Raw genomic sequence first — 71,162 nt, forward strand, 5'->3', positions numbered from 1 at the left:
GTAATTACTCAGCATGATCGGAAGCGACAATTATTTCTCAGTGTCGGGTCTTATTTGTTTCCTTGCTAAGTGTTCTAACCTTTTTAGATTGACATAATGCATGTGCAATAAAAGATTATTTGATTTTAAGGCTTGTTGCACATCATTGCCTGAGTTGGACTTTTTGCACTTTCTAGTGGTTTTATGATAAGGATCAACTCGAGTCTCCTCTGATTCACCAGATGCCGTTGCAGCTAAGGTGAGAACCGGCAGGTTTCTCTTGCTGGGCTGGATGAGAGGTAGCGGTGGTGTGCCTTGAACAGACGCAGTTAGACATCAAACATTTTAACACAGAAGGGCTGGAAACCAAAGATGCCAGTTGTGGTTTTTTAGACCCCACGTTCTCAGTTTCAGGCTTGAGAACCATCCTAATAAACGTTATTGTACCCTCAAAAATGAGTACGAAGTACATACTGTGCCTTGTAAAAGTGTTTATACCCCTTAACAACCGCAACCTGCAAGGTATTTGGTGATAGACCAACACAAAGCAGTGCAAAACAGTGAAGTGAAAGAAAAATGATAAAAGGTTGAGAACATTTTTTGCGCTTAAAATATTTGAAAAATGCGGCCGGGATGTGTTCCTCCTCGGATTCGACACGTTTCAGAAAAATTGTTTAGCTCCGGTCGTGGCTGCAGACCTTTTGTCTCTACCGACCGTGCAAGTTCAGACTGACAATTTCTGCCCTGGTTTATTTGCAGAATAGTCAGATGGGACGCAGCAGCATTCTGAACTGGGTTAGACTTTGAGTCATTTTAACTTTGAAACTCCCAGTGTTCAGCAACGTCTGGATGTGCTGTCGGTCCAACCCTTGAATCACATACAGTAGTTTATCTGCCTAAATTAGCCAAAATATTTATTTTATTTTATTTTTTTTATTTGAATAAGTTTTTCCACTTGCTTGCTGTGTCCATCACACTACTTTTGCACTTCTTAAGAATTTCTTTCGGCCACACACCCGTTCTTTATAAATGTTATGTTGTGCGCAAGTTGTCCCACCTGAGGTGTGGATCTCTGCTGTTCCTCCAGAGAAACCTCGGCTGTCTGGACTGCTTCTGTGACTGATGCTCTCCGCTCGCAGCCTCTCAGTATAAGTGGACACCCAGCTTTGGAAAGTACAATTCTCTCTCCAAAGCTTGAAATTTTGTTTTATACCCCCAACCAGGCTTGGGGTTTTGTTTTGGGGTATCACAGTAAAGGGGGGTGAATAAAAATACATGCCACACACACATTTTTAACAAGCACTATTCACCATTTTCTACAGCTGCAACTAATGATTATTGTAGTCATTGATCAATCTATTGATTATTCTGACAATTAATCAGATGAATTGGCACATTCTGCAGATTTTTCATTTAAGCCTTTTTTAATACAATATTAGAAATGCATTAAAAGATACAAATAATTAAATTCCTTTCTTTTTTTAAAAAAAAAAAAGAAAACTTTTTATTGCACATATTGCACTAAAACTTTCCTTTAGTGAACACTTGATCATCTTCATCATGTGGTAACTCGGTTCTTTCTGCTCAACTTGTCAATACAGTGCAGGGCTAATCTGTTGGTTTTTGTTTGTTGTATTGCATTAACTGATTAATAGACTGAAAAAGCAAAAGGTGCTTAGCAGGATATTTTTCTTTGCAGAAATTGAACCAGCTGAAGCTGACGTTTCTTGGTAGCACATATTTACAGACAAAGGTTTTTTTCTTTTCATCTTAAATTCAAAATGTGTATACTTTGCAGAGATTTGGCTTCGATTACTGCTCTGAATGTGTTGCTATTTCAGCCAATGGTCTGTTTTGACTTTGTATTCTCCAGTGAACAATCAGTTCTGAAATGATATGACAGTTATTTCAATAATGGACTGATCTCTACCATGTCTTGTATTATTATGGGCTCCTGTTGGTCTGTCAGATAAAGTTCATCAGGTTCGTCTTCGCCGTGTAGAAAAACAGGAAGCTGAAGGGCTGTGAATATTTGCAAACTTCACACTCTTCTCTGATATTTCTTTGACAGCCCTCAGAGTTGCAGCTGTTTGATCGGTCTCCTGCGCTGGCTGCTACTCTGTCACGGATTTGTCTGCTGCACACCCACAGGCCACTTAGAGCCCGTTGCCCTTTGACCTTCAGAAGGGGTTAACTATGAGAATGAGAGGGTCACCGAGAAGTGAAGGGTTAATTGTTGTCCTTTTTCACGAGTAATCGCCAACATCACCCTTGCTTATTGCCTCCTCCCCGCTACGAGTCTGTCAGCCAACACACACACACACACACACACACACACACACATTGGACAGCTCTGGCAGATTCGCCATCTTCTGTAGAGTCCCGCATCCCTGCCTCCAGGCGAACAGTCCCCCCTTTTTGTAGACAGATAGATGTTCTTCTTGTTTCCTGCCGCATGTTCAGCATACCACAGAGAGCTGGAAGGTCAGGCCTTGCCCTAGCCTCTCCCCTCATTACTTGATTTGGACCGTACCCCCCCGTCACCCTCTTCTTCCGCCCCCCTGGGTTCACCCAAACACACAACCAAACCGCCGTCTCAGAAATGCAGTCCCAATGTGACCGAGTGCCGCCAAGGACACTAAGAAATGAACAGAGTGATCCGTAAAAAAAAAAGGAATAAAAATCAAAGTAATTCACTTTATTGGAGAGCTGAAGTTTATCATCCCGTTTCCCCCCGTTGGTTTGAAGGACAGTGTGGGGTTGTTTGCGCGTCTCCGAGGAGAGTGATGCATGCGTTCATGTGACTGGGTGTGATTAGAGGACGGGATGGAGCGCGGCAGGTTAAGAGGTGGGGATGGAGAGGCAGGGGAAAGCCAGGTTGGGACAGGAGGGTAATTGGCTGAGATGACAAATGAGAGTCCTTGACCTTTTGTTACCCCGAGCGATCGCTGATAGCTTGAGAGCACATCCCTGAGCCCCTCCCCCACCCATAAAGATCTTTAACTAGAGGGATGGAGGTAAAAAAAAAAAAAAAAAACAAGGAGGGGAGTCGATGGCTTGTTCTTGGGCGTGGTGGTCTGTGTGGGTGTGTGAGGGTCTCAGCTGTCTCAGGATCCATTAGTCACTAATAGGGCTGTCACTCTGGGCTTTTAGCTCTTCTTGTTAGCACGGCAGACACCCAGCAAGCCCTCACAGATGTTTCCATTAGCATTGTTCTCTCTAACCAGGCTGTTCCAAACAACCACGGGTCCCGCTTGCGAGGTGAGAGTCCTGCCTCAAACACACACAACACCCACCAGGGGAAAAAAAAAAACTGCCAAAAAGCAGCTTTCCTTTGGCACCGATTGGCAGCTGAATGTGGGCTTCATGGTCTATTGTAAAATACAGTTGTAGCATAAATTCCCCAAGCGTCCCTGTTTTGACCTTCGGTGTAAATGTGCTGCAAAGTGACAGGTGTGTCTGTTAATTAAAGCTCAGAGGTAATAACAGGGAGGCAGGCAGAAGTGGCCTTTGAAAAGAACTGAGGCCCGAAGGGTAGAGGATAACCGGACCGGGTTTACAGGAAGACTGAAGACCTTTGTTTAGTTTTTTTAAACAGACAAAAAGTATATTTGGTAAAGAAAAAATGTTGCTGAAATCCAGTTTTGAAAAAAAAGCAAAAGAAGACAGAAGCATGTTTCTGTAAAAATGTTTTGTTAAAATTTCTAGTTAAAGAAAGATTCAGAAAAAAATAAAATAAGCTAAACGCATTGTAAAACTATTGGCAATGCACAATAGTTATTGACCACCACAAAGTATCATGGGTTTTATTGGGAATTTATATGACAGACTTAAAAAAAAACAACAAAAGAAAACAAACTGTGGCATGCATTTGTATCCACCCACAATGAATCTGATTTTAATCAAATATTTGAACTAAATCTTTATATAATCTCATGGAGGTTTCTTCAATTCACCTAAAGATGGAAAGAACCTTTATATAAGAAGTGTTAATGAGAGGGTGTTAACCACTTTGTTTGTCACAAGTCGTTCAAAGGGAGCGTTGGGGAAACTAATGCCACACTTCGCCCCTGACACCAGTTCTCTCATAAAACACAGCGGTGGCAGCATCATGCTTTGGGAATGCTCCACTTCAGTGTTGAGAGAAAGATGGATGTCACAACGTCACAATTATGCTCTGCTCTCACATGCAATTTCAATCAAACCCACTGACATTTGTGGTTGCAGCCTGACACAGTGTGAAAAGGTTTATTAATTTCAATCAGACAATAAAAACTAAATACAAAAACAAGCCAAGTAGTCATACCAATTTTACAAACAGTTCAAAAAGGAGCCAGTAGTAGATAAAACATTTCACATGCAATCATTTAAGTCTCTCCACACCCTTAAAGTATTCCCACATTTAAAAACTCAAACCTCATGTTCTCATTGCTGAACGTACAATTATTCACACATTAACATCCATGGCAGCTTTGCCCTTTGAGGCACCCATCCTACTTACAACTGTCACGATGTAGTAATTAATAAAGAGTCGGAAAAAAAAATAAAACAAACTTACCACAAAAAAAGCTTGGAGAACAGAAACAGGAATCAGAAACGAACAAAAAGCCACCAGGGTAAACCAGGGAAGAAAGAGGATTTAAGGAGAGGAACCAACGAGGATGGAGAGCAGCAGAAGTGTTTAAATGCTGTCAGGGTGAATGTTGGAGCAATAGACCTGGGCTGATTGGCTAACAGGTTGCAGGTGTGAGGAGAGAAAGAAAATGGCACAGGGGGAGAGAGAGAGAGAGAGAGAGAGAGAGAGAGAGAGAGAGAGAGAGTACACAACCAGGGAACGAGGAGAATGAACCTAACTAACAAATAAGTAGACAAAAACAAACTAGAATGACTAAGAAAGGACTGAAACAGAAACAAAGCTGATCTAATCAAAGTATTGAGACTAAGGAACACAGAGTATAATGAGACTAGAATCAACTAATCAAAACCCCAACGACAACATGTTTTCCAATCGGTTCAGTATTTTAAACTGGTTTATATTTTGTACTTCCGGTTCATCATTTAATCCCCTCCATAGATCCGACCCACACACTGGTTGTTCTGATGCTTTGCTGTTGTTTTATGTCTTTTTCCTCTTAAACTATAACCCCTCTTTCTGTCACGAAACATTTTTTTTTTTGAACATTGAGCGTAAGATGACGGCTTCTTGCTTTGGACATTTGATTAAAAATAAATAAATAAATAAAGGGTTTGCATGCTCCCGATACTTCCTGATTTCTTTTGTGTCACGTGCAGCGGCTGGACATATAAATGGACTTTATGTGTATGTTTATTACCAAAATGTTAAGGAAAATGCAGTTGGAAAAAAAAAGATAAAAAAGCCGGGGGGGTCAACAAGGAAGAGACTTTGATGGAGAAAAACGGAGCAGCGGGAAATTAGGCACCAGAGAGCGAGCAGCTGTGAGGAGGTGCAGGTTCCCCTTGTTAAACTCACCACCATATGGATGGCATCTGAGCCGGTTCTGGGGGTGATTTTTATAACTGCTTTCACAGTTTTACAAGCCTCCCAACGATCCAATGAGAAATAACCTTTCCTACCTGCCAACGCACGGCCGTGGAGCTCACGAGGAGGAATAAATGCAAACACTGTCCTGCGCCGCGTTTCACATCTGACTAAACGCTTGGACGATCTCCGGGGGGGGGGACGCAGATGTTCACCTGTCCTCGCCCGTTCTGCTGCTTTTCTTTGTCCACCGCGCCATCCATCATCCGGTCCTTCAGGGGTCTTGAGGACGATTAAGGGCTCACGGAGAAATAAATCCATTTAAAGTAAAAACAAACTGTGCTGATTTCAGTTGTCTTTTTTTTTTCCTAACCTGACGGATGTGCTGCAGTAGCTGAAGGTAAAATAAATACATTCAGCTGAAAACTGAAAAAAGTGCTTCAGTCTGCCCAGAGTGGGCCAATCATGTGCATCCCATTACTTGGCAATTACAATCAGACTTAAGTGTTCAACGACAGATTATGCAACATTGAGCGACAATAATTGCTGTATTTTCAAGATATGCGACAGAATTTTCAGCGCTTAATGATTGTTGAGCATATTTTGCTTTCACGTCAAATCGTTAAAGGAATAAAAGTCACTTCTCAGCGAAGCCCTTCTATGGGAACCCGCCCGCACTCAGACTCACACACACACACACATATTGTACATTAAATCTGCCAAGAAGCTCATTGCCGCTCATGCTTCTCCCATTGAGTTCACTGAGTTTCGCCGCCGTGTCATCCGAGTTGTCGAGGCTCTCAAGCAAATTGCATTTCTCAGGCTTTTCTCTCAGCGTTTGAACTGGAAATCTGAAGGGGATCGGGTTTCCACTTGTGGGGCCGGGGCAGGGGGATTGGAGAGAATGTTCTCTCTTCTCGTCCCACGTGAGACAGTTGGTCCACGCTCTGCTGTCTGTCAGTGCTCAGCAAGTGTCAAAAGTCTGACTCGTCCGACAAGTCGACTAAAGTTTTCTCAAAACATTTCAGCAAATTGGACCACGGCGCTGTCCAACTGTGTGCGTGCGCGGGGGTGTGTGTGTGTGGAGTGGGTTTGTGTGTTAGGTTTGTGCACAGCCTCTGAGACCTTCTGTTGATTCCCTCCATGCATTTCTTTAAACACTCTTCTCTTTAATCAGTCTATCGATCAATCAAGTTTATTTGGGTAGCACATTTCAGCAACTAGGCAGTTCAAAGTGCTTTACCTCAAAACGCAAAAACAAAACAAAAAAAATCATGAAAACGTCATACAGTCACCAATTGACAAACCAGTATCAAACATGGCCTCCAACAAGCTTCAGAATAAACCCCCATATACAAGCCATGCAAGATGTGTACTTACTTCTCTGGTTGGAATTGCACGCACTTATTGTAACTTAGTGCAATAGAGTTTTTAAAAACATATTTCTTTCTTTCGCTCTCAGCTGTTTTGGAGGAAAAAAAACTAATAAAATGGTACGGAACATAGCACGGAAGAAACTATCCAACCTCTTTGCATCAGTTGTGAAAACAGACGCTTGAGCCAAAACGTTTGGTCTATTGTGCTCCAATCTGAGAGCATCTGTGACTTTTAATGAGGCGGATCTCTGCGGACCAGCCACAGGAGGACATGTGGACACCAGAACTGTCTAAGCAGAAGACTTGCGGGCTTTACCTGCACATCTGCTTCATGTGCCCACATGTGAAACAAAGTAATAACAAGATCAGGAACTTCAGAAAGATGAAAACAGATGCTAGTGGATCACGAGTGCCCAAAACTATTAGTATCGCCTCTTTTTTCCAACTTGTTGTACTGAAAGTACCTGATGGACAAAAGCAGCAGTTTTTGCAAATATTGTTGTGGCTCAGAGCTTCCTAGGTATTCAAGGCTGAGTAAAATAAACTAGAAAATGCTGATACATGTTTACATTTGCTGTACGGCTCTTGAGCTGCAGCACCTTTTGAAGTGCAGTGAGTGAGACAGAGTGGTTCAACACAGTGAGTGCACAGAGGTGGGAAAGTGACAATATGGAGGGAGCACATGTGAAAACCCCATGCTAGGAGGATGACATTTAAACAGTGTTCACCGTTGATCAAAAATACAGGCTGATCCAAAATGTGCAGATTTCACCTGATTTATGAAGAGCAAAGCGGAAAACTATTAGGGAGTTTTCTCCTGTCTTCAATACAGTGGAGAAGCCTCGGAACATTATACAATAAAAGCAAGAGGAACACAAAACAGAATATTAACTGGGCCAATCTGATGCATGAGCATGCTTTGATCAAAACCACTGGTCTCACACTGCGGCCATCGAGTCCTGAAACTCTTAGATGGGTCTCTTGTCCTGCACACTTGGACTAAATGGCTACTTTACCTCCTTACCATATAGCCAGGCTCTACAGAGCTCTGCTAATGAGCTAATATTGGAGCCAGGTGTGCTGAAACAGAGAGGCATCTAAACGTTGCAGACCACTGGCCCTCGAGGACCACCGGTCTAAACCAACCCACAGTAACCCGGGCTGTTAGTTTAGGGTCGTCTCCTGTTGGAAGCAAAGAGACCAGAGTACGAATGGGAACCACATTTTGAAAACCGTATCACTAGACTTCCACTTTACTGCAATTCACCCGTTTTTTCCCCCTTTTTATATCATAAAATCCTAAATGAATGCGTCTTGGCTTCTCTTTGCAGAACTGCGTTTAGTTTTGTGCTTCATCTCGGTAAGTAATGTGACCTGTTCAGTACTTTCTCCTGAAACTGTAACTCACTTTGCATCCTAGCACACTCTCTAAATTGTTGTTCCCCTTGTGCACTAATAAATTTCCTGTTTCGCAGAGGGACGGCCAAGAACGCATAAAGCCCCCGATCAATAATCGGGGCGCATTCCTGCACCTGACGCCTTCTGATACCTTCCGACCTTGCCTGTCGAGTGGGATCTTACAGCTTTACTGAGCCGACCAAAAGTTGTGTCTTCGAGTTCAAAGCGAGAGACGTCCGCTGACGCGCGTCGGTCTATGAGGTGGCTGAGAAGAGCGATCGTTTTTATCTCTGTGTCAGGTAACCACAACAGTGGGGGGTTGTGTGAGTGTTTACATCATGGTAACAGAGCCAGGGCTCACCGCGCCGCCTCCCTCCTCCTTCATCGTGACGTTGTTTTTTGTGTACCGTCGCCAGCAAACTGTTCCACGTCTCCTCCGCCAGCTTCCCCTCTCCTCCCGTCACGTGAGGCTTGACCTTCAGATGCTGATTACAGGCCCACTTTGAGTGTTTTTCTTTTCTTTTTTTCCTTTTCGTCTGTGGCAACAGAAAAAAAAAAAATTAGGAGGTTGATACGAGGAAGGAAAAGGAAACCATGAGAACAGCTGGAGTAGAAGAGAGCTTTCGAAATGTTTTTTTTTTTCTAAACAGAGAGCCAGTGAGTTGGGAAGGAAAAGGGAGAGGGGGGGAGAGGAGCTGGGAAGAAGGGTGGAACGCACAGAAATCTGAACCGCTGCCAAACTATTGTAAGAGTAGCTGCTCTGCCTGCAGCTGCCTTGGAGATCTTTCTGAAAAAACTCGTTTCCCCTGCACATCTGTCCTCATCCCTCTTCTTTGTCTTCTCTGATGAGGATCTGATCTCCAAAACAGACAGGCCTTGTTTGAGCCGAGGGGAAATCTCGCCACACACTAACAACATGAAGGCGCACTGAGTGATGTGTGTTTAGGGGCAATTTGAAAGGATTTTATTTATTTATTTTTTTTTTATTCTGCTGAAAGAAGCAAAATGGATTCACCTCCCAACCTGATGCTCATGGGGAGAGATGGATTAGAAAGGAGGGCACTTTAAATGGAAAATGGCGGCGTGCCAAGTGGGAAAGTGGCCTTTCAAGCTCTCCGCTTGTTTTATACAGACTCTCCTCCATTTGCCGGTGTGGTTTCAGGTGAGCTTTAGTGCAGAAGTATTCACGCTTTTTTGCATCACCAATACAAACTTCAAAGATTTTGCATAATAAGAAGAGTTGATCTGATAGTAGCTCAGACAGGAGGTGGAAGAAATCAAACTTTTTACGGATTATCCGTCAGACGTTACGCTGTCACGACACAGAGACAGTTTTACACATGCATGTACGTAAAACACACATTCTTCATAAATGTTACATAAAGCTTTAAGGGCGTAGCAGAGAGATTCATGCTAAATCTGGAGGAGTTGTAGAGATCCAGAGCTCAAGTGGGGGAATCTGCCAACAGCAACTTATAACTTATGTGTCCCATGTTTTGGGCTTTTCTTGTAGAATGATAAAGGAAATAAATTATTGAAAGGACTCCAAGAGAGAATCCTGTTTACAGTTTGCAAGTTGAACATTTGTCAATTTATACACGCAGGATCCATTTGATTTTCAAGCCAAAACCGCGCACCACTTTGCGCCGATCTGTTACATGAACTACAATTTCATACGCTGAAGTTTGTGGTTTTCGACGTGAAACGAAAAAGTGAAAAAAGTTCAAGGGGCGTGAGCAGCTGTACCTGCCAAAGCGCTTTCCGCTTACAATAAGCTGTAAAAAGCTTTGTGTCGAGGTGCGTGTGAGGGAGTGACTTCCTGTCAGAGTCGTAAAAACGGGGATAACACACTCGTAGGTACGCCTGTCACACATCTCCTTACAAATGGGCTACGTGTGTGTGTGTGCGTGTGTGTGCCCTCATAAGTCAAACTCCAGTCGTCCCTTTTTGCATTCAAAGCATCACACTGTTTGCTCTTATCTGTGCATCTGGGCAGAAGGAGGAAGGGCGAGCAGCTGACAGGTTGTAATTAAGCTCTCTGTTCCCTCACTGCTCCTCGGCTGCAAATAACATTTGTCTTTAAGTGCTGACTAAGGAGACAGACTGTGTGTTTTTAAATTTTGCCTGACATAATTAAAGAAAAGAAAGGAAAGCACAAACGACCTCTCAGCTCATGTCCCGGCGTCTCCACACATGTAAGTCCCGTATGGTCTTCTCTCTTAGAGTGGACAGATGTCTCTGAGAGCCTGCGCACGTCCCTACTGTCCAGACCTGCTGCTGCTGCTGGCAACCTGCATCCGAGTTCATTTTATTGCAAGTATTTTACTAGGAATGAGTTTAGTAAATAGGCAACAAATGTACAGCGCCTTGCTGAAGTATTACCATTTATGTTTTATCACAACACTTAGATATAAGATATTTCATTGAGATTTTATGAGACATGCCATCATAAATTCATGGGTAATTGTGAAGTAGAAGGAAAATGTTGCAACTTTGTTTTATTTTTATTTGCAGCTTTGCACAAAGCATGTCGGTGAAGCAGAAAGCCTGCGGAAGAAGATGTCCTAGTCAGATAAGGTTAAGATTAAACTTTATTCCCGACATGGAAATTTTACGTCTGAACCCTGAACGTGCCATCGCACAGTTAAATGTGGTGGTGGCAGCATCAGGCTGATGGGATGATTTTCTTCAGCAGGAACGAGAAGTGGGTAGACTACCCAAAACTTGTACCCATGTATTAGCAGCACTGCTTAAACATAGTTTTTACTCAAGTAAAAGTTAAAAAAAAAATAGAATTTGGTAGTAAGGTAACGTAAGTACCAAAAATCAGTCATTTAATATTTCAAATGTCCATCATCACACAGACCAACATATACAGTTATGTGAAGATTTTGGTATTTTAAAGACCAAAATGAAATATTTGAAATGTAACTCATATGATGAATAATAGAAATATAGAAAGTTTTCCAAATCAGTTTCTTTCAATACAAAACTTATGAAACTGTAAAAGGTCTGAGTCTAGTGATATATTTTATTTTATTTATTTTTTGTTAAAACAAGCTTCTTCTTGATTTAGTGAAGTAACTGAGTGGGTTGGGCATTCAGAAATTTTGCAGAAGTAAGAGTAGTGACACTTCATAATAAAATTACTCACGTATAGTAAAAAGTACAACTAATTTTGGTTGCTGAAGTAAATCTGAGTAAATTTATCCAGTTAATATCCAGCTCTGTCAGCGACTTATAATATGACAAAATATGAAAAGTTATACATTTGTTTTTAGCTTTTATGAAAACGCACAAGAAAAAACATGGCTTCTGATTGGCTACTAAGACAGGAAACAGTATGGACCCCGCCAAAATAAAACACCAGATTAAATGATTCTGTTCTAGCTACAAATATAAATAAAGTCAGACACTAAGAACACAAAGTGGATAAAAAGTGATCTTTAAATTAAAAAAAGTGTATAAAAGATTAATTACATTTAATGCGGTACTTGTGATTTTTACTGCCAAGCGTAAGCCTTTTACAGAGTGTGGCATTGCTGCTACTGAACTCTGCTCACTGCAGTACAGTGTCAGTATTGTTCCTAAAGAGTTCCCTGCAGAGCAGTAACCAGAGTAGATGCACTAAAAACAAAGACCTTTATTTAGAGAAGGCTTGTTAAAATCCTGGAGCATTGTTTGCCCGGTGTAACCTCTTAAGTGGCATCTAGCAGAGGTTGTGATATTGCGCTGAGTTGAGATGAGAAAAATAGTCAAAATTCCCCTCCATCATCTGTAGCCCTTTGTGGCTGATTGTCTGTGTCCTGACATGAGAAAGGCCGGCTGGGCGCAGGCCAGCTGGAGTCGCCCTCAGCTCCTCTGAGAGCCAGAGTTACAAAGGCTCACTGTGTCGGAGTGGCACACTGAAACTGCACCCTGGCAGCAGCTCCAGGCAGCACTTTAGCAGTGATTTTTTTATTTTATTCTTTTTCCATCCACTGTCTTTAAACCCGATCCAGTCATTCTGCTTTTTATTTTCCTGCTTTTGTTTCTGTTTGTGTTTATGATGTCCATGTTTCTTTCTCCATTCTTTCCCTCTTTCTTTCTATTTTTCTTTCTTTCTTTCTTTCTTTCTTTGCCCGCTCCTCATCTCTGGCACATTATTAAGCAGACTGTCTATTTCACAACAGCTCGCCCTTTCACACAATGTCCTGTCGGCAACATGTTTTTCCATATAAACAAGATTTTCCGGCTCTGTTTACACATGTGCTTGCAGTGAAAAGCCCTGACAACAGGGTTACGTTGTCTTCATGTGAGACCAGGATTAGGTGCACTCAGGTGGAAGCAAGGCACTAATCCGCTGTAAGAAGCCTAACATCGTGGATCCAGATGACAACTGAGAAAACGGCAAGAGTTAGGCGGTGGGGAAGTCCCTTCCTAACCCCATCCATCCTGTCATCTTGCCATTACATCAAGCTGGTTTTAAATCTCTTCTAAAACTGGTGTTACTGAGCCACCTAACGCTGTTTCGGTTTGACTCTCGTCTGTCCGAGTTATCAAAGTAGGAAGGAAAATCTCACCTCTTTTGCTAAGAAAACAAGTCTGACCTCAGCAGGTTATCTGTGACATTTAACCGGATTTGTAAGATTTCTGATCTTTCAAGTAATCCCTGCATGCAGGCTATGGAAATATGTCGGGCTGAACTTTTGAGTTAAGCGTTCCGTTTCCTCTGGTGACAACAGTGCCAGTGTTTTTGCACACAAAAAATGTGTGATTTTCAAAAACCTGCAGGGTCTTGCAAAAGTATCGGAACTCAGTAAACATTGACACGTTGCTTCACGTTACAAACACAAATTTCAATGTATTTTATTGAAATGGCATAATAATGAAGTGGGAGGTTTAAAAAAAATCTGGAAAGCGTTTGTATTCATTTCCCCTGAGTCATTAAAAAAAAACACCTTTGACTTCAATTACAGCCACAAGTCTTCTGTGGATTTGCACGTCTCAGAACTAAAATAGATATCGAGTCTTATTGGCAAAAATAGCTCAGGGTCAGTCAAACTGTATTTGGCAGAAACGATCTGATTCCCACATGGAACAGATTGCCACAGATTTATAGAGTTATTACACAGTAATGACACTAAGTCTGATATATCATCATGTTTATAGTGTTGTACACAATTTCTACAAGAAGCGCTACTCCAATATACCAATTACAAAGACCTGATAATAAAATTACTTGCCATGCTATGCATGTGTTCTGTCTGCACGGATGAAGAGGTAATCAGCTCTGGATGCTGAATGCTTGAAGCTGCTTGAGCTGATTGATTACTTTTCATCTAAATTTTATGAATCCTATGGGGCTCGCGTAAAGAATTGAACTTTAAATCCGTCGTGGAGAGCTGATTAAGTATAGAAAAATCGGGATGGAGTTGAACACTTTGAATTTTACAGCCTTAAGCCCAAAACACATACACTGTCCACAAGTTTGGTGGCTTAATACTTCGACACAAAGATATGACAGGATAGACAATGAGCTTCATTTCTTCACATTTGGACCTTTCTTGATTTCTGCGGTAAACCAACATGCATGGAAAGTCACAATAGCAAAGTGACAGCAGCGTAAGAGCTCAGTTTTGTTAAAACGAAATTTGGTGTTCAGCTGCGATGGATTGTGGTCCCCACCCTTTGGAGATCGGGAAAGGCCAGATTCTGGGCACTGACCCTACAAAGGTTTAAGCGAGGCTAGAGGACATAAGCGGTCGCTCTGTGCAGCTTGATGTTTGGTGTGTGCCTGTTAAGCGACTGAGTTGACCCCAGAATCGTGGCCGCTGGGTCAGTCAGAGGTGTGAAGCCACTGACCCAACGTCTAACCTGGTGTTTCGGGTCTTTCTCTTCCCAGCAGTCAAATCCAAACACACACAAAAAAAGGAATCAAAGTCACACAGAGTGTTCCCTCTCTGCCATTTCCATCCTCTAAGATCCTCAAGCCTACCTGTGTAAATAAACGCTCCAGTCACCTTTCCTCCTCAACGTCTACTATTTAAGATAAACACAAGGAGGTTGGGGTTGGGGGTGGGTTAATGAGGCCAAGTTTAGGGAAGAGGAGGAGCGAGGAGGGAGTGATGGGGAGCTGGAAAGTGGGGTGGAAGGTAGGGGAGACCCCGGGGAGCTCATTATACTCGGTCGGAGAAGACGTTAACTTACTAGCACAGATTCAGGCCCACACCTCCGAATGTTTTTAACGCACACACAGAGACTTGTTACTCTCCGGGTGTAGCGTACGCTGTTGTAAAAGCTTTTAAAGCGTGCTTATTGAAAGTGGTAGCCAAGACATCCAACTGGTTTCTGGAGGGTTGAAGCGCCATGAACTAAAATTTCACGTAAAACCACAAAAAAAAAAAAAGAAAAAAAGGTGACATTTGTTAAAGAACTGTTCCACAAAAGATTGAAGTCAGTAGATTTTCCAGCATTGGGGGTACATTTATATTTTTTACCTTTTCTTTTAATAAAGAAACAATCGTTTTCAATATAGGCACATGTATTTTATTATTGGCCCGTAAAATATATTTCTTGTTTTTTTTCCTTCCCTAGCCTTTGTCAGTGTTATTCTGGCTCTGTTTATTTACAAGTCCTTGTTTTATGATCATCGCTTTAATTGATAGTTAACTATGGCTCTGCTCCCCCGCTGTTAGATGAACATAAACAAGCACTAAAGCAAAACATATGTGACTCCCTCCACCCCATGTGTACGTGGACGCAACCCGGGGGTGTGAGAGCCAGGAAAGCCAGACTGGTTTCATTATACTCCAAACTAGCTCATTATGGTTTGGGAAAAATCATCCAAACCCCGAGCTGTTTCCATGGCAATGCCATCGCAGCTCTTCCTCTCCTCTTTTCTCCTTCCTACAGCTTCGGCGCTCGTTTTAGTTTTTTATATTTTTTTGTTTGTCTCATCCTCCTCTTCTCGCCTAACAATCTGAGTAAACACTACACACACACACACACACACACACACCCGCATGCACAGGAAAATGGCACTCTCTTCTCCCAGAGATAAAGTTTCACAGCTACCCTCCCTCTGCCCTTTTACTCTGGCTGCCTCCTACTTAAAGACAAATAAACCAGTGGAAAAGAAAACAGCAGGTTTTTTTTTTTGTCTCTGTCCTTTTCCTTGCTGCTTTACTTGTGTCCATTTTTCTTGTTTCTAGAGAGTTTATGCTCCCATGCTTCCACTTGCTGTTTTTTTGTTGGTTTTTTTTGCAGACCAGGATTGTGTGTGACAAAGCAGGAAAGTGTCACAATGAAACTTTACTCTTTTCATCCTAAGTTACATTGTGAAATTACCTTTTTTTTTTCTTGACTTAAATCAAAAACAGAACTGTTTTTTATTTTACTTGTTAACAACAACAACAAAAATTATTCCATTTCAATTTATTTGGGTAGTTCATCCATGAGTGCCTGGTGGTTGACCTTGGTGTCTGGGGATCAGGGAAGTTCTGTCCGATGAAGACCCCTCTAAATGGTCGTCCAGGGTGAAAGATCAAAGGTGGTGGCATGTAAACTCAAGGGCAGGTAAGGTGGGAGGCGTGGCGTTTCTCTCTCCCTCATAAAGTGGCCTTTAGGATGTGGGATGTCCTGGACACAGTGAGCGTCCTCTGTAGGGGTGTTAAACTCAGGTTCAAAGCGAAAGTGAAAATTTCTGCTCCAACGCATCAAAAGGAATCAGTGGAGGTAGTTCAGACATCTGATCATATGGATATATGAAAAATGTGATCTGGATATATGAAAGAAAGTGACTTGAGTCCCGTTCTTACAACTGGCAATACATTTGTTCATCTGAGCCCAAAAACAAGTTGAAAACTACAGTACATGCCTTCCTTTTAGTAAAGCAAAAGCGCAAAATTATTTTAAACGTTTGGATCTACGATGAAGAACTTTCTACTATCAAAGATTAAATCAATAAACCAGGCTGCTTTTTAAATTTTATTTTCTTGAGTGCTTTTGTCTCTACAATTTTGGCCCACGTGACAAAAAAGTTTGGACACCCCTGATCTAAACTAATCGTGCTCCCATGTTTGAGAACACAATGAAGTAGATCAGAGCTGTGCGGTTTCTTCTCATTATTGTACGTTGTTTCATGTTTTCTCTTGGTGACCTTCGCTCCAACCCCGCGCGCACACAGGGACTCGCACTTTATCATGTGAGCAACCATTTGCGTTGTCACCTTGATGAAGCTCTTGGCGCCTCTCTGGGGGCCGTTTTAAAGCCCAGACATCCTTAGCCATTACTCAGGTGAAACACCACCGGCTGGTGATCAATGTGTCTCTAATAGCGAGCACGAGAAGGAGCAAAAAGCTAGAGAAAGGCAATGAAATTGATAGAGAGAGATAAAGAGAAGCACCGAGAGTGACTGCACTTTTTACCATCTCGTTTATCACCCTGTTCTTTGGGAGCACTAACCCGCTGCTCTAATAGCCTGTCTGGAGAGAGTATTTACAAGGTGCCATCAAAACAGCTGCATTTATCTGGGCACTTGAATCACACACCTTTATCATTACGCCCGCATGCAGGGGTGAGACGGGGTGTGTGTGTGTGTGTGTGTGTCTACTGAAAGGCCAGTTGACCCTTGCTTTAGCCAGAGAGGGAAGTGTGAAAAGGTGAGGCTCGACTGCAAGGCGGATAATGTTCCTTAAAGTTCAGCCAGATCATGAGGTCATCGCTCCTGTGTCTGTTTGTCTGCCTGACCTTCAGTCTGCCCATCTGTCTCACTGCCTATCAGTGAGACAATCTCCGCCGTAATGCTTTTGATGTGCGGCGCTTTCAGAACGCGAACACTGCATAAAGAAGACGAGGGAAGAAAAGCAAACAAAGAAAAAAAAGTGCATGTGCAGTTGTTTTTTTTTTGTTTATGCATGGGAAAAGGGAAGCTGAAGAAGCAAAAAAAAAAAAAAAAAAAAAAAAAAAGACCTTGATAAGAAGATGGAGGAGGGGGCTGATTTTGTGCGAGTGGAGTGTGTGGGAGACGGATAAGAGTGGAGAGTGCCAGGCGATGCTGGAGGGAGGCTGGGCGTCTGGAAAGCATCAAGCTGTAGCCCAATGCATGTGTGTGGGGGGGTGGCAGGGCGTGCATGTGTGTGTGTGTTTTAGTGTGCGCTGTGCAGCTCCTCTGGTCTCTGGCTTGTTAACCTGAGGGTCACGGGCAGCTTCAGGTGATGAAGTCAATGCCTGGCACACAAGATGGGAATAAAGACCTCTCCCATGGTGAGCACATGTTCATGAATAAACACACATATTTAGAGGCTTATATGCTGTGGCCTCTCTGCACCACAACTCTTTTAAGGGAGTACTTTGACATTTAAGGGATTATGCTTATTCAGCATCCCCCCCCCACCAAAAGGTAAATAACGTAATAAATTCAGTTCTTATGTCAGAAGGATTAAAGTTGTACCACACTGATTTGGAAAAAGTATTCAAAACTCTGGAATTTCAGAGCGAAAACACAAAATGTTGTTAGCAAGTATTTTAGGTCTAATTTCTAGTGCAAATATCTTAGTGCACTTGCAATAAGACAAAACTAACTTACATGTAACTTTTCAGCAAGAAATAGGAGCTCGTTTTAAGTCAATAATTCCTTAATATTGATGAAGTAGAACTAGTTTTAAGTGAAATAATCTACCATAGTTAATATAATTGTTAGTTATATTATAGAACTAATACTTTTTATAAATATTAAGGAATTATTTACATAATACAAGCTTCTATGTCTTGCTGAAAAGTTACTTGCAAGTTAGTTTTGTCTTATTTCAAGTTTACTAAGATATTTTCACTAGAAACTAGATCTAAAATACTTCATAATATTTTGTGTTTTTGCAGTTTCCCCAGATTGTTCTGCAATCGCAAACTTTAATGTATTTTAATAAGAATTTTATGTGAAAATCAATACAAAGTAGTGAAGAAATGTTCTACAAGTAGAACATCTGGAAAGTGTGGTCCATACTTATAATCAGCTCCCTTTGCTCTACCACCTCTACCTCTATTGACTTCAAAAGTCATTTATTTCTCAAGGAGATTAATTTAATTTCAGTATACACCTTGTTCCAAATTATTATGCAAGTGATATTTTCTCAGATTTTCTTAAACGGTCAATGCAAATGATGGTCAGTATAATTTTCAAGTCATGAACAATTACAGTATAAATCAGATTTTACTGAACAAAACTCCCCATGAGAACAGTATTTTTTTCAAAAATAAAAAACTCAAAATGCACTGTTCCAAATTATTATGCACAGCAGATTTTCTAAACATTTTATGGATTATAAAGAACTGCAAATGGTCATTCTTTGAATATGCAGCACTAAGTGGTCACATGTACTAAAATCAAAGCTATTTCAATCAAAAACATCTTAACAGACGAGTTACATGTTAACATTCCTGCTTTGAGCTCTGGTTAGGGGCACAATAGTAGCTTCATGCACCACAAGCCTCTGGAGGATCCTCCACCTTGAGGTTCCAGAGGCTCCAGCAGCTTCAAATAACCGTTTGCTGCTTTGTAAGGGCATTTTAGCAGCTGCTCTCTTAATCCGATGAATTTGTCTAACAGAAACCTTCCTCATTCTGCCTTTATCTGTACAAACCCATCTTTGTTCTGAATCAGCCACAAATCTCTTCACAGAACGACAAAGGATTCAGTTTTCGTTAAATATCTAATGTTTTCATACCTTGTCATACGACACTACACTATCTGATGATTTTCATCAGCAGAGATTCTTTCTCTTTCCCATATTGCTTGAAACCTGTGGCCTGCTTAATAATGTGGAACATCCTTCATAAATAGATTTTCTTTAATTGAGCTCAGCAGACAAACTAATCAACCAGCTCTCTGAAATTAATTATAGTGATTCAAAAGGCCCTGACACACAATACAATCCATAAGCTTAATAGCACAACAAAAAATTTCATCTTTACGACACTTAAATCCAATTTGATAATAATTTGGAACCCGGTGTAAATCCAGTTGTTTGTCAGAGAATAAGCATCGTCGTGACGACCAAGGAGGAGGAAGAGTGTTAATCACTGGTTAGGATTTTCCCCTCAATGCATCGCAGCAATGATCAACATTATGAAATGCCTTTATTAAGCAATTACTAAATAACACATTGAACATGTCAGAGAAGGTGCTCTGGGCAGCTGCAACACATCCTCATCACCAAATTTAGATAACCGATTTTTTCTGGCAAAGTCAAAACTTTAAAATCCACATTTAAGAGTTTTTATTCATGCTCTCATAACTAGTTTGTAACATTTCAGATTTGGAGGATTGAGACACCAAAAACCCTCCGCTCTGTATCTGTGTGCATTGTGTAGTCAAAAGAGAAAAAGACCAACAGCTGGTACAATGTGTGTGTGTGTGTGTGTGTGGGGAGGCGTGTGTGTGTTTTGCCTCATGAGGCCTGGATAGGGATCGGTGTCGAATTACACAGAGTAGTTTGGATGAAGAGAGGTGGCGTGAGCGGGCTCCACAGCCAAGAAAGTGAAGGGGTGACAGATGAACAGCGTGATGGGAGACGTGGGGGAGGTGAAGGGGGGAATTGGTACTGGCTAATTAAGCCAAAGTCTGACATCCAAAGCAGTTCTCGTGCTCTGGCACAAGCCATTGTGGTCAGGAATTTGAGAAATGCATTTGATCAGTGCAGTGTGTTATTTTGGATGACTCCTGAGGACAATGCAGCCACCGGAGAAGTGAGAAGGAGAAGAGAGGCATCAGCTTCATGAACATGTAAATCCTTATTTCAGTGCATCAGAGGATGAAACTCCTATTGAGCTCATTTGCTGTGGAGGAAAAGGGTAAAAGCAAAATTCCAGTTCTCAGGAGTAAAAGGGAGCCGAGCATTATTCTACTGGACCCTGAACACCTTGTGACTCCCACCTCGCTCATCTTTCCCTTTTGTCCTCATGGTGAATGTGTGTGTGTGTAAGATGAGTGTTCACCTTTAGACTAAAGGACTTAATATGATCCCCAGCTCTGCAGTTTTGACAGCTGAATAACCCAAAGAAGAAACAGACACCCCAATCTTGGCTTCGGTGTCCTGTCTAGAGATGAAGCCAGCCTGCTGGGAGGCGTTGGGATTCTTCATGAGCGTGCAGCACTGCGCATAAATATCATGAAGTTTTACACATTTCATAACATTTCCGCCTTGTACTTCGATATACTTTATTCGATTATTATGTGGTAAACCAGCCAGAAGCAACAAAAGTGAACTGGAAAGCAATTTATACTATATTACACTGATTTTTTAAGCATTTAAAAAATATATATTTTTTCAATATAACATGTTCTAGGTGCAGAATGCCTATAGTCTGATAACTAAATCAAATCCAGTGCAACTAATTGCCTTAAATAGTCCTTTAACGGAGTCCATCTGTGTGTGATTCAATCTCATGCCAAAGTTGTTAAGAAAACGACAAAAATTTAAGCCTATATGTAAAAAAAAAAAAAAACAAGTGCAGCTAAAACTGTAAACATGGAGGTGGCAGCATCATGCTGTGGAAAAACTTTTGTTTTTATTCCATTCAGTTAAACTAAAACCCAAATACAGGTATATTACTACGGTTTAAGATCCTGCTTTTTTCAAGCACCATTACTAGGAATCTTTAGGAAGACATTTTGGCACCAGTATGCAATTAAAACATTTCATATAGAATTTTACAACATTCTCCATAAGAATAAAAATGTGTGAAAGCATTAAAAACCAAATGTTCCTCTAGAGAATAATGTCTGTAAGTGATAATGTCCTGAGTATGCTTCTTCTTAGCCCCAGGGGTCAGACTCCTCTAAAGGCTCACAAGATAAACCTGAGAGGTCAGGGGATGATTAATGGAGGAAAGGGAGAAACAAAAAAATATCACAATTCAAGATGGCGGTATTCCCCCCAAAGCTCTGCTTTTCACCAAACAAATGCAGAGTTTAGAGAGGGTATGTGAGAAATTAGTATTTAAAATGCAACTATATTATTGTATTTATTGTGGAGCTTCATAAAAATCATCAACTTTTAAGCGTCAAGCGGCTTGAAGTTTCATCCTTATGTCACCATTTGAAAGTTCTTCACGCTCGTAGTTGCCAAGCAAAACTCAGGGACGATAACGCATACAGAGGAGTTTCAAAAAAGTGTTTATTTGGCAAAAAGAGAAAGAACATGATGAGAGAAAGTTGATTGAATCCTGTACGTGCAATGAATGAAAGTCGGCTCTGAAATTAATCCGTTTTTGTCATACTTAGATGTGGCTTCAACAGTAAATAGTCATCTCAGTTCATGATACTTCTTGTTCTTAGTCGTTTATAACAGGTCGCTTCTTTCACTCCAACAATAAGATGTTTCTCTTCCATGTTGGAGGTGACGTGTACGCTTGGCGCCATCTACTGGCAGAGTACAGCTCTGCAGCGACAGAATAAAAGCTTTATGTTTGAAGGTTGGAGGAGGACATCTAGTGGTTGGTCATAGGACCTATAAATGTCTACATGCAGAAAGGAGTAACAGATTTGGATGAAAAAGCTAAGCATAAAGCAGCGATGTATATTTTTTTATTTGGTTTGTATTTCTTTGTCTTCAGATCTGAGTGTAGCGCAGGTATTTTTTCCCAGAAGGCATCTCTTTGGTTGTTACTCCGTTGGGGAAGAGAGCGGAAGCTTCGGAATCGGGAAGTGAAGGAATGACCATGACTTTCTCACCAGGCTAACAAGAAACAAAACAAAGCAAAAATAAATTGTTAAGAAGTAAATAAATAGATTAAAAATGGACAATGGTTTGTCACATCACATGATTAAAATAAGTAGCGTGTCATCTACTTGAGACTGGGACAGTGCTGAGGCTGTGTGTCCGTAATTTGAACTTCGTACCTTCCAGTCGACGGGCGTGGCCACCTTCTTCTGCGCCGTCAGCTGCAGAGAGTCGATGGCTCTGAGGATCTCGTCAAAGCTCCTCCCGGTGGTGGCAGGGTAGAGGATGGACAGCTTCAGCTTCTTGTCCGGGCCGATCACAAACACCTGAAATGAACCCAGATCATATTTGAATTTTGTCTCAGAGAGCAAGAAAGTATTTCCTCTCAACCAATCAATGCCCTGAGAATATAAACGCTAATGGATAACAGAGTGTTAAACGTAGAGATGTAGAACTCTATGAAAGAAATGAGGGCGGTAGATAAGGAAAAGAGGAGTTAGGTAGGATACATGAGGAAAGAAAAGGAGGAAGGACACAAGAATGGAAGCAAGGAGAGGCATACACAAGGAAGGAAAAGGGGAAAAAATAAAAATAAAAATCAGGAAAAAATCTTTCCCCAATGCCATTTTAAAAACTTAACCAGAGCCTCACAAAATACTGAAATCCCATTCCATGGTTTCTCTGTCTGTGCAGGAGTACAACACAACTTAATTTCTGTAAAATTTTCTGTTCAAAACTGCAACATGTTCTCTGTGGACCTGCAGAGGTTGGAGTCTTGAATCAAACAGAAGAAGGAATCACAGTATTATCTCCGTCTATAAAACGTGCATCACAGAATATGCTGGGTCATTGCTTGTGGCCTGAACAAGTGGATGTTTTCAAACTTGATGCCCTGAATTACTTTTTTTTTTTTTTTTTTTTTTTAAAGAGTCTGATGTCAATTTTAAGACAAACCTGATCCAGAGAAAATGGTCAAACTTGAATTTTAGTTTTTATTCATTATTGAAACCAGGCAGAAAGCAGGATTCTTACGCAGCGAGCAGTCAGGGGTAGTCCATCCTTGTTCCTCTCGTCAGGGTCCAGCATGCCCAGCTGGACCGACAGTTCTCGCTTGTCATCGGCGATGATGGGGAAAGGCAGAGGGGTGCCGGCCTCATTGGCAAACGCCATCACATCCTGTAACGGGGCGTCGGACGCATTATGCTTTACACTTTGCTTAGAACTACGACTGGAAGAGTTTTCTACAGTGTCACTGTAGCTAGAGGTGCACTGGTCAGGCTGACATTGGTTCTAGCTTTAAGATGAAAACACATTAAAGAGAAACAGCAGTTCTTTGATAGAAGCAACAGTTTTCAATTAACTTTACAAACACCATAAAAAAGGATGCTGGTTATTAACCTGTTACTTAAAATAATACCCACACTTAAAATAGTGGGAGTGGTTAGTTTTGATTTTTTTTTTTTTTAATAATAGCACAGGTGAAAGTTGCTAATGACATTCCAATGGGTTCAGATAATGGACTTGTATCTGTTCTGGTCTTGTTAGAGCCCAGTGCTGCTTTAAAAACGGCCAAAACACAATATTCTTTTAGAAAGACTTGAACATGCTATAGGGATTCAGGGAACACCACTAAGCAGGTTTATTTGTCTGACAGATTCCAGTTTGTTGATACAAACCAAATCTTTTCACAGTCCATTTGTGGAGTCCCACAGGGTTCAATGCTTGGAGCAATTCTTTTTACTTTCATCTCCATCCTATGCTGATGATACTCAGCTATATTCATCCATAAATCCAATCTGTTAGGTAGACTACAGGCATGAAGACGTAAAAACCTGGATGACTAATTTTTCTGCTTTTAAATTCTGATAAGACATAATCTTTGAAAAAGAAAATTAAAAACAAGAAAGAAAAACTGTTTTTTAAGTCAATTGATCTAGATCTTGTCCAGGACTGATGCTGCAAAAACTAGACTATGCATTAGTTACGTTACGGCTGGACTTCTCTAATTGTTTGCAATCGGGAATGAGAAAGGGGATCCTCCCCCTCTCACATATAAAGCCCTTAATAATCAAGTGCCATCATACATCAGAGATCCAATTGGTCCATATGTTCCCAACAGAGCATTTTGCTCTCAGACTGCAGCTTTACTGCTGGTCCAAAGAATTTCAAAAAGTAGAATGAGTGGCAGAAACCAGCTCCATGAAGCAGATGCCTACTTTTAAAACTACAAAAGTACAAAGCAAAAACCAGATTCAAGTGCCAAAAATGTAACATTACCCTTAAATCGATGGTACACTTGGCCGTTACTCCCAGTGTTTAACCATGCATCTCTTCTAAATAAAGCTATTAGCTGAAATTTTGCTGTGACTATGTGCTCTCTCTCATCCTATAAGCTTGAAAAGTGGCACCAAACTTATCTAAGATGTGTTTCTCTCCTAGATGAAGCCACTAAAGGAGCTACTGCTGCCATTAATTTTGTACTCTTCTGCGACATAGAAAGTACTGTACAATCAATGTTTCCGTGTCTATTTTATGCGTAAGCTCCGTCTTCTCAAACATACGTGATTTTCTGCTGCCGCTACGTGCTCATCCCGGAGGAGTGAATGCTGCAAGTCAATGACTCAGAAAACTTAACAGATTAGAGTGATAAGATAGATAGAGTTGTTTGACAATTGGAATAATTTGGAATGCATGCAGGATTGGATTGCATAACTTTTCTTCCCCTCTGCCTTGAGATGACATGTTGTGATTAGGTCCCATATAAATAAACTGGGCATGTGGGGTGGGGGAGAAACAAAACTGTATTTTGGGTGCAGATTGGCAAGAAAAAAAACTGGATGATTCCAACCGCTGTTTGTTGCTCTTCTAGTTGGGAAGAGCAACAAGCGCTAATGTTTAACTTTACTGGCCCGTGAGCCAGTAAAGTTCACATGGATTAAACCAAACTTCCTTAGCTTCTTATAAAACATTTCTAAATTAAGAATTTTTTTTAATTTACCCACCAGAAATAGTCAAATGTATTTTACTGACCAATAAACATTCATGAACTAGAGGAGTGTCTCTACGGTTGAAATAATTGGACTTTGAACCAACAGTAAAAGTCAATGACCACAAAACGTCAATAAAATGATGAAATCCCTGATTCAGTTTGAGGTTTATTAAAAATAATCTTGCTTCCCCAGGGTCATGAGGACTTCAAGCAACCACGCCATTAGAACGCAAACAACTACCGATCGTCATCGGTCAATCCACAAGCACTCTGGGTCTGCTCCGAGTTAGAATGCTTCACCTTGCTCCAGTTCTTGTGATCCTCAACGCTGTCGATGGACAGGGCGATCATCTTCACCCCGCGCTTCTTGAACTCATCGGCGAGCTTGGCGGCGCGCGAGAGCTCGGTGGTGCAGACGGGAGTGTAATCCGCCGGGTGGGAAAACAAGATGCCCCACCTGCAGGAAAAAATACAGTAAAATAAAATCCATCGCCTCCACCGGGCGGATTGACGTCAAGCTTTACTCACAAACATATGATGTTAACAACACATGACTGCTATTAACAATTGGACCTTAGTAAAGCCTAAAAGGTCAGTGGCACCTCATTCTAGCCACATGTTTGGGAACCTCAGGCTGAGGCACAAGCTTTCTGGATTTATTATTCACAAATCCCCTGAAGTGTTGATAAGAGCAACATAAGTTAAGAAAATGATAATGCTATGGCAGACATCGAAAGCAAAACATCACATTGTTTCTTTTGATTTGGCATCACATGCAGTAAAAGGGAACAGAAAACCCCTGGCCCCAAGCGGTATGAGGATCACCTGACGTCTAGCTGGCCAGGATCACACCACTCCCCCCTCCCCCCCCATGCCCTCTGGAGCAGGTTCTAGCAACAAATTATTCAAAATGGGTTTTGTCCTGTGCTTTCCAGGGATTCGAGCTTCCACGTGCATTGGCAAGAACAATCTTAATCGATGAATAGCATAACAGGAAGCAAGAAAATCTAGGACGCAGCTTTAACAGATGACTGCCTCTCCCAATTCCCACCGTGAGAAAGAAACGAGTTAGTGTCCAGCACATCTGTGTTCATCTGCCTGGCGTCCGCAGGAGGAAAAGAAATCCACAAAATTTGAATTTAGAGGTTGGTGACAACTGGTTTATCCTGTTTGGCCAAGATTGACCAGTTTTATTAGAAAAAGAAAACATCTAAAAAGGTCGTGCAGCATGAGGAAAACATACAGTCCCACCAAATCAACACTATTTTTGAACAAACGAGCCTCAAAGTGTATGTTTTTACATTCATTTCATAAATTAGGCTGTTTTCGAGGCTTTGAATTAGTTCTGTGCTCAGTGAAACATGTAAAATAAAGATTATAGGCAAACAATTCAAGTTATGCACCCTGCTTATATAAAACCCATCTATTGTAGCCAGCTGGCATCACTTAACTGGGAAGTCTTACGGAGTCAGATAAACACAATAAAACTACATTCAGAACTGATCTGCCGTAATGTCATACTTTCTACTCCACACTTTAGAGAGCAGGCTTTCACCACATGTTACACATGTTACTCAAAGATGCAGAAAATTGAGAAGCTGTGGTGAGAGGTAGAGCTCTTCCGAGCTGTGCGCACTTACGAGTCGCCCAGAAAATCGTGAAATTTAATCCTTCCGGAAGTCGTGTCCGCCTCAAAGTTTGGGAACACTTCTCCTAGCAGAATCCCAGGCATGGCTGGATCTAAGCTGAAGCTCACACGCTGTGAAGTAAAAGGCTGACAGACCTGGAAGAGAGCAGCAGGCACTGCGATAGCGGCTCAAGGGAGCATGAATGAACCCGGAAAAGGGGGCGTGGTTAAAATACCGCACTCTAGACCGCTGACCAATCAGAGAAGAGGCGTTAAATTCGTCGTTATTTATTTTCTTTTCATCTTTAACTAGAACCTGAATGGATAATGTAACCGATACAAATACAAAAAGTAAGAGAAAGAAGCATTTTATGTATAAAATGTCATAATTTTATTTAGTTGTAAATGTCCAGAGAAAATGACACTTGCACTCACAGTGTTGAAGAAATATTTCAAATTATTTCAAAGTGAGTTTATGTGAAGGCATTTTTAGTGATAGTTTTAGTGATAGCGAAGAAAAAAAGCTGTGATTTTCCAGTAAGATGGCAGAGCCCTTGTTTTAGCTGATTTAAACAACTTAAATCTCAAACTTAAAATGTTTATAGCCACTGTTATTATCTTACTGCCTTAGAGATTACTGTAACACACGTAACGTAACAACAACCAGTGCAGTTACTTTTAGATTGTAACAAGTACTGGCAAATGGAGTGCCTTTAATCAAACATCGTCAACTTTTACACATTCTCTACAATGACAAAATGTGTGCGTAGTATTGTTTTTTTTTGTTTGTTTGTTTTTTTTGTTTTTTGTTGTAGACCAAAGCAAAGTAGTTACTAACAGTGGAATTAAATTCAACAGGGTTTTGAAAAATATTTCAAAAGATGGGGAAAAAAGTTTATTTCGCTTTACCTCGCAAAACCTGTATACACATTTAAAGAGCCTCAGTGTTAACTATTTGGTGCAAAAAAGTGATTGAACATCGATTTATTCACTGCATGTTTATGTCTGTTTGTATCAGGTTGAGATAGAGCTGCACACGAAAGCCGCCCTTTAAACTATTCAGACTACCAACACAAAAGAGACGCAATTAAAACTGTCAGATGACCTATTACCCCGCGATAATAACTCAAAAATAGTCCAAATAGTTTGGATGTATTTTTTCGTCTTTCCCACTTTCTGTTTCCGTTTATATCATAGGTTTGTGATGCATTTCTATCCTAAAGAAAAAGATATAAAACTTCAGATATTTCACGAGATATTAACGTGTGGAAAAACCTCACGAAATCCTTACAATGGCCACCGACACCGTAAGAAAGACTTTCAGTACTCAATTATGCCGCATTAACTAATCAGTACATTATTGCGAGAGAACCTTTTGCGTTGCTTCGCAAAATGTAACGCAAAAGAAAAAAAAAATTCCCATGTCCCATAAGGGGTTCCGTAGCGTAAGGTCCAACCAGAACAATGCAGCAAACACAAAGAAGACTCAATTTCCCAGGGTCCTCTGCGTAAAGAGCAACAAATATGGCGGTTCGCTTCAAGGTACCCGGACGTGACAGGAATTATCAACAGATGAGCTAAAGGAGCGAAAACCTTCGCAAAGCGGCTGACATTTTTCATTTATCGTTTTCGTATCATTTTTTTCTTGAGTGGACGGGATACTAACGTATAGAAGAGGAAATGCCTTCTCCAAAGGCTAAAAACGCCGGTCGCAGGGATGGCAGCCCGGTGCTCGGCAGTAACTTCGACTTCGTGTCGCTGACCAAGCCGCTGAACCGCTCCTCCCCGCCGCACCTCCTCCAGCGACAGGGCTCCGACCCGACCACCGCTCGCCTCCGGGCTTCGGAGAGCCCCTCGCGTCGCCGAGGCTCCGGCTCCTCCACGGGCTCGGCGAGCGGTCAGGGGCCACCTGAGGAAGACGGCATACGGCTCAACCCGTCCCTCATCGGCATCTCGCTCAGCTCCCTGCTCGCCATCGACCTCTGGCTGTCCAAGCGGCTCAGCGTGTGCGCCTGCGAGGACTCGTCGTGGGGCAGCGCCCGCCCCTTGATGAAGCTGATCGAGGTAACCGGACATGGCATCCCGTGGCTGGCAGGCGCTGCTTACTCCATGTACAAGAGCGACAGTGCTGCAGGACAGGAAGTCATGCTCAACCTGCTCATGGGTAAATGCGCTCCGTCATGGGTTCATTATTGTAAATAACACAATAACTGGACTCAGTACTAGTTCACATGCAGACAGCATAATAACCCAGCTTTGCTCTGCCTCCACATCTTGCATAAACCTCGCTATAAGTGACTGATGCTGCCTGTCATGATCATAATGTTTTTCTTTAAATGTGGAAGCATCACCTGTCATTGTCACCGCTGACATAATATTCTGCAATATTTCATGGTGAACAACAGGGTAATACAAAACAACCAAATGTTTCTCTAATCTCAAAGAAACAGAAATTTGCCAGATTTATTTATTTACATTACTTCAGATCTTGAGTTGGGATGCTATTCACCTTTGTGAAACACTTAAATAAGGGGGAAATAAATTAGTGCTTCATATAAGCGAAGATCCAACACGTACACTGGAAAAATTGGGTTTAAATGAGATTCTGATCAAGGGAAGCATAACATTTCTAAACCGCATAGGTCCTGATGAAACAAAAAATAAAACCACAAATATTAGAAAGAATGGAAATAATGAAAAGCAAGTAAAATCTACATTTATTGAGTGGTGTTAAAATGAATTCGCAGAAATTAAATAAGTATTCATCTAGTTCATTCATAGAGTTATAAAATAAAGATAGTTAAAATAAAAGTACTCATACTCTCTTGTACATACTGCCGTTGTCCATACTCATCCCCCTAAATGTTCTTGCAGCTTTACTTTGATTAGACCATGAGCAATAGAAACAAAGGTCAAATTAGGGACAGAATAATTTTATTTTTACTGAAGAGTTTTTGCTAAATTCTAAAACTTTCATTTTGTCCATGGCTTTTAAAGTTTGTAGAAAATCTAGATCACATGAGACCTCTAAAAAGAGAAAAATCTAATAATTTAGAACAAAAGAAGCCAAGCATTTGAATGCATCACTTATGATGTGACGAGAAATACTTGTTTTCATTAGCATTTTTCTAGAATCTATTCTTCTGAGGGGTTTCCCTGCAGATTTTGGCAGAGTTGCCCTGGCGTTGCATGAATTTTTTAGCACTCTGTTGCTGGCGGACATAAATCCTCCCAAACATCAGGCGCGTCTTAACAGTTCCTCTAATCAGAGCTGATGGTTTTATTCCCTTTTACGTACTGGGAACATTTCTGCAGCATCATGGTCTAACATTAAAATGCGCTGTCGCCACATTAAGCGGTTGTCACATTGAACAATATTTACAGTCTGCGTTTGGTAACATGAGAAGTAGACGTCAGCTCGGTTCACACTCGGTTTACCCAGCAGATTAGGATGTGATTGTTGGTGTCAGATTATTTTAGAGGTTTACGCTTTGTTTTCGTCGACAGTTTTGATCTGACCGCGTTTTATTTCCCGTCATTTCTAAATAGCTTTTGCTCCAAATACCGATTTGGCAGTTTCAACTCGCATTTCACTAAACGCGATTTACCGGCTTCTACTTACAGAGTAGAAAATCTAAAGTTATGAAGTACAAAGACATCCCATTTGTTGGCACAAAATGATGCATGGTTTGTTCAAAACTGCCTTGTGGAAGTGGACTCCAGGAATATGAAAGGGTGAAAAGGCAAACTGACCTTTGAGAAACCTGTTAATGTTAGTGAGATTAACTTAAACAATAAAAAACAGTGAATGGGTTTTAGAATACCGTACTCTAACTTTGCTCCTCCGTTCATTAAAAACGGTCTAGTGAGCCATAAACTCTTGGAATAAACAGATTGACACCATTGGATTAAATCAACACCAACTCTAACATTTGCTCCTCCTGTCATATTTTGGTCTGATTTAACACCAAATTAAGGTCATTATGACCCAACACTCTTCATTTGTGCAGCACAGGTTGGTTTTAACCATCTTCTAATCTTCTAAATATTTATATATTTTTTACATCTTACAATATAAAAATTATAGTATTTTTTAATTTAACCTGTTATATTTCTTAATTTTCCAAGCGCCCCCCATATAAGCACTTCTCGGTGGGATAACTAACAGTGTTAAAATGTGCAGCCACCATTATTCCCATTTTCTTCTCTACTTCAACGTTTTAAGCTCGATGTTCACTGAACCTGTACATCGTCGTGCATTGAGTTGGAGCTGCAACAGAGCCGGCTGGGTTTCTGGTATTGTTGCATGTATGGAGAGTTGCAGGCTGCACCAGTCTCTCACACTGTGTGGACTTATTAGGACACTTGGAGTAAAGCCATTGGGCAATGTTATTAGTAGCACATGTAATTTTAGTTTTAGGTCAAGTCTGTGTTGGAAAACTTGATTCCAGGAGGACTGAGGAGGTGGCGCTCTGAGGTTTAATCATGTCGCATGTTTCTGATGAGGTACTACAGTCTCTTCTGAGGGTCAATAAGCATTTACTGAGTCTGGAAACTTGATTAATAAACTTGGAGTGAAAAATTGTGTGTTGTCAGATTTGAGCAAATGTCAGTTCTGAGACTCGGGCACTTTCTTCACACAGCCACCAGATGGCGCCAAGACAATGATGTCTGAATGACTGAAGTTTGATGGGTTTCACTAATCTTATAGTGCAATCTGTATGTGGAGTAGGGCTGAAACAATTAATTGTGAACTAATTTAGTAAATTATTAATCGTTAACTTGAGTATACAGACTCAAAAAATGGCCACTGGAGGAAAAAACAACATCTTCAGTGCAGTAATTAAGCCAAAACTGTAGAAAACTCTATATGTTTTGCATCTAAGATAAAAACACCTTTGTCTGTAAATATGTTCTACACAGAACTCTTTAAGTTTAAGCTTCACCCGGTTTAGATTTACTAAAGGAATGCTATGGAGTTTAGGTAATAAAATGCTAATTTTCTTATGTCAAAAAGCAATTGAAGTATTTGATTCTTTGCATCTTTTAATGTTTCTCTAACACTATTAAAAAGGCTTATTGAGTTAAACAACATATCTGTAGACTGTGCCACTTTTTTATCCAACTAATTGTCAGAATAATTGATGGATTAAAATAATTGTTAGTAATCTAGAGGTAGTCCTCCTGTTTGTGGTGCAGCGTTGTGATGTTCTTCCATGTCTGCTTCTTCTTCGTCTCTCCCACAGGCCTTCTGCTGGACCTCATCCTGGTCGGCGCGGTCAAAGCGGTGGTGCGTCGGCGCCGGCCGGCTCATAACCAAATGGACATGTTTGCCACCTTCTCCGTGGACCGCTACTCCTTCCCCTCCGGCCACGCCACCCGAGCCGCCATGTGCGGCCGCTTCCTGCTGGCCCACCTGGTGCTGGCTGCGCCGCTCAGGGTCCTGGTCTTGCTGTGGGTGGGCCTGGTGGGGCTCAGCCGGGTGCTGCTGGGCAGGCACCATGTTACCGATGTGCTGTTTGGGTTTTGGATGGGGTACTGCCAGTACAAACTGGTGGAGATACTGTGGCTCTCTCCTGAAACTCTACAGGGGCTGCTCGGGCATTTAGCTTAAATTTAGAGACTGAGAGGAAGAGAGGGGGTGCGAAATGGTTTTGCTTTAAGGGCCTCTGCACATTTTTTATTTTCCATTTCTCTGCTCTAAAATTATTTTCATTGGGGTAGACCCAGGAGAAGAGTTCCCCAAACTACTGCTTTCTGCTACTTTACAGACATTCAGTCTGGTTCTTACCTTTCATTTGGGTTTGTAGGTAGGAAGCATCTACTAAACATCAACAACATTATGGAACAAACCTAACACTGCGCAGGTCTGTTTTATGTCGCTAATATGTTTGTAATCAGGCAAAACCTGGGTTGAGTCTTCTGAGGGGTCCTGAAGCTGGCCTCTGTTTGGATGAGCAGCTCAGATCATCAAGACGGGTCTCACAGACGCTCCGTCATGTTCAGATCTCTGGAGTTTGGCACTCGGGTCCTCTGGGTCCAGATAAATGCCAGGATCCAAATATCTCTGCAGATCATCATCAGCGTTAATCACAAGGTTGATACCGATTAGTTCAAGGGATTAAAGACCAAATTGGAGGAGACTCTGCTTAGCACTTTAGCTAACTCAACTTTCCTGTTCACCAGGATTCACACGGTGACTAAATACATTTCTAGGACCAAGTTGTGCTTATGTCTTTAAAAAAAAATCACATGATCAAGATAGTTTTTGTTATTTTCCATTAGTTAATGCAGAGGTAAGCGAACATAAGAAGTAGTTTTGAGTTCCGATCCATAAGATGCGCTAAAAAACAAAACCAATGCATGCTTAGATGTTTTTCTACTACTGTGGATAAGTCACTGTTGTTAAAGTAAGATTTGTAAAGTTGTTTCAAACATGTGGGTTGGCTGGACCATGTGATACATTACCAGGAGTTCATCAGTAATAATATCAGCCATATGGTGTCCTCCTCCTACTTATTCTCAGCGCACATAGATGATCTATTCATTAACGTCTAAGATTTTATATTCAGCCCATCAGATTCAGAGTAAACCCAATTAGCTTCTTATAATCAATATTGTCATCATGTTTACACTTTTTCTGACTGATAATCTGTTCTGTTGAATTGCATCGATCTGGTTTCCCTGCTCTACCAGATCAGATCTGACCACTGAGGGGATATTTTAAGGATTTGGGAGTCGAATGTTGGGTGTTTACACTTGATCCTTTTGGCCATGTTTGCTTGTATCTGTGGATTTTGCTTCACCCAGCAGCAGCAATCATAAAGTTTTGGTTCACTAAGCCATATTAATATCAGCGGGAACATGTATAAGTTTTCAAATCTTCTACTTGATATACTCTAGCACTTACAATCAGTCATCCGTCACAGCGCCTCCCTGCTTTGGGTGTCAGTTTTTTATTTCACTTGATTATTTCCTTTTTAAGTACCTTTTTTAATAATTTAGGACTAATGAGGGACAAATTCTCATCTGAATTTCCAACATTTAAAGAAAATCTCTGAAGAATATGCAATTAGATAAAAGCTAAACTGTTGTTTTTAAGGACTCTTAAGTGAAACATTTGCAAAAATAATCAGAAAGAAAATAAGAGAATTGTTAAATGTAAAGTAAAAATTTCTGAGAGACTGTCTAAGCATATTGTTTGTTTAGATAATCGACTAACGCTGCTACCTTTCCACTCTGCACGGAGAACAGTTTCAGGCTTTCTACACTGTAAAGGACATGTTGCATCGTCATGGCTACCTCCTCAATACCAACATATTCACTGATCAATAATTACAGAACAACTTTAGCTGTAGAGAAACTAAAGACAAAAATCATAGATGTACTGTTTTATTATTATTATTATCTAAAAGTTTACATGTGTGATGCATGGAGTACGGCTCATTTTCTCCTCAATGTCAAGCAATCAAATCAACAGAACAAATAGATGCTTTAGTGAAAAAAACAACAAAAGTCAGACAAAGGCTGAGGTTTCACTGAAGATGCGCTACTTTCCTTTTTTCATACGAAAACTAGCAGAAAATGAACTAATTCCTCTACTGCAGGTGTGTCAAGCCTGTGTTCCTGGTTCACACTGCGAAAACAATCCTTGGAAGGTGTCGAGAACTTAGATTTGTGCTCTAATGATCCGGTATATGGCCTGAAAGTTCATAGAGGTCAGCAGGTGGTGTACAGTTTTGTAACTTTCTTTACCACATAGAGTAATAAAAATGTAAACATATCTGCCTGTCTGTGCAGCATGCCAAATAGAATTAGCCTAACCAAGAACATTTTCCAGCTTTGCTGGAGCTGATGTATGCTATATAGTGTCAAACACATTTTCATGACTGTGACAAAAACCGAACTAAATCTTATTTCTCTTCTGCAAACTAGCAAAAGTTGCCTTTCTTGTGAATGTGCTGCTGATCTTTGTTTTAAAATTCCTCATCATTTCTTTCTAAGATCTCTAAAGGCAATAACCTGCAAATGGGCCAGACTGACATCCAGGTGTCTAAACATGATGAGTCTTCCTTTAGACTTAAGCTATTATTTCACAGCGTGTGTTTGAGTGTGCATGCTTAGGAGTTCATTTTTTTTTTATCATCATCCATATGATTGCACTTAATATTTACATAAAAATAGAGCATTTCTGCAAATCGTCAATGCGTTGTAGTGACGTCATCGGTGGAGATGACTCAACAAATATGTGTGTTTAATAGCAACATGGGGTCACGGAGGCTGAGGACCCTGGTTTGAGGTGTGTGAAGTTCTGGTTAGCCGTAGTGGCTTCTTTCTGGCTTGAGCCAGATCCAGACGCTCCATTCGACAAACTTTTCCATCGGCGACTGTTTGGTTGACGCGTGTCAGACTGTGCCCTGTTTCTGCAGCAACGGACCAACGGTCTTCCCAGTACATGGCGACTTTCCAGATTTCAGCGTCCTTTGCTGTTGCGAATCACAATATGCTGAATAGCACATTTATGACCAAATTTGTTTTATGGTTGTCCTACTGTGAAGAATATGAATAGACTTTAACCTAAGAGAAGCAAAGTAAAATAAGTTGCTACACTGTTAATATGTGAGTGGTGGATAGATTTTGCCCTCATCAGCTGTTTTCGGTTTTGCTTACTGAAAACCAATATACTGTATTGAAGCTTTATCTTGAAGTGCTCAGATATATGTTGGTGTGATTGCATTGTGTCGTGTCAGTACATTTGCTTCTGCTGTTAAATATGTTAAAGATTTTTAATTAAATGGGGGACGCAATTGAAACCGCCTACCGTCATTTCTGATGCATGTGTGTGACGAATGATTGGAAAAATCGACTTTATTTTTCAGCTCATAAAGATTTTGGTTTACCCAAATGAGCATGATCAGCGCTGTTCATTCCATGTATCATTTCAGGACAAGATGTTTTTAATTATGCACTCCGTTATTAACATGGTTAGGTTGGGTCAAACACTTTTTACATGAGAGCAGTTCATAAATACCACTGCTACATAATTGGTGGTGAAATATTTTCATCTGTGAATCAAGATAATACCAACAAGTCACTCAATTAAGCTAAAAGTTCAAAAGAAACCAAGATGTTGAATGAAGAGATTCAAGATGTTCAAGCTATAGATTTGAAGAACAACGGCACATTTTAGAAGTGGAGAGTCTTAATGCAAACACACAGCAAACTCTTCAAATTTTCATTTGAAAAAACAAAAACATGTATAGATTTCCTTCTAATTCACGTGAATGAAATGAAATAAAAGTTAAACTAAATCATCTGAATGCATTAGTCTTCAAGGGAATGTAAGTCACAACAAATGAGAAGGCCCCTCAATATACTAGAAAATGTAGAAAATGCTTTCAATATTTCAGTAGATTGAAGCTGGACATTGTGCATAAAAAAAAATAATAATACAATCATGCAGATGGCGTGTGCAGTGAATGCCACTCGTTCACCCGCCAGCCGTCTCCCACCACTTGATTGGAACACAAACTGGACTTTAGTCGAAGAAAAACCTCACTGATTTGGGTAAACATTGCTCACGCCAATAAAAGCCTTTTTGGGCAATTGGGTCAGAAAAAGAACCCAATGAGGCTCTGCGATGGTTCTTTTGTGTATAAAAGACTGCACTTCAGGTGATGCTCCTCCAAACTGGACAGAACAGCGACACACAAGGATCATCACGGTAAGAAAAGGCACACTAGATCTCTGTCTGTTTTATAGGTAAACCATTACAGTCCATGTGTGCTTTAATAAGACGAAACTAAAGGGCTCAAGGAGTTTGCATGGGCCGTTTGATTAGTGTTCACTCTTTGAAATGATCTAATCAAAAATAAAGACAACAATCCAGTGCTTTCAATGAATTGCAAGATTGCCTTTGCCCTGATTTGTACTTCTAAGAACCGAGAAGATTTTATGACAGAACATGAAAGCAAAAGCTGATAAGAATATGATGCAGACAGCAGCTGAACTATTAATTGCTTTGGGTGCAAGTAGGCAGATAGTGAAATACTGCAAAGGTGTACTTTTGGTTTAAAATCAAATAAAGCATTTACAGAAAGTTGACTTATCTAAAGTAAGGACACTAGTTGACACAAGGGGAGGAAAGTTGGGGGAAAAAGGTTTCAGCAAAGTTGCTATAAACACATTGAGAAATGGGGAAGAGGAAAAGGAAATGAAAACTTTAACAATGGAATTGCTCAACTAAAACTGCACATATGGTTGCTAAAATTGAGTTTATTTTCTGTCCTGTTGCAGCTCCTTCGTGGTGCAGAGTCGCATTGATCGGGGCGGGCCCCTCGGGTCTCACCAGCGTCAAGGCTTGCCTGGATGAGGGCCTGGAGCCCACCTGCTTCAAAAGCAGCAACGACATAGGAGGACTCTGGATGTTCAAGGCAAGACGCCATCTTTAGTTGAATTTCCCTATGTTTAGTCACCAAGTACAACCTCGAGAAAGCATTCATATTCCCGGATGTTTTGCCCATTTTTCACATTATGACTATGAACTTCATTGTACTTTATTGGGGTTTGATTTTCCGGACCAAAACAAAAATGTGGACAATGGTAAAGTGTTTCTTGAGATTTTGTTTTGTATAAATACCAACCTAAAAGGTCTGTATTGCATTTCTTCACCCAGTTCGATCGCATGTACCAGCCCCTAAACAGCAGGAAGGTCTGAATGGACACCGTTTACCACGCTTATTGCATGAAGTTTTAAACTTATAATCCACCATTATCTTTTCAGATATAAACCATATGCATTCTCTTTTCACGTCCGCCCAGGTGGAGGAGCCTGAGTCCTCCATTACTGGGCGCCTGGTTAAGCTGAGCCTGATGATCCTGGGTGGAGGAGCCGCGGCGTACTACTTCCACACACATCACCCAGACGCCACACCCACCCTGCTGTCCAACATCCGTCCACAGACAGTCTGAAGATGAGAGTAGAACTCTAGAGCGTTCAATCCAATCGGCTCAAAATCAGACTGATGACAGTGACATTGTATTTTTTTTGTGTGTGTGTTTACTTTTTGTGAACTCTTGGAAATGGATTGCCAAATTATGCTTACTAGGCGACTGTTTCAAAATACAAATGTAGATTTAAAATGTGTTTGTGCTTTTAAACAGGTGAGCTAAACTTCACATTGGCTGTTGTAACGTAAGCGATATTCTCAAACACGTATATTTAAGTAAGTGATTTTTGTTTTCTATCGCAAATGCAAAAACATAAAAAAATAACTTTTGTTGGGTTTTTTATTTTTCAAAATTATTATTTTTTTCTCAATTATCACCCATTTTCTGTTTACTGACAGAGTCCATCAGATTTTTTATTAAACATCTAGTAAGTATGTTTTGTTTTTCCTCAAAAGCCTCTCCCCTGAATGTCGTTGGTGCCGAATGCATTGCACCTTTACACGTACCGGCCCGCTTTAATTCTGCATGTGTCACTTTTTTTTTTTTTTTTTGCACAATTGAGGAACATTAGAAAATATACTGTACCATACCCTGCAACTGCTTTATTTCATCTCCTGGATGTCTGTTATATGTCTGTTTCATCAGACATATAACATAACGTTTGTGTGCAAAAACGATTGTTTCATCAGAACCTGCATATTCATAACAACAGCACCCTTCATATTTTTTGGAACCACATTTCTAGATGTGCGAAGTTCATCATGTTCATCTTGTATTCCGGCATCAAATTTTGAGTAAATGTTTTTCAAATAGAGGATAGTTACCAATAAAGTCGGCAATATTTATTGGGAATCCTAACAGAAGTATCTTTCAGTTCATAATTCAGTATCCATCTAAAATCTAGTGATTTTATCATCTATGGCTTCCTGTTTCTGTTGAGTATAAATATGATCTTTTCTCCTCAGTCAGATAGTGCTATATTAACCTTCTACGTTTTGCATGAGATTAGCACCACCAAATTGAAGTCCTAAATGAAATATTTTTGCAATATGTGCTGCACTGATCAATTTTTGACAAGCTTTATTTGTCCAGAGGGACTTTTAGGGGTTGTAGTACATCAGCTTTGGAGACGAAGAAGGTAAATGTATCAATGACTTCAAAACAAAGGATTTGTCGTCAAGTTGGTGAGAAAAAAAATATCTGTACACAGATCATACACAAGCATCTAAAAACAATATAAGTTCCCATTTTGTTAAAAGACATTCAGGAGAGAAACAGGTACATCTCTTTACAGGACGTCGTGTTTATGTATTTGAGCTAATCATTTTACCCCGGTTCAGACCAGACCAACATGAGAAGTTGTGAAAAGCACCTTTTAATCCAGCTATTGTCCAAAAAGAGCTTTTGTTGTTTTATTTTTACTTCAGATTTAAAAGTGAAGTGAAAATATGAATCTGGAGGAACTCAAACGGCATCATAGTGCGCCCCCTGGTGCTGACATCTCGCAGTGTATTCTCCTCATTGTGGGAATTCCAAAGACTTGAAGCTGCTGTAAATGTGAATGTCGCTTTAAGAGTCGAAACTATGAGCTTTTGAAATCACTCCATGGCCTCTGGGACCTGTGAAATTTTTCCATGCACTTTCACTTGCTGAGAAGGTTTTTTTTTTTCTTTTTTTTCCCTCCAGCTCAACACAAAGGGGGGGTTTCGATCAAAGCTACCCAGAACCTTTATCCTCTGGAACTTTTGCAGCCGCCTGCAGTCTGGTACAAAGAGCACACTCGCATGGTTTCTTTCATTAATGAGTAACATTAGCAGCAGAATTTTTTTCTTTCTTTCTTTTTTCAGAAGTTTAATTTTTAAGTTAGGATATCGTGTTTTTTGTTCTGCTGTGATGTTTTCTCTTTTATTAATCCAGCATAAATATGAGCCAGTGCATTTACTCATTAGTCGTCCCATTAAGAGTAATCTAAACTACTTTATTCACGAAGAATGTTGATGCACTTAACTCATTTAGGTGCCAGAGACGGGTGGAATTTTCCATCAGCCTGGACAAAGTCTGGCCTGCTCTGTCCACGTTACCGTGACGCTTTTTTCCCCCGCATGAGGCATTATCACACATCACACATACAGTATATAGGTCTTCCAACATCCTCAAACCATTCTTACTCTACTCCTTCTACAGATTTGGTAATAAATTCTTGTAAACTGGGAAGTGATTTTTAAACCTTTTTTTATTATTTTCTAAAATCAGCCAAGTTCCAAATAAGTTTGGAAGCACCAAAGTCAGGGTTCTGAACTTTGACCTCCCCCCTGGAGCTACTAGATTGTGCTTTTCCATTAAACCAAAAAGGATTTGTGAGCTTGAATAACCGGTGGAGCGTCGAGGAAGAAGCTAAAATGTGCAAAACATAGAGGACATTAGGGGATAACATCCAAACCTCAGGTCATTTTGATAACTTTTACTCAACCATAAGAGAGAAAACAGTGACTTGCAAAAGTAATAATTTGATCCAAACCTTCGCACTGTAACTGACTGAATTGATGTCCTGATGGAAGGTGAATCTCCATCACAATCTCAAGGCTACTGCAGCCTCTAGCACAAATTTTCCCACAATATTGTCATGTGTAGCTCCATTCATCTTCCATTAATCAGCTTTCCTGTCCTCCTCACAGCATGATGCTGCCACCACCCTGCTTCACCATGGAGACACATCAAGTGACGTTCACAGTGATGTGCTTTGCTTCTTTTCTATAACACATTATATTGTCAATGTAGGCAAACATTTTAGGCAGATCACCTTCTTTCCTGTTGGTGCCTACGGACAAACTATGATCAGGACTTAATGTGTCTTTCTTTCAACACTAGTTTTCTATTTGCCAGATTTGTGGGGTGCACAAATAACAATAATTCTGTCAACAGATTTCCCCGTTCGAGCTGCGGATCTCTGCAGCTCTTCCAAAGTTACTATAAACCTGTCTTACTAGAATTATTCTGTTGTATTTTTTCCCATTCCTGAAGGAAGGACATACTTACAGGGATGGAATACAAATAGACTTTTCAGATCTTCATCTTTAAAATGTTGAACAGAGGGGGGAACGCATCTTCTAGATGCTTCAACAGACTGAGATGTTTAAAGTGTTGATGTGAGGTCTGAACGTCATTCAACGGTAACCCAACTTACCGTCCTTTCACAGGACATGACCCATAGTCTCCGTTTCGTCAAGAGAACTGTCCTGTCTGAGCACAGACGCTGAAAGGCAGTCAGAGGCAATCTCTGAGTAAACAATAGTTTACTGAATAGTTGACATTCATAAGCTGGGAAAGTTTGTACACATTAACCAATTTATTGACTCCATCTACTGCAGACTTACCAAGTGCTATCTGGTTCACATAAAATGATTTGGGAACTATAGCAATGCAACCCAGTCAGCTGTGACCTTGACTTTTAGTCAGCGTGATGAAGGACAGAGTGATTGAGGAAGAACTGTGACCTGCTGAACAGACGTCAGTAGACGGACTGAGGACAGAGGATGCAGCAGCACAGACGAGCTCCACGAACTGCAGAATTTTTTTATTTTTATTTTTTTGTAACTTCGTGTTTTTAGATTCATTTCACGCTCTGTCGTGTACAACGAGTTCACTCCTATCCACGCCGTCTTGTTTGTAACCCTGCAGTTTGTCAAACGGCGCGCGCATCTAGACGGCGGTGTGCACGCGCAGCCTCTCAAACAGGTTAGAGTAACACGCGCGTGTCCGAGCGAGCGCGCACACCAGACATTAGTGATAACTAATATCACCATGTACTTTTTTATTATTATTATAAAAATAAAAAATAAAAAGCATATCTTGACCAAACCGTGCTGCCCATATTTGTAACGAAGCTTGACATGTTTTTTCTTCCTCGGTTGTCTAACAGCTCACGGTTTTCCCGGCATCGGCGGATCAGGTCCTCAAAGTTTTGGACCGCCCCTTTTAAGCCACATGACCCAAACTTAAGAGTACAGTTACAGTAGTCTGTACTACCGCACTACTCAATCAATCAATCAATCAATCAATCAATCAATCAATCTTTATTTCAGACACAAAAGAGGTCCATAGTAAAACAAAAAGAAAAAAAAAAAAAAAAGAAAAAAAAACAACTGATAAAGCTCTAAAATAAAGAAAAAATACTTCCATAAATTAATCGATGGTGTATTTCTCTGATTAATAAAAGAAAACGTACATGATACTCTCATCCACAGACTGTATGCAGATACAGTCGGGTGTCTTTGTTGCCTGGAGAGAAAAAAAAAAAAAAAAAGTCAGCAGCGGTCTGTATAAAAGTCGGCGCTCTGATGAGATTCGCCCCTTTTCCAGAGACAGGCCAAGAAGCACACAAGGTAAGACAAATAAGCTACTGCAAGAAAGCTTTTTTTTTTTTTTTTTTTTTTGCAGCTGTTACGTTATTTTTCACAATTAAATCCTTTCGTCTTTAACATGCCTGATCTTTAAAGTCATGAAGAAAATAGCGAGGTTATTACAAATCTCGCCATGGTTTTGCATTGTTGTTGTTTTTTGCATGGATTGTGTTGTTATTATGCATTTATATAGAACATTCCAATTGGTGTATTAAAAGGTTAAAATATCTACCAGCCTCTACGTTTTCTTGAAAAGAAATTTGAATGAGAAGAAAACGCACGCTGTTATTTTATTTCAACAAATGAAACATCAGAACATTGTGCAGAAGGTTTTTGAAAATAGCTTTTATTTTGTACATGTACTGTATATATATATATGTATATATATATATTGTCTCTGACATATTTCTGTTTGTTAAAAAAAAAACTATACAATCAAAGTTTCTCTGTGCAAAAAAAAGTAAGGATTAACCAAACTTTTCAATAAAAAAATAAACGAGGCAAAAGTTGCACAAGGCAAAAAAGTTCCAACGGGGAAAGAAAACGGGTCTTAACACGAACTGCACAGATGTGATATAACAATTTGCAGGGTCACTGGGTTTATGTGATTTAAAGCAAAACCTTTGTTCTGCTTCTAGGAACTTGTTTTATGGCTCTGGCTGCAATCAAGAGCAGAGCATTACTGAGGGTTTTATCTGGAAGCCACAAAAGGCTGCCTCCCCTCAAATGTTGGCCGTGTTTATCAAAACTCAAACTTATCTTTAAGTGCTTGCACTGTAATGATTTTTTTGTGAATTCAGCTGAGCAACAGTTTGGTGCTTTGCTCTGATTTCATCATCACATAAAACTATGATCACATTTAGAAACCACTTTGTAAGATGTTTTTTGCTAAAAAAAAAAAAAAAGACTTTTTTTTAACCTTTGTTTCTGTTTACGAGTGGTGCTAAATGCACCATTACTTGTATAGGAGAAACATGAACAATATTTTTTCAAAACTGAATAATTAAACCGGATTGAAGTCAAGAAGCGCTGATTGTAACATATATTTTTTTTAAAGCACAAAAAATGTTTTCTTATCTCGTGGTCATATGAAAAGTATTGCTGGAGAAAACCGCATCTAAATCACCTGAGACTCTGCCATTTTTCCACCTTCCTCCTCAAGCTGCGTCTTGCCAAGGGAATGTAGTCAAAACTTGTTGAAATGTGAAAACACACTCCAAAGGAGACATATCCTTCTAATAGGAAAGAGAACAAGAAGTTCCTTTACACAGCAGAGAAACAAATGGTAGCAGTTTGGAAAAAAAAGGTTGGATTCAGGATTTAAACGGCGAGGGGTGAAAACATATTATAACCCACACATAAAATGTTTTCCTGCTTTAAGCAACCACCTTGACTGGCAGGTCAGTAATGAGTTTTGAGGCATATTTCTGTAGGTTGTATGCTAAAACCCTAAAATTGTGGGGTAAATAGTAATTCTAGTCTGAGCTAAAGACTTCTTTAAAGTGAGTTTATGACACATCATTACTTTAATTTGATTCAACAATTTAAGTTAATTGCGTGGAACACCGTGACATAGATTTTTCAGTAAAATATTTGATCTTATCCACTGTAACTTATACACTTTTCTGTCTTCCTGTCCTGTTGCAGCTCCATCATGGCGCAGAGAGTCGCAGTGATCGGGGCGGGCCCCTCGGGTCTCACCAGCATCAAGGCTTGCCTGGATGAGGGCCTGGAGCCCACCTGCTTCGAAAGCAGCGACGACATAGGAGGACTCTGGAAGTTCAAGGTAAGAATCTGCTGGCTGCTGCTGTGGAGATCATTTTAATCCTGCAGATTTCCCTGAGGAAAGCAGTGACTGAGTCACTTTCAATTCTCTGTCTTCCCAGGAAGTCTCCGAGCCGAACAGGGCCAGCATATATCGCTCCCTAACCATCAACATCTGGAAGGAGATGATGTGCTACAGCGACTTCCCCATCCCAGCTGATTACCCAAACTACATGCACCACTCTAAGATCCTGAAGTACTTCAGGATGTACGCAGAGCACTTTAAAATACTGCAGCACATTCGTTTCCAGGTAAATGCACAGGAAGAAGACCTCATTAAATCATTCTGGAGCTGTTCAGAGAGCTTTGTTGACCTTTTCCTTGCTCTTTGTCTATAACTTAGACCTCGGTGAAGAAAGTCACGCAGAGACTGGACTTTTCTCGCACCGGTCAGTGGGAGGTGGTGACAGAGAATAAAGATGGACTGGAGGAGAGGCACATCTTTGATGCAGTCATCTGCTGCTCCGGTCATTTCAACTACCCCAACCTGCCGCTTAAAGACTTTCCAGGTAACACATGGTGGAAAACGCAGAGCCTTGTGCAAGTATTCATTCTTGAACTGTTTGATATTACGCTACAAAAACACAAAATCTTATCAAGTATTCTTTTTTTTTTTTGTCTATCTTCTAGTGAAGTTATCTTATAGTACACTTGAATCCAAACTAACTTACAAGCTTGTTTTAAGTGAACAGGTCCTTGATATTGATGTTAAAAATTAAGTACACTTCCCTTTGGCAGAGTTTTCACTTATAACATTGGAAAAATGTACAAATAATTTCATAAGTTGCTGTTTTAATGCTAATCATCCTCGTTATTTGCATTCCACACGCTCAAATATTTTTCCAATATGTTCCAGGAATTGAGACGTTTGAAGGAAAATACCTCCACAGCTGGGACTACAAGGGACCTGAGGACATGCACGGGAAGAGAGTGGTGGTCATCGGCATCGGCAACTCAGGAGGAGACATCGCCGTGGAGGGCAGCAGAGTAGCAGAGCAGGTCGACAAGACTTTCTGGGGTTTTTTTACAGCCGTTGCCACATTGAAAGTCTTGCTCTCCCTGTACACTTTTATCGACGGCTTCATTTACTTGTTGCCCTTGAATCTTTTCCTGCAGGTGTACCTGAGCACTCGCAGCGGTGCCTGGGTCATCCGTCAGGTTTCCGACAACGGCTTGCCGGTTGACAGGTTCAACACGCGCTTTGTCCATGTCATGTTCAAGCTGCTGCCCATGAGTTTTCTCAACTGGCTGGGGGAGAAGAAGCTCAACGCCATGTACGATCACGCGGTGTACGGCCTCAAACCCAAACACAGGTACGGTACTTCAATGCTATGATGAGGGGGGTCAATTGTTGTTTTCTGAGCAGATAATTATTTTCCTCAGCAAAACTAAATTGGTATTTGTCAATCAAATTGCAGCATCTCCTCACTGATCACCCTTTATGGAGTGTCGTCACTCTATTGGGGAGCATGGTCTAAAAGCTACTCCAATCGTCATCAACGTTTTCTGATTCCAGCTATAGAACAACAAACCATTATGTCCAATCCAGCAGGAGAGCAGCTTGAACTGCCAAAACAAAACCTTGGATAGATACTGTAGGTGCCTAAGCATCCACTAGATTGCAATATGTTGCTCAAGGTGCCGCTGAGGGTTAACTCAGCAATATCTGAGCCAGCCAGTCTGAGTCAGACTGTATCTGACAACACAAGTGTCTCCTGCTGTCAGTAGAGTCAGTGGACCAACAGGAAAATATTAACCTCACTGTGGGAAATAGGCATTCATACTTTGTTGCTTTGACATGCACCACCTACCAGGGGTTAAGCTCGAGTTATCTGGGGGTAAAGCTCCAACACGTGTTTTCCCAAGTGTGTTAGACTGTCGGAGCAAGAGCTGTTCTATAATCTGTTCTGGATTTGATCAAATCTTTTGTGGGAGTAAGAAACACAACTGCTTAGTATTAAGTTAGAAAGGAATCTTTAGACTACAAGGGCATCCAACCCTTGTATTGCTAATGTTCTACTAATGACCTAACTATTGGGTTCATCAGAGAGTCTTGGAGGATTGGAGTTTGACACCTGTGAAATTGATTTTAAATTTTTTTGCACTCCACTAAAACCGGGCTGGATAAGATGGGTAAAAAGCCTAGAAAATGAATTCGTCTGTAATTCCAGTGTCATAATCTTGCTTTGCAAAATGTGGGGAAAAACAACAACTTTTAACATAAATGTGTTTATTCAATCTGGGGTAAAAAAAGAAAGAAGAAAAGAAATGTTAAGAAAAAGTATCCAAATTTATGGACAACAATTCCATTGAGACAAAACAATTTTTACTAACAGTAATCAGTCAGGATGTGGCAGGAGAGAGAAGGGCTAAAGATGTGCTGCAAAGATCCTAAAGTACCAAACACTAGAGGGCAGTGTGCTTCACCACACCCCACATCCATCCATCCATCCATTTTCTGTTCACCCTTGTCCCTAATGGGGTCGGGAGGGTTGCTGGTGCCTATCTCCAGCTACGTTCCGGGCGAGAGGCGGGGTACACCCTGGACAGGTCGCCAGTCTGTCGCAGGGCAACCACACCCCACAATGTTACACAAACAATGATTCTATTTCCACCATTTCAAAATGAAAAGACAAAAACATGCCAAGAAAATTTTTCCAAGACAATAATCACCATGATTGCTCCTGTATTACCTGATTGCAGTTCAGGAAATAAACTTGATTTTCAGAGGATTTCATCATGTTTGCAGTCTACTGTTAAATCATTATCTCCTCTTCTTTTTCCTAAGACTCTTCAGCCAGATTCCAGTGATCAACGATGACCTTCCCTTCAAGATTTTGTCCGGGTCAGTCCTCGTCAAGCCAAACTTGAAAGAGATCCGTGGCTCCACCGTGGTCTTTGATGATGGCAGCGCTGCGGAAAATGTTAGAGGAAAACGAGATGTGTCACAACCTTTTGTTTCTTTGAGGGGGGAAAAAACAACAACCTTCTAACCAATGTATTTCCTCTCACAGGTGGATTTGATTGTGTTCGCCACGGGGTACAACTATGATTTCCCCTACTTGCCGAAGCACGTCATGTACAAGTCGGGGCACCGTGTGGGCCTCTACAAACATGTTTTCCCCCCAGTCCTTGAGCAGCCTACTCTGGCTATTGTGGGATTTATCCATTCTGACGGATCCATCATGCCACAGGCTGAGATGCAGGCCCGCTTTGTCACTCGTGTCTTCAAAGGTGAGGCTTCACTTCAACAGAGGCCTTCTTGAAATGGTGCAAATACTACTTACTTGTCCCAACCTCGGCTCAGACGTAAAGGTCTGGTTGTTAAATGTCTGCTTTCTGTCTTTGGCCCTTCAGGACATAAGAAGCTTCCCTCAAATCAAACCATGATCAAGGCTGTTGAGAAGGACACCAAAAACATTGAGAAAAAGTACAAGTGACATTCATTATGACTTAGAAGAAAGGTTCTTAACATTACAAGCCTGAAAGCAAGGCTTTTAGTTCTATTGAAATCATTTTTAAGCTCACATGTTTTTCTCCTGCAGCTACGTTGTGTCGAGGCTGACGCCCCTGCAGGTGGACTTTCTCGAGTACATGGACGACTTAGCGAAGGACATCGGAGTGCGCCCAAGTCTCCTCTGGCTGCTCCTCACCGACTTCCCCCTGTTTATGCGGGTTTTCTGGGGACCCATCACTGCTTACCAGTACCGACTGATGGGACCGGGAAAATGGGACGGGGCCCGCAGGGCGATCTTCACCCAGCTTGACCGCCTGTACCAGCCCCTGAGAACCCGACAGGTCTGAAATGAGTGCTTTGTACACTCCTGGTCAGAAGTTTACATACAGTCATCATCTGCACTAGTATTTTTTTAACTGCTTCATTTTTTTTTACATTAGAATAAAACACAGAACTTCATTAATTTTCAAAATAATTAAATGGCATCTGGACTGCACTTGTATAGCATTTTGATCACTCAAAGCATTTCAAACTAGAGTCACATTTATTCACTGATATGCAGTTTGGGGTTAAGTGCCTTGCCCAGGGGCATATCAACACGTGGCAGTAAAAAGCTGGAATTGAACCTACAACCTTCAGATCACAAGAAAACTACTCTACCCATAGAGCCACAGTCACCCCATAAATGGGGGGATTTCTCGAAGTGCTCAAAATACACATGCAAAGTAAAATATAACAGAAATTTTACATTTCTAACAGTTAACAACAAGTTTCTGGTAGATCTGTAACCTTGGCACAATTTGAAGAGCTGATTTCAGGCATGTAGTTTCCTGGCATAGATAAAACGTAAGCATAATCAACATATTTTATGTGGGGTTAAAGTTGGGGCTATTCCAGAGGCCTAATGTTGTGTAGAGTGAACCTTGAGTGTTGGTCCAATGTAGTTCATGGGCTGTTCCTGTTCATTTTAACTAACTTCCTGCCATCTGAAAGGATCATTTAGTACAAATGGTTAGAAACTTGGACACACTTGCGCGATCCAAGAGTTGAATAATCCCAAATATACATTGAAAGTGATTTCAGAATGGATCAAACTGGCCAACCTTAAGCTTCTGGGAGGATTCTGACCTACATCTCTGAACCTGTATGTTTAATTTGATCATGTTTCGGGAAAAATCCACAATAAATTACCCCTTCAACCTGATTTTTACATCTAAATATTGTTGAATTTATACTATCATGCCATCTTTAAAGAAAGAATACTTCTAATGGATCATCAAAATACCCAAATCAATTTGACTTTCATGCCGTTTGACGAGTAAATTCAGACAATAACTGTTTGTGTGCTCCCACAGCTGGGGCCTCGAGAGAGCTCGACAGCAGGCCGCCTCTTCAAGTGGAGCTTGCTGCTCGTGGCTGGAGGAAGCGCCGTCTACTACATCCAAGTTCACAATCCCGCCATCATCTCCACCCTGATGTCCAAACTCCGTCCACAAACCGTCTAAGAAACCCCAAGTTTAGAACCTCTGATGTTAACTGTGGACATGCATCAGTCACGCAGCAGTGTAACCCAATTGAACAATGCAGCTCTTTTTACTTTAACATGCAACGCTGGTGACACTCAGACTAGCCTGCACTGAAGTAATGTTTCATATTGCAAAAACTGTTGCAGTTTAACTGTTTACAAGCAGGCCAGAACTAAACACTGCAGACCATTGTTTATTGACAAGAAGGGAGGATGTTAAGCCAGGATCAGAAAGCTGACAGAGTTCACCTTCCTGAACTATGGAAGCAGAAACGAAGAGGAAGAGACACAAGAAGTCAGGGAAAGCAAAATAAGGACATCAGCTGTTCCTATAATGAACTGGGCTCTGATTACATATGTCATACAAAAAGCATTCCTAAGAATAATGTGAACCTGCTTTGTTCATGTCAAACCCAGCTCTTGTGCATTTTTAGGATAGATTCATGGTTGGAACACCAAATTATGTCTAAAGTTCAAACATTCAGGTGGTAACTTGAGGTAAAATGACCAGAGTGTTCTTAGGTTTAAGAGCCGCGGTTTGACTTCTCCATAGATTCCTGCCTCTTGTGGTTTAAACATTGCCTGCACTTGTCAAAAACTGCACAGTTTGTGTTGTAGTTCTTCTCCTGCACCAACAACCAGACGCTGTCGTCACCATAAATATGCTACCATTACAAAACTGTTTCTTTTTGTCTTTTTGATATTACATTATTTTTCATATAGACTACTAACTTCTGGTGTTTTCAGTGAACACAAAACGGCTTTTGTCATTTGAATAAATGTTTTAAAGGAACATTAAAGCAATAGGTGCTGCTAATACTACTTTTCCACCCAGAGTTTGACTGAGTGCTCTTTTTGTATTTCTTCTTTCTGTCTTAGGCTTATTATCTCTTTTTTCACTGTAAGAAGCAATTAGAAAATCTTAATATAAAATGAAACCTCTCTTGCATCTCTGCTTATGCTTAGAGAAGCTTCAACAGCAGGTCAAGCATGCGTGCCTGTCTGTTTTGAGAGCGATGAAGGTATTGGTGGCCGGTGGAAGATCAATATCGGAGCAGATTTTGTAATGTTTCTGTTGTCTCACCTGTATAAAATATGAGCAGAAATCTCCCTGCTTGTGGGCCGCTGTTGGCCGTCTTTGTTAGTTTCAGCCTCTTTTTTCTGAATCTATGGGAGCAGACTGATGGCATGAACCCCACCTTGATTTAGTCCCTCCTTCTGCAGTCAAAAATACAACCAAATAGGCCCACAGCCTTAATGAAGACCATAGAAACTGGCACACATTTTTCATTTGAGGGCGTATTGGTTTAACATGCTTTTCTTCTGCAGCCACAAAAAGGGTTGTATTCAACTGGTCAAGGCACTTAAATACTATAAACCAAACTCAAAACGTCTCAAAAGGCAACACACCATGCCCTGATCTAATGAAAAGGTGAAAAGAAGGATTACAACATCATTCTTAAGGCTTTAAAACTCTGTTGAATCACATTGGTCTAGTCAAAGTCTAGACTTAAATATGATTGAGCTTCTGTGGCCTGGCTTAAAAAAATACCCATTCATACATAACCTTCAATGTGGCTGAATTTAAAGAATATTGAATATTTTTATATTGAAAAGAGTGGGTCAAAAAAGACCCTAATCCTAACCTGTAATTGCCACCAAGGGTGGCACAATTTATGATGCCTAGGGGGAAATTACTTCCACATAGAGCCAGGTTATTGAACAAATTTTTCCCCTATTAAAAAAAAATCATCATTTGAAAATGCATTATTCACGTTTATCCTTGATGCAAAAAATTAAAAAGAAAACAATAGAACTAACCATTAGGGGGCAATTTTTTAAAATCTATTTTGGTTCAGATTAGTTCAGTTTATTCCAATCCAATAACAAGTCTATATTCAGATCTCTATATTTTTATTATGCAGTTCATGTTTTAGAGTATTAATTTAACAGATGTGAAAAAATGCATTATAACAAAACTTTTTTTAATTTATTTTAGCTTAGCATAGTTTAGTTTAGTTCAAATATTTGATGTAGCCAGAAGACATATCAGTATTTTCTCGGAGTTGAACACGGACAGGATTTTTATGCCTTGTGAAAACTTACTTTGTTGTTCACAGTGTATAGTTTTATTTTTTCTTTGTGTGTTTAAAATCTTGCAAAAAAAATATTTTAAGCGTACCATCTGGTCAACCCTGCAAATAGTTCCCTCAGCACCACGGAGGGTTAAAGTCCCTCCTCTGCCTTACTGTTTAACTGGTGACGTCGCCGCAGCGGCTCGGTTTACAGGCTCTAAAGGCTCTTTCAAAACTTCCGGCTGCTTTGCAATTTTGCTTTTACACAGCTTACAACAAAAGGAGAGAGCAGTCGTGCACACGTAGCATTTCTCACAGACTGCAAAAATATGAGCATTGTTGCTAAATAACTGCAAGGCAACGTCTTGCCTCTGTCTCTGTGAAGTCCGGGTGAGTAAAATAAGTCTATTGTCATACATACTTTGCAAGCTAATACTAGTGAAATCATGTAATGATAACTAATTGTTCGTAACTGCTGCTAAGTTCATTTTTGTATTGTTCAGTAACACACAGATTTTAGTGTTTGATGTGTCATTTTCACAGCTCATCGAGGATGTACATAACTCTTTTGCTTTTGAATAAAACTTTATTGAAGTTTCTGCAGAGTGACAGATTAAACCAGGGGTGCTCAATACGTCTATATATATATATATATGTTTGGACACACCTTTCTAATTCAATGGGTTTTCTTTATTTTCATGACTATTTATAAAGCAAGAAATCCCACTTATTAACCTGACAGGGCAGGTTGACCTATGAAGTGAAAACCATTTCAGGTGACGACCTCTTGAAGCTCATCAAGAAAATGCAGAGTGTGTGCAAAGCAGTAATCACAGCAAAAGGTTGCTACTTTGAAGAAACTAGAATATAAGGGGTATTTTCAGTTGTTTTACACTTTTTTGTTTAGTGCATATTTCCACATGTGTTATTCATAGTGTTGATGCCTTCAGTGTGAATCTACAATGTCAATAGTCATGAAAATAAAGGAAACTCATTGAATTAAGAGGCGTGTCCAAACGTTTGGTCTGTACTGTATATATATATATATATATATATATATATATATATATATATATATATATATATATAGTGATTGCCTAAAGATGATTTTGTTGTGCAAAACTGAAACGTTGCTTTGCAAGATGAAACCTCTCTGACAATCTTGTTTCTCCTCAGCGATGGTTCGCCGTGTGGCAGTAGTCGGTGCAGGCAGTTCGGGTCTGGCCTGTGTCAAAGTCTGCTTGGAGGAGGGCTTGGACCCTGTCTGCTTTGAAAGTAGTGATGACATTGGTGGCCTGTGGAAATTTAAGGTGAGACAGGTGGAGTAATTTTGATAGAACTTGTTAGTCAAGCTGCTACCCAAGTGTCTTCTTACCAAAGAAAAACCTACGGCTGTTTGGTAAACATACATTTTCAAGTCAGGCATTTGTTTTTATTTTTACTTTTTTTATTTTAGTTAGCTCTATCTATAATTCTATCAACTCTGGTCAACTTTATTTTTCCCATTCCCACAGCACAATACTGCTTCCACCTTGTTTTTTCTAACAGAATTGGGTTTAGGTTGATGTGTAGTGTTAGTTTTTGACTTGATTTTGGTCCTGTCTTACCACAGGACCTTCTTTCACACAAATGGATGGTTAAATAAATGAAGGCAGTCAGCTGCACTGAGTTTGATCTAAACAGTTCACTTTAAAGGGAGTTAAATATAAATGCAACCATCTTATTTACATAAACAAAAACATTGAACTCAATGTATCACTTTTTTCTTCCACTTCAGAATCATGCAATCTTTTGTGTTTGTAAGTGCGTAAGGCACAGTAATGGTCTTCTTTAACAGCTCCCGGCTTTATTTTATTTTATTTTTATTTTTTTCTGCGCCTGCAGGAGTCTCCAGAACCAGATCGATCCAGCATCTACCGCTCTCTGGTGGTAAATACCTCCAAAGAGATGATGTGCTTCAGCGATTTCCCCATGCCTGACGACTATCCCAACTACATGCACAACTCCCAGCTGCTGCAGTACTTCAGGCTCTACGCTGAGCATTTTCACCTGCTCCAACACATTCGCTTTCAGGTCCGTCCTGTTTCATTGTGGCCTTTTTTTTTTTAATATGAAAAGGTAATTGATCTCTACATTAAAGCTTGCGTTTCTGCACACGTTTCAGACCACTGTGAGGAGCGTTACACAAAGGCCAGACTTCTCAGAGTCTGGTCAGTGGGACGTAGTGACCATGAACAAAAATAACGAGGAAGAAAGACACATCTTTGATGCGGTTCTGGTGTGTTCAGGACACTATACCCATCCGGTCTTACCCCTGTCTGATTTTCTAGGTATTAAGATTACTTCAGTAAATTTAAACTATCATAAAAGCCTTTGCCTTTGAGCTGTTTTGCCATATCTTTTTCTCCAGGACACGAAACATTCCTCGGCAGGCTTCTTCACAGCAGGGAATATAGAGACGCAGATTCCTTCAGGGGTGAAAGGGTGGTGGTTGTTGGCTTTGGGAACTCCGGAGGGGATGTTGCAGTAGAGATTAGCAGATCTGCAGAAAAGGTGAGAACAGGACAGACACAGGAGAACTGCCACGTTGTTTGAGAATCGAAGAGAGACGACGACAACGTCTAATATTCTCCACCCTCTTCAGACGTTTCTCAGTGTTCGGGACGGGTTCTGGGTGATGAGCAGAATGGCCCATAGGGGCCTGCCCGTGGATATGGCATTGATCTCCAGGTTCAACATCCTCCTGCTGCAGCTGCTCCCCAAGACTTTAATCAACTGGGCAGCAGAGAGAGCACTGAACCAGAAATATGACCATGAACTCTACGGTCTGAAGCCCAGACACAGGTATCACTGTTTGAATCAACCGACTAGTTTTGACTATTGCTCAAAAACAACAGGAGCTGAATTCAACGCAGACAAATTAGCGTAGCACTCAACAAAAACTTTTATACCAGGTGGACCTCTCTAAGTTCAGTGTTGAAGACCACTCTGGTACTGACGCTGCAACCGACGAGGTCAATCATTCAGAACCAGACTGCTGGGCAATGTGGGCGCTGCACCAGATTTTCCGGTCAATAGGTGAAAAGGCATCTCAAACGTCCCTCAAAGTATAGTGTATAAGTTCAGCTGAAAAAAAAAATCAAGAAAAAGGTCCAAAAAAAACTTATACACAATATAAAACAAGGTCAAGCACCAGACATGAAATCTAGGAAAGAAAGAACTACAGGAACAACAAAATAAAAATTTAGAGGCGCTATTGCACAGCAGCCTGCAAATAAATGTCAATAAACATCTCTTTTGCAATTTATTTCACAGACTTCTGGACAAAAGGCCTCTGGTCAATGATGATCTTCCTGGTCGAATTCTTCAGGGAGCCCTTATCATGAAGCCCAACATACGAGCTTTCAAGGATTCAGGAGTTACATTCGAAGACGGGACAGTTGAAGACAACATTGATGCTGTGGTCTTTTGTACAGGATATAAAGGAATCTTCCCGTTCTTGCCCTCTGCTCTGTCTGAAGGGCCACACAGTGAGCTGACGCTATACAAGTAAGTCAATGCAGAACAGTTAAGTGAAAGGTTCACTGCTTAAAGGGGACAGACAAGATACATCACAGAACATGATGTAAAGCGTGTGCTTGATATTATGAAAGATTACTTGATTTATTTACTTTTTTTTCATAATTCAGAAGAGTGTTTCCTCCGTCTCTTCAACAACCCACGCTGGCCGTCATGGGTTTTTTCCAAGTGAGGGGACCAATCATGCCGATTGTGGAGATGCAGGTCCGCTGGGCTGTTAAGGTGTTTTCAGGTAGACACAATATGTACACACACAGTGACTTACTAAAGTATTCGTAGCCCTTTTGACACGATAAACCCACAAACGTCAATGTATTTTAAAATAGTTGTGTGTGACAGACCCACAAAAGGTAATTCCTAATTGCAAAATTGGTTTTCAGAATTTAAAAAAATTAAAATCTGAACATGTCTCATACGTTTCCTCCACATGCATGTGTGGATTCTCCCTCCGTCTTCCTTCCTTCAGTCCAAAAAAAAAAAAAAGACAACTTGAAATTGTCCGTAGGTATGAATATATGTGCTTTCTGGCTCTCTGTTGCTTGTGATGGACTGACAATGGACAGATTGGCAACACAGTAAACACATGTAATGGAAAACACTTGTGTGTGATAGAGAGCTAACACTGCGCTCTCCCATAACTCCCAACATGAATCATGTTAATTCATATAGACTGGTCAGAGTTAATGGGAGCTCAATACGGGGAAGAAAACCTGTGGTAACACTTTATTTGATGGGTTGTGAATAATTAAACTTTAGCTTTAATAACATAAAGCTACATAATTTTTAAAGTTTAATCAGTAATACTTTTGTAACAAATTTATGTCAGATCAAGATTTCTTGGTTAATGTCAAGTTGTCGTAACGAAGACATTTTGAATTATGTCAATTTTGTATTAAAAGTGTCATGATTTACCGAATGACACTTTATGACAACAGTCATAAATATTCATGAAGATTTACTCATGTTCATGACAGGTTGTTATGTCATGGTTATGACAGTCTTATTCACAACCCGTCAAATAAAGTGTTACCAAACCTGTCGGAAAGTGCAAATGACTTGAGACTGGGGCAAAGGTTCACCTTTCAACACCTCAGAGACCTCAGATACAGCTGCAGCCGAGGGCTTTGATCAAATTCCGATCATGTTAGAATGGTGTAGTCAAAGCCCAGAGATGAATGCAACTGATAAATTCTGGCAGCACTTTTTGTGTCCCCAAATGTTTTCCACCAAATCCATTCTCAGGTTGAGTTAATTTGTAAAGAGTTCAAAACGTCTTTTATATTATTGATCTATCAAATAGAATTCCAATAAAAAATCCTTCATTTAAGTTTGTGGTTTTCAGAAGAAATCTAAAAAAGTTCAAGCGTTATGTATATCATTGCAAAACACTGTAAATTAATTTTGGGATGAAGAAGATGATATGTTTAATGTTTCAGGTTTGACTCGTCTCCCATTGACACAGAAAATGCTTGAAGTCACTGAGACTGAAAGGAGGTTAAACTTGCCCAGGTAGCCATCATTCTCACACTCAAAGTTGATTTTTACGCCAAAATAAGTTGGCTGACATTCCTTCTTATGGTTTTTAAGCTTTCCTAACCCTCAACAAGCTGTTCTCCAAGTTGATTTCATCCAGTACTTGGATTTCATGGCCGAGGAGGTGAGTAGGTCCTAACACTTTGTTGTTTACAGCATCTAAGACACAGACAACCAAATAATAATAAGCTTTTCCTCACAGATTGGTGTTAAACCACATCTTTGGAGACTAATTATTGACCGGAGGCGCCGGTATGGTTGTTCGCCTAGGGCACCTGACTGCCTCCGTTTCCATGTTATCAAATCACTTTCTAAGTTTTGCAACTTTAAAAGTGTGGTTAGACAATTTAATAACGGTCTGTAAACTCAGTGGGTTGTTTAAAAAAATATAGACACCATTTCTATAAATGTAGTTGTATATTGACTGCTGGTTACTTTCTCCCTCTTGTGGTCAAAAGGAAACAAGTGGTTGTTCTCTCCCGTCTATTAACATGTTGCATGTTTCCTTTTCAACTTTCATAATGTGGATGGAAACAAATACAAAGATTTATTTTTTTGTGACTATTAATTAAAGGGAGGAGGATTAATCTCTTGTTGTTGTCATCAACAAACTCAAAAGCTGAATGTGAGAAAGTCTTAAATTAACAGGTGCACAAGATCACATTTTCACATGTCTCAATATTTTCAAATGTATTTATTTGATCCAAATCTTCCTTCCAACACTGATTTGTGGTCTTTAATGACAAAACAGGACCAGCTAAGTCATTAAAGCAACTGAACCTCCTGCACAGACAAATTAAAGCTACACATCATTCAAATGAACAGAATTAAAAATCAGACCACATTCCCTGACTTTTTTCTCTTCCTGTCTTGTTTTTCCTGCAGTTTAATCTGGTCTAGCGGGTCAGGATTCCCTCTGCTAAAAGCTTCTTCCACCAGAAGGTGGCAGTGATGGGCGCCGGCCCCTGTGGTCTGAGCAGCATTAATGTAATGCTGAAGGCTGGGTGTCAGAAAGAGAAGGAGCTTCTTAAAGAGACAAGGTGTCAAACTGCATAGTCAAGTTTCTTTGTTTCGATACTTACAACCACTGGGTGCACCGATTGCAGTTTTCTGGCTGATGGCCAATTACCAATCTTTTAAAAAGCTTAACCTGCCGATTCCGATATTGGCCGATTCCAATTTTATTTTTTGTCTGAAATGCTGTTGAGTTGGCAACAGTGAGGTCACTGTTGATAATTGTAAACGTCCAGACATAAGTCGGTGGGCCGGTCTGTCAGTCAAACCTTTTTTACCGGAGAGCAAATGAGGACAGTGGTTGATTCTTAGGCCTTTGCCAAGCTAGATAAGATCGGTGGATAAGATCGGCTACATATGTAAAAATCGGTCAATCACCGATCTCCCAAAATTAAGGAAATCGGCTGGCCGATAAATCGGTGCACCCCTAGATGGTAACATGGTTAATTTATTGTGCAATAAAATTGCACTATGTGCCTGGAATTACATAATACCGCTCTTTTAAACTCTGCAGAGCTTTCACCCATCCAGTATTTGCCTTCTGCAAAATATGTATGTGGCTTTTTACGTTACAATCACAAACCTAAAAGTATTTATTTTGTGTTTTGGGAGATAGACCGCCATAAGGTAGTGAAAAGTTGTAACTTACAGGCACAAATTTTAGTCTTGCTGGTAAGAAGACACCAAATAAAACTACAGTTTATTTGTAGAAAATCTTAAAAATAGGATTCCTTTTCTTTCCACTTTATAATTAATTACTGTTGGTACAAAAGAATGATGAAGACCAAAGTTAGTGATTTGTTGCATGTCAAAATCTAAAGTTAAAGGAGAGAGAATACTTTTTTTTTGAGGTGATCTTTGCAAAATTTCAAACCTGTTCTGAAATTATAATTCTGTGCTCCCTTTTTTTAACGTTTATGCATTTTTTAGAATTCCGAGAAGGACGAGAAAAGCACTTTGGTGTCTCTCTCCTGGCAATATCGTTTCCAGTTTATTTGATTCAATATATTATTCATCGTTTTCCCATTGTCTTGTCACAACATGATGCACTATAACGGCTAAATTTTGTGGGCTGAACCTTCCCCCGCCTATGGCGGTGCAGTAACCAGAGGGAAGTATTAAGGCTTTTATTTTGAAATTTTAAGTAAGCTTCATTTTAAATGGTCACACTAATCCCATGTGTAACAATGGTTGGGTAAAATTAATTATAAAATGCCCAAAACACAAGAAGTTCTAAAGGCCAGCTCATTCCTCCTCTGTAGTAACTGACAGTTCTGCCATGTTGTAGTCCTAACCTGGAGTCATTGTAGTTCTAAAGAGCAGCTCAGCTGTCGCGTGATGAAGCAGAGAGGGAGAGACAGAATTCTAATAGTTTGAAGTAGTTCGTTTTTCTGAAAGACCTGAGAGGAATAATCAGGCTTTTATTTTGAAATGTTCAGTAAGCTTCATTTTAAATGTCCAAACTAATCCCATGAGTAACAGTGATTGGGTTAAATCAGTTATATAATGCCCGAAAGAGCAATTACCTGATGTAAAAACTGTCAAGGCTTTTATTTTGACATTTTTATTAAGATTAATTTAAAATTGCCACACTAACCCTGTGTGTACCAATGGTTGGTTAAAATCAGCTATAAAATCAAATAAAATGCCCAAAACACAAGTAGTTCTAAAGGCCAGCTCATTCCTCCTCTGTAGTAACTGACAGTTCTGCCATGTTGTAGTTCTAACCTGCATGTTCTGCCATAGTTAGAACTACAGTGATGCGTTTTTGTAGTCCTAATCAGCTGCTCTGTCCTGTTCTTTGTTCTGTTGCTATGGTAATGAAGCCTGTCTGTCAGACACTCACAACTGACAGAATTCCATTTCTTTGAGTCAGCCAGTTTGACAGAAAAAAGCAGTCCTAACAACTCCTTCCCGTTCGCGAACCGTGATACGTACTTGAAAACCGTTTGAAGCATCTGAGAGGGCTATTTGTCGTCTCCGATAGCACCACGATTCATATTCCCTACCTCACTCACAGTAATAACAGCGATGAGAGAAATATGGTGTGCGCTGAGCTCAGAAATTTTTCAGAAATGCATGGAAGTCAATCTGTGACTATCCTCAGAGGGATATTGAGGCTTTTATCTTGAAATTTTCAGTAAGCTTCATATAGAATTGTTGTTTGGGTTAAATGAGTTATTTACTGGCAAAACAGCCAGTAGTTCTAAATGGCAGCTCTTAATTGCTTTTAATTGAGTGTTAGAACTAGAGATATGGCGTTTTTGTAGTCCTATCTATTAGCATTAGGTTGAAGGCTAATGCTAATAGATAGGCACTATCTGCGCAAGCCAGTGCCTTAACCTGAAATAACAAGATAATGCAGGCTAATATTAGGCCCCAATAAAGAGACGTTCTATTGGGTGTGGAACAATAGGTGCCTGCCATGCAATGCATGGAGGCAGTGACTGACTTGCTTTGCAAGTCAGTGTTTTCAAGAAGGTTAAGGATGCAAATTTTTTAACCTTGAAATGTTGAAGATTTTAGAAATTTGGAATGAAGATGATGTCATGGAAAAGAGAACTTCCAACTACAAACACTTGTTTGGATTCTTGTTGGAAAGAAAGAAAATGGTTAAAATACTAGTGGAAACCATTTTTTTTTTTTTAAATAGTAGGCTACTTAACAGTTGATTTCTTTTTACATAAAATCAGGGTAAGTCTGGCTATTTTTAGACCAGGGGTCACAACCTTTTTGAGACCGGGAGCTACTTCACAGGTTCAGAGTAACACGAAGGGCTACTTGTTTGATACAGACATAAATTTTCTTTACAACAAAAATTAATTTAAGTAAATATGATTACATGCTGCCTGATCATATTAATGTTAGGGACTATGCACAATAGTTATCAGTAAGGACAGCTATGGTTAATTGCTGTATTGTGGTCAGACGTTCTTAGTTCAGAGTTTTAAGTTGGTGAGGTGGGGAACGCCAAAGCCTAAATCTTATAGGTCAGTTTTCTTTTTCTGTGAGTTAAAAATGATGACTGGAGTTTGAACCACTCATCATTTGAACCTCAGGTTCTGCTTGAGCTTTTTACAGTGTGCGGTTCTGGCGGGTTGTCAGTTTATTAGCTTTTTTGTGATTTTGCGAACTGAACAGCTGACGGGTCACCTGCTGGCTGACACAAGCAGATGTTGAAAAAAAATGTCTGACAGATTGGAAGGTACAAAACTATCACTGCACCTGACCTGCAGGAGCACAACCACCTCTCCAACGCGCAAAAATCGGCACAAAACTAAACCACTAAAGCAGCGCACCCTTTTTTGTTTGTTTTTTACACAAACGATGCTAAATAATAAAGACATTGAAGCGAAGCAGTGAGATCCACGGAAAGAGGAGGATTGGCGGGATCTTAGAACTACGGGAGGTTCAAACTCCACTCATCATTTTTAGCTCACAGAAAAAGCAAACTGACCAATAAGATTTAGGCTTTGGGTGCCATTTGACCCCCACAGACTCACACTGATGTGCGCTACATACACTGCTCAAGAAAATAAAGGGAACACTTAAACAACACAATATAACTCCAATTAAATCAAACTTCTGTGAAATCAAACTGTCCACTTAGGAAGCAACACTGATTGACAATCAATTTCACCTGCTGTTGTGCAAATGGAATAGACAACAGGTGGAAATTATTGGCAATTAGCAAGACACACTCAATAAAGGAGTGGTTCTGCAGTTGGGACCACAGACCACTTCTCAGTACCTATGCTGTGTGGCTGATGTTTTGGTCAGTTTTGAATGTTGGTGGTGCTTTCACACTCGTGGTAGCATGAGACGGACTCCACAACCCACACAAGTGGCTCAGGTAATGCAGCTCATCCAGGATGGCACATCAATGCGAGCTGTGGCAAGAAGGTTTGCTGTGTCTGTCAGGTAGTGTCCAGAGGCTGGAGGCGCTACCAGGAGACAGGCCAGTACACCAGGAGACGTGGAGGAGCCCGTAGGAGGGCAACAACCCAGCAGCAGGACCACTACCTCCGCCTTTGTGCAAGAAGGAACAGGAGGAGCACTGCCAGAGCCCTGCAAAATGACCTCCAGCAGGCCACAAATGTGCATGTGTCTGCACAAACGGTTAGAAACCGACTCCATGAGGATGGTATGAGGGCCTGACGTCCACAGATGGGGGTTGTGCTCACAGCCCAACACCGTGCAGGACGCTTGGCATTTGCCAGAGAACACCAGGATTGGCAAATTCGCCACTGGCGCCTTGTGCTCTTCACAGATGAAAGCAGGTTCACACTGAGCACATGTGACAGACGTGACAGAGTCTGGAGACGCCGTGGAGAGCGGTCTGCTGCCTGCAACATCCTTCAGCATGACCGGTTTGGCAGTGGGTCAGTAATGGTGTGGGGTGGCATTTCTTTGGAGGGCCGCACAGCCCTCCATGTGCTCACCAGAGGTAGCCTGACTGCCATTAGGTACCGAGATGAGATCCTCAGACCCCTTGTGAGACCATATGCTGGTGCGGTTGGCCCTGGGTTCCTCCTAATGCAGGACAATGCTAGACCTCATGTGGCTGGAGTGTGTCAGCAGTTCCTGCAAGATGAAGGCATTGAAGCTATGGACTGGCCAGCCCGTTCCCCAGACCTGAATCCGATTGAGCACATCTGGGACATCATGTCTCGCTCCATCCACCAACGTCACGTTGCACCACAGACTGTCCAGGAGTTGGCGGATGCTTTAGTCCAGGTCTGGGAGGAGATCCCTCAGGAGACCATCCGCTACCTCATCAGGAGCATGCCCAGGCGTTGTAGGGAGGTCATACAGGCACGTGGAGGCCACACACAATACTGAGCCTCATTTTGACTTGTTTTAAGGACATTACATTAAAGTTGGATCAACGTGTAGTGTTATTTCACTTTAATTTTAATTTTGTGGCTCCAAATCCAGGCCTCCATTGGTTAATAAATTTGATTACCATTGATGATTTTTGTGTGATTTTGTTGTCAGCACATTCAACTTTGTACAGAACAAAGTATTCAATGAGAATATTTCTTTCATTCAGATCTAGGATGTGTTATTTGACTGTTCCCTTTATTTTTTTGAGCAGTGTACAAGATGTTTTGGCACAAAAGTACTTTTTCTTCTCCATAATTTTGTTAATAGTAAACAGGGTTGGATAATAGAAATATAATAACTTTTCTTTTTTTAATTTAAAGGAAAATCTCTCAGTGCATCCAGCTGTACAGCTGCTGCTGCAACAATCCAAACTCTCAGTCACTTGTGGGCAATTTAGAATCACACAGAAAAGCTCCAAAAGGGAATCAAACTCAAAACTGAACTAAGAACTTCTGATCACATAATAGCAATTAGCCATAGCTGCCATGGTAAATTATTACTGATAACTACTATCAGTAGTCCCTAACATTAACATGATCAGGCAGCATGTAATCATATATAAATATATATATATATATATTTATATATGATTACAACACAATGTTTATAGTTTTCAAATGTTTTATGATTACCAGTCTCTAAAAGGTTGGTGACCCCTGATCCCCTGATCTAAGGAATCTGGGTGAATGGGAAAGACAACGGTATGCTTTAAACTTCTACTTTAATAATTCTGTATTTTCCACTTTTCCTTCTCTAATGTCTCCTCCCACTTAGTTAATTAAGAAAACAGAGAAATAAATATATGGTAAACTGCTCTAATATTCCCTAAGTAAACATGCTCTGATCTGCATCCAGAAGAGCTTAAAAAGTTCTCAATTAACTATTGTTCTATTGTCTTTTCTGCAAAGAAAATATCATAAAGCATAACTTATTTTAAATACTTCATGTGAATAGCTGCACATTTAATATGCATGTCTTAAAAGTCTTAACTGTGACATTTGTAAAGCATTTCTTGAGGAAACAATGATAGTTCCCCTCTCTGCTGTCGCTATCCCCAAACATCCTGGTACCAGCAACCCCCCAAGCTCCCCTCTCTGCTGGCGCTATCCCCAAACATCCTGGTACCAGCAACCCCCCAAGCTCCCCTCTCTGCTGTCGCTATCCCCAAACATCCTGGTACCAGCAACCCCCCAAGCTCCCCTCTCTGCTGTCGCTAACCCCAAACATCCTGGTACCAGCAACCCCCCAAGCTCCCCTCTCTGCTGTCGCTATCCCCAAACATCTTGGTACCAGCAACCCCCCAAGCTCCCCTCTCTGCTGTCGCTATCCCCAAACATCCTGGTACCAGCAACCCCCCAAGCTCCCCTCTCTGCTGTCGCTAACCCCAAACATCCTGGTACCAGCAACCCCCCAAGCTCCCCTCTCTGCTGTCGCTAACCCCAAACATCCTGGTACCAGCAACCCCCCAAGCTCCCCTCTCTGCTGTCGCTAACCCCAAACATCCTGGTACCAGCAACCCCCCAAGCTCCCCTCTCTGCTGTCGCTATCCCCAAACATCTTGGTACCAGCAACCCCCCAAGCTCCCCTCTCTGCTGTCGCTATCCCCAAACATCCTGGTACCAGCAACCCCCCAAGCTCCCCTCTCTGCTGTCGCTATCCCCAAACATCCTGGTACCAGCAACCCCCCAAGCTCCCCTCTCTGCTGTCGCTATCCCCAAACATCCTGGTACCAGCAACCCCCCAAGCTCCCCTCTCTACTGTTGCTAACCCCATACTTACTTCCAGTGACCTGAAATTTTTGTCAGTAATTAAAAAATCCAGGGTGGCACCCAGTACCTCAGCGTTCCCGAATTATACATGTCAACAAAAACACGCCCAACTCTCTGGAATATATTCGGTTTTGGTGTTTCTTCCTCCTGGGGTTGATCAATTTGTGGCTCAATCTTGTTTTTTTCCACCCTGGATTCCATTCTGTCTATCTTGATTTTTAAAGACACGATCTGCTTATTCAATTCCTCATTCTCCCTAGTAAGGCACAGCAGTCTTTCAGTCTTTTCTTTTAAAGACTTTTCCGCATCAATTTTTGCCGTGGCCCGCTTCCGTTCTAGTTTTAATTTCAATTGTTGCATGTTGCAATAATCATTTTGCATTCCTTTAATTGTTGTCCTCGCTTCCTCCAATTCCAAATTAATTTTAACAATTTGTTTGTTATGGTACTGATTCGAATTTATGAGTAGGTTATTTTCTGCATGCCAATTTGTTGGGTCATCAGTCCTGTTCAGTCTCTCCAGTTTCCTCTTCAGAAGCTGTTCTATTTTCTGAAGCTGTTCATTTTCCCTTTTCAGCTTCACTTGGTTCTTCTGGAGAATCTCTAACTTTCTTAATATGGAATCTTTCTCCGCCATTGTTTCTTTCTCGTTCGAACCTTAAACTGCAAATGAATTTCTCTGTGGAATCTGGGAATACAAAGACAGTCACCAGTGATGTCACAAGCAGGATGTGTGACATCACAGTTCGACATCATAGCCACAAGAAGTCTGTTGGGTGTGGGGGGGAAGGGGGGATGTTTTTAAAAAAAAAAAACTTTATTAACACTGTATGACAACAGAGAGAAACATTTGTTCTGCCTCAAGAAAAAACAAATACAGATAAACATGTTCAAGAAAAAGAAAAAGCTAAGGGGCTTCGGTTCCCAACTGTACATTCAAAGCAATACAGATTTCAATTGTTTTAATATCTATTTTTTGTCTTTGATAGTCGGGATATAAAACTTAACTTCATGGTAAAATGCAGCAAGGCATGGCTTCCCCTACCTGGAACAATGAATATGATATTTAGCTAGTGACAATAAAGGATTTATCAGAAACTCTGAATTGTTGAGCTTCTAGTGAGGCCAAGTAAGAATCTTCCCATAACAGCATAAATTGTGCTTCTATGTTGTTGTGGATAAAGTCACATGTATTGCTAACTAAGGCTAGGCGCCTGACTACAAATATGGTAATAGGCAGTCAGAAAGGTTCGGCTGAGGAGCCCGAGTGTGAATAAAACACCAAGAGACATGTAGTAAGTTTAAGTTATTGTATTCAAGCTTACAGTTTTGCATAAATATATGGACTAGTTCGACAAACATCAAAGAAGCTCATAAACCGACGACCCACCAGAACCGCACACGGTAAAAAGCTCTGCCAGGATCCAAACAACAGCTCTTAGAACTACGGGAGGTTCAAACTCCTGTCATTCATTTTTATGTCGTATCTCCCAGTCCTCCCTCATCGCCCCCTGGTGGTCCCGGTGCTCCCTTGTCCCTTCGCAAGTCAGTCACTGCTCTCCTTATGCATTGCTATGGGCAGGACCCAATTATCTTGAGACATTTTATTTAAATTGAATGGAAACAAAAATCAAAGAAGGCAAAACATATATATGTATCACCACATGCTTTTTGAGGAATTAGGAAGCAGAAAAAAGCTTCTGATCCCAGCAAACAAAGAGGGCTGAGACTTCAGAGAGGACCAGCAGCAAGTTTTATACCCATACCAACTTATACCAAGTTGTATTACCTATGCTGAAAAGTTTTCTAAAAAAACACACACAGATGCAGACTATTCAGGCAAAAAACTTCTTCTGTTTGACAGTTTTTTTTCCATAGTGTTTCACAGTTGTTGCTTTAAGTTTTATCGTGACTCTGCTTCTTGTCTTCTACATAATAAAGAGATAAATACATGAATAAGTAAATTAATAAAATTTGCATCACTTCACTAAGAGAGCAATAATGTCAATGTACAATGTTTTCTGTGAGTCATATGAGCCAAGAGCTGCCTGCTTTTTCCTATCTTTTACTCATGTTGGTTTATCTGACGCCCCATTAAAGGTAGATTCAAATGTGAAGTTAAAAAGTTTCTGAAACATCAACTTCCGTCAAATCTATATGTAGGCTATTTCTCATTTGCAATACATCCTGTTACATACTTTGCACGTGCCTTAGAATGAATGATGTACAATTGACAGTGTGATGCCATCAATTTTTTTTCTTATGACATACTTAATCGTTGCTTGACCAATTAAATTTGAGCCAGCTGGCATTACAAACTAACTTAATTGTTATACAACTGGGATTGAATTGGAATGTATGTAACCTGTCTTTACAGCTAGATTGATTTGAAAAATTTGTTTCTATATGAAATAGAAATGTTTGTTTTGATATGTCTTGTTGTAAACCAGCTCTGTATAAATAAACTCAGTAATTTGACTACGAAACGTTGCCGTTTTAGGAAAGCAGACCGATGCAAAAAGGTTTATCCAAAACTTGAGGTCATCCATCATCGACGGCCTGCTTGTGTGCATCCATGTAGGCAAAATCACACTTGCAGCTCTTTAACTAACTGTGTCATGTACATGCGTGATTTGTTCACTCTGTTTTTTACTTTTCATATAAGCCAAACATGATTTATCATTCTGTTTAGCTGTGGCACATTCCTGGAGGCTGGGCATTGGCTGAGCTACTGCTGCCAACAACTTAACATTCTCTCTTGATAGATGATGAAGTTGATCCTTGTTCTCTCCTAGACAAAATCACTAGCTGAGCTTTTATTGTGACTAACTTTATGTGTTCTCTTTCATCCTACTGCCATTAAAACTGGCTTAGAGCTTACCTGTTAATGTTTCTCTTCAAATGAAGATGCTAAAGGAGCTACTAATGCCATTAACTTCTTCCTTTTCAATAACATAGAAAGTATTCCTGGATCAGGGATTCTGTATTTTTATGCATGTGCTACGTACTTTGAATTGAACCAGGTTCTGTTGGAGGTTTTTTCCTGAAAGAGGGGAGTTTTTCCTCTCCACTGTCACCACATGCATGCTCAGTTTGTATGAGGGATTGCTGTAAGGTAAAAAACAACAGAAGCAATTTTCCATTGTACATTATCATCCAGGAGTGAATATTGCAAGTCAATGACTCAGTGCAATCTGCTCGGGTTTTTTTAGATAGAAGTTTATTTTTTTAACTAAGTTGAATAATTAACTGAAATTGACTGAATTGTTTGATAACCAAAATCAATTGAAATGAGAATGATTGGATTGAATTGATTTTTTTTTTTGTTAAATACTTTGAGATGGCATTTGCAAATGGCGCAAATTATATTAACTGAGTTGAACCTGAATTTCTCAGGTAACATAATTAACATAAACATTGCAGCATTGCCACATGCTGTGTGCAGTGGGGCCTTAAAGGCTAAAGGTAAAGAACTGGAATACCTCACTAACCATATTAATAGTAACGACTGGAGCTATGATTTAGATGTTATTGCTATGCAGTCACAGTCCAAGCAAGAATCCTTTGCAAACAATGTTACTTTCATGATGCCCTTCAGAGAATAAAATAGATTGAGCTTGATGTGAAAGAGAACATGGAAACAAAAGAGTGCAGCTCCGCTACAGAAACCATTTAGGACAATATACAATTTGTGTTATGACGACCACATATATCATGTGTTAAACAAGATCACTGCCTGTGCTGTCCCAATCCTCTTTTTCTCTTTTTGACTTTGACCATGTTGATTTTCCCTTCTGGTTCACTTTTTGACGTTCAGGCCTGTTTCCCTGTCTCTGTCTTCCTCCCTCTCTCGTCTCCAGTGTGTTCAAACCTGTTGCGACGGTAACTGACCTGCTACAAGAATGCTGCTCTGTGATTAATGTGTCCTTTCATTTTTTTTTATTATACTGTATCATACTGTCAGGTCTAAATACCTATTAAAGACAATTTTAACAAACACAGGAAAGACAAGAGAGTTAGATTCTTTGTTTCTCGCGAGGAGAACGGACAGAGATGTGCTTTCAGTTACAAATCTCCAACCGCTCTGAAAACACATCTCCCGCTCCTCTGTTTTATTGATTTTAGGAACCCTGCCACACGGGGCGCTGCAACTCTAGGGGGTGGGGTCAAAGCATTTTAGTTGCAGTGCTACAAGACAATCACTAAACTAAACACATGGTATCTACAATCTAAATCCTTCTTGCTCCAAGCACGGCGTCGAATGGGACACGTTGTATAGCTTCAAAGCCTCCAAGCACGGCTTTGTATCACAAAGAACAAAGCAAAGTTTCCTCTAGGGTTGTAAAACTCAGCTGGGAACAACTAACACCTTCATCTCTCAGGGAGGCCTGCTATGAATATCTGTCACCTCCCTCTTCCAAGGAGGGATTAGGAAGAAATCAGAATTAATGAACACACAGAAACATTATCTAAATGTAACTACAAGGCTACATAATACAACAAATATTTGATAATACTAATAATACAATTTACCCAACACATATGTATCTACTGTATATAGTTGGTGATTTAACAAAAACAAAATAACAAAAGCAACTTCTTTCAATTACTTTATGTGTATCATGCAGTATTCATAATATTAACATTATTATTATTACTATTAGTAGTAATATGTTATGTAGTATCTGGTTGCAAATTATTGGCGCTAAAATACTACATAGAAAGACACAACAAGGTTAGGACTTGCATGCACAAGGCATTATGCCAGAGGATGGGTGTAAGTACAATTGACAAGTGGTATGAGCACAGGACTGAGAAAGTGGTTGACAATGAGGATTATATTGTAATGTGGAGCATTACCCGCTCTAAAAATCATACCTGTGCCATCTCTACAAAGCAGCCAGACCTTATGCTGTAAGAATAACAAAATATGTGATTTGCTTGATGTGTTTATCCCAGATGACAATAACATCTTAAAGAAAATGGCAGAGAAAATAACAGGCTAGAATCTTGAGATAGAAGTCAATTGCATGTGGAACAAAAAAAACCTGAGTTAGGCCACTTGTAATTGAAGCGTTAGAAACAATTAAAAGATTGCAAGAGCAACTGGAAAACCTCCCATGCAGAGTAGGTGCCAAAGAAATGTGCTGGTAGGGAGCGCTCGCATACTTCAACGGGTACTTGGCTGAACACCTGTCTGAGGCTAAACCTGAGGGACCTTTTTGGCCTGGCGAATAAACCTGAAATAAGGGAAGAATGTTGAGAAAATAAAAATGATAAGAACAAATGCTAAATGCAACATAAAAAAGTAAATTGGCCCATTTACAGCTACAATGTCTGAGCGTTGTTAAGGAAATATGGATATTGTTGAGTGTTTAATATGGCTAATCTCATGCCATGTGCGTTTAAGAGATAAACATTCCTATTTGGACAAATGTTAAGCAGAGATAAACATTCTCCTGGCAAGGCTGTAACTTAGAGCAGCCACAAAACACTATTCTCTTGAAAGGCTTTAAATTAGTAGGCCATAAATAATATCTTCCCCTGCCGAGAGGTCGAAGGTTGGGGGTTTCCCAGGGGCTCTGAGCTGCATCTGGAGTTGATCACAGATTTCGAATCTTGGAAACATCTATGTTTAATTTCGGATACACCTTTTAAATATTGTTTGTGATAAGGCAAAGATTCAAATCTTTGGAGAAGCTGACTGCAGAGGAGCAAGATAGGTTTTGTGAAATTAACTTATAACTTTAACAACTAAAATGACTCTTGAGTGTTGTCATTAAAACTTAGGGGAAGGTTGACGTTTTTCCAAGGTGGCTCTCTGATTGGTTGAACAACGGAACGCCTTCGTTGCATAAATTAAAATACGGAAACACCTCTTTGAATAAGATGACGTGTAAAAAGAAAGAGAGAGAGTTTTTTCCATCTTTTCTCCACGTGGGCGCCTTTGTCTGTCTGTGTGTTTCGTGTTTGTCTTTGTCTGTTGTTATTTTGTGATAAAATGCATATCTCTGTATCTCTGCAGCGTTGTTAACTGATTCATGTGTGGTTTTGTATGAATTAAACTCTGTGATCTGTGACGTCAACACGCCTTGTTTAGTTTCGTTTTACAGCTGGCCGCTGCTCGCCGAGAAGAACCCGGCTGTGTTAAGGAAGAGACGAGCCAAACGTTTTGTTCAAAGTTTTAATAAATAATTCTTCCTTTACAGCGTCCAAAAGAAATGTTAAATCAGCTTTCACCATAAATGTTTCCTGCAGATTTTAGATTGTGAATCAGGGCATCTTTCCTTGCAGTAGGTTCCTGGAATGCCTCATCCTGCACATTGCCATGTACATGCTCAAGCACATATTTTCACAGACCATCAGGCTGGCAGCAAAACAATACCCCTGGAGAAATGTGGAAGTCTCTGCCTTGTTCAAGGGCACTTTAGAACGGTTTTGGTGAGCAGTCACTTCTCATTGTAGAATGCATCTTTTCAAAAACTTGTTTCACAAATGATAGAAGAGAGGTTTGGCAGGTAGTGCGGTGTCACTAGACTCACTTGTGATTCAGCTCCTCGTTCAAGGGCACTTTTACAGGCAGCCACTGACTAGACCTATCACACACTAGAGGAAAGAGACTTGTTAGATCTGGAGATTTTACTATCCCCTTGCCATATCAAGCACTGTATCTTGGAAGTGGCTCTAGTGGGTAATCTGAAATTAAAGTGCAAGGTCACAGGTATTTAGGTCACATGGCATTTAATGCCCCCAGAAACCAATATGACGGTACATTCCAAATTAATTGCAGGCTTAGAAGTAATAAAGTTCCTTATGGCTTTAATGAACATCTTAATGTTGTACATGAAAGCCTGTTTGAATGAAGGCCTGGAGCCAACAAGCTTTGAAAGCAAAGTGATCAAATTATTTTAACATTACTATTTGTTTTAATTTATGCTATCAAATGTATTGGTGTAGAAAGCAGAAGATGTTTTCATTTAGTTAACACTATCATAGATTTTTTTTTTTTTTTTCTTATAGTTTTCATATGCTGTAAACCTGAAAAGAAAAAAATGTTTTTTCTTTTCAAACAAACATCTACCAGTGTGTGATTATCAACAGCTCCAAAGAGATGATGGCTTTGATGCGTCGTCCCTCCTCCTGCAGAACCAAACCAACAACATGCACCACGCCGAGATCTTGCTCTACCTCCGTCTGAACGCTCGGACCTTCAACCTGCTGCAACACATACTGTACGTCTGCAGGTCAGTGAGCTAAAGGTTCACATAAATCAAAGTATCTACTGTACAAGCAGGTTGATTTTCATCAGATTTACCTAAAATGTTTATCTCAGACAAAAGTGGTCAGCTCGAGGCAGGGGCCATACTTCGATGTGAAAGGACAGTGGGACGTCGAGACGGAGACGGCAGACGGTCGGAGGCAGACCCATGTTTTTGACGCAATTATGGTTTGTACGGGACATTACACCCAACCACATCTGCCGCTCTTCCACTTTCCTGGTAAAACCCGTCGTCAGCTGCTATTAATTCAGCTTTTAATGTTTGAGACGCACTGATCATGTCATTTCTTCCCTTTTATTCT

At 40.5% G+C, this 71,162-nt stretch overlaps 4 protein-coding genes and 1 long non-coding RNA gene across 5 annotated transcripts; 4 read left to right on the plus strand and 1 right to left on the minus strand.

The window, feature by feature from the left end:
• Window positions 1-21,383: 21,383 nt before the first annotated feature.
• Window positions 21,384-26,774, minus strand: prdx6 (peroxiredoxin 6). The gene is made up of 5 exons (XM_028027600.1): window positions 26,583-26,774; window positions 25,243-25,399; window positions 22,986-23,129; window positions 22,133-22,279; window positions 21,384-21,968 (listed from the first exon to the last, which is right to left on the minus strand). Exons 1-5 carry the CDS (start codon window positions 26,672-26,674, stop codon window positions 21,843-21,845), a joined length of 666 nt encoding a protein of 221 aa, XP_027883401.1. The 5' UTR covers window positions 26,675-26,774; the 3' UTR covers window positions 21,384-21,842.
• A 105-nt stretch (window positions 26,775-26,879) lies between these two features.
• On the plus strand, window positions 26,880-35,382 carry plpp6 (phospholipid phosphatase 6). Its single transcript, XM_028027599.1, has 2 exons — window positions 26,880-28,733; window positions 31,816-35,382. Exons 1-2 carry the CDS (start codon window positions 28,250-28,252, stop codon window positions 32,181-32,183), a joined length of 852 nt encoding a protein of 283 aa, XP_027883400.1. The 5' UTR covers window positions 26,880-28,249; the 3' UTR covers window positions 32,184-35,382.
• Window positions 35,383-37,009: 1,627 nt separating this feature from the next.
• On the plus strand, window positions 37,010-38,569 carry LOC114150866 (uncharacterized). The gene is made up of 2 exons (XR_003596849.1): window positions 37,010-37,280; window positions 37,391-38,569. It is a non-coding gene; the product is annotated as an uncharacterized LOC114150866 (long non-coding RNA).
• Window positions 38,570-41,772: 3,203 nt separating this feature from the next.
• Window positions 41,773-49,561, plus strand: LOC114151327 (dimethylaniline monooxygenase [N-oxide-forming] 5-like). The gene is made up of 11 exons (XM_028028470.1): window positions 41,773-41,901; window positions 43,567-43,705; window positions 43,806-43,994; window positions 44,087-44,252; window positions 44,600-44,742; window positions 44,860-45,056; window positions 46,532-46,667; window positions 46,758-46,977; window positions 47,101-47,173; window positions 47,289-47,541; window positions 48,556-49,561. Exons 2-11 carry the CDS (start codon window positions 43,574-43,576, stop codon window positions 48,703-48,705), a joined length of 1,659 nt encoding a protein of 552 aa, XP_027884271.1. The 5' UTR covers window positions 41,773-41,901; window positions 43,567-43,573; the 3' UTR covers window positions 48,706-49,561.
• A 1,403-nt stretch (window positions 49,562-50,964) lies between these two features.
• LOC114151006 (dimethylaniline monooxygenase [N-oxide-forming] 5-like) lies at window positions 50,965-56,812 on the plus strand. Its single transcript, XM_028027882.1, has 12 exons — window positions 50,965-51,190; window positions 51,977-52,110; window positions 52,685-52,873; window positions 52,965-53,130; window positions 53,211-53,353; window positions 53,445-53,644; window positions 54,116-54,349; window positions 54,490-54,611; window positions 55,816-55,888; window positions 55,967-56,036; window positions 56,115-56,183; window positions 56,798-56,812. The coding sequence occupies exons 2-12, from the start codon at window positions 51,979-51,981 to the stop codon at window positions 56,810-56,812; spliced, it is 1,413 nt and encodes a 470-aa protein (XP_027883683.1). The 5' UTR covers window positions 50,965-51,190; window positions 51,977-51,978.
• Window positions 56,813-71,162: the final 14,350 nt, after the last annotated feature.

The sequence above is a fragment of the Xiphophorus couchianus genome, chromosome 9 (assembly GCF_001444195.1).
Source record: "Xiphophorus couchianus chromosome 9, X_couchianus-1.0, whole genome shotgun sequence".
In the NCBI taxonomy this organism is placed as follows: Eukaryota; Metazoa; Chordata; class Actinopteri; order Cyprinodontiformes; family Poeciliidae; genus Xiphophorus; species Xiphophorus couchianus.

Excerpts from the sequence above, each read along its gene's own strand:
- prdx6 (XM_028027600.1), bottom strand. The coding sequence starts at position 26,674 with ATGCCTGGGATTCTGCTAGGAGAAGTGTTCCCAAACTTTGAGGCGGAC. Across the intron at positions 23,130-25,242 it reads ATCACAAGAACTGGAGCAAG|GATGTGATGGCGTTTGCCAA; the intron begins GTGAAGCATTCT and ends GCCCCGTTACAG. Across the intron at positions 22,280-22,985 it reads TACCCCTGACTGCTCGCTGC|GTGTTTGTGATCGGCCCGGA; the intron begins GTAAGAATCCTG and ends GGTTCATTTCAG.
- plpp6 (XM_028027599.1), top strand. The coding sequence starts at position 28,250 with ATGCCTTCTCCAAAGGCTAAAAACGCCGGTCGCAGGGATGGCAGCCCG. Across the intron at positions 28,734-31,815 it reads CATGCTCAACCTGCTCATGG|GCCTTCTGCTGGACCTCATC; the intron begins GTAAATGCGCTC and ends TCTCTCCCACAG.
- LOC114151327 (XM_028028470.1), top strand. The coding sequence starts at position 43,574 with ATGGCGCAGAGAGTCGCAGTGATCGGGGCGGGCCCCTCGGGTCTCACC. Across the intron at positions 44,253-44,599 it reads GCCGCTTAAAGACTTTCCAG|GAATTGAGACGTTTGAAGGA; the intron begins GTAACACATGGT and ends AATATGTTCCAG. Across the intron at positions 45,057-46,531 it reads GGCCTCAAACCCAAACACAG|ACTCTTCAGCCAGATTCCAG; the intron begins GTACGGTACTTC and ends CTTTTTCCTAAG.
- LOC114151006 (XM_028027882.1), top strand. The coding sequence starts at position 51,979 with ATGGTTCGCCGTGTGGCAGTAGTCGGTGCAGGCAGTTCGGGTCTGGCC. Across the intron at positions 52,874-52,964 it reads TCCAACACATTCGCTTTCAG|ACCACTGTGAGGAGCGTTAC; the intron begins GTCCGTCCTGTT and ends CACACGTTTCAG. Across the intron at positions 54,350-54,489 it reads AGTGAGCTGACGCTATACAA|AAGAGTGTTTCCTCCGTCTC; the intron begins GTAAGTCAATGC and ends TTCATAATTCAG.